This window comes from Sorex fumeus, unplaced genomic scaffold (genome assembly GCF_029834395.1).
Source record: "Sorex fumeus unplaced genomic scaffold, SorFum_2.1 ptg000043l, whole genome shotgun sequence".
Classification (NCBI taxonomy): Eukaryota; Metazoa; Chordata; class Mammalia; order Eulipotyphla; family Soricidae; genus Sorex; species Sorex fumeus.
This window is the reverse complement of record NW_026606100.1, coordinates 9089392-9161480: the sequence shown is the minus strand read 5'-3', so window position 1 is coordinate 9161480 and position 72089 is coordinate 9089392. Positions and strand designations below refer to the sequence as shown.

At 41.7% G+C, this 72089-nt stretch overlaps 1 protein-coding gene across 2 annotated transcripts; it reads left to right on the top strand.

The window, feature by feature from the left end:
- The first annotated feature begins 27846 nt into the window (after positions 1-27846).
- Positions 27847-71520, top strand: MINPP1 (multiple inositol-polyphosphate phosphatase 1). Of its 2 annotated transcripts, XM_056120459.1 has the most exons (5): positions 27847-28489; positions 33207-33404; positions 42252-42349; positions 48989-49122; positions 69843-71520. In XM_056120459.1, exons 1-5 carry the CDS (start codon positions 27853-27855, stop codon positions 70237-70239), a joined length of 1464 nt encoding a protein of 487 aa, XP_055976434.1. In that variant the 5' UTR covers positions 27847-27852; the 3' UTR covers positions 70240-71520. The 2 variants fall into 2 exon arrangements, with proteins under 2 accessions (XP_055976434.1, XP_055976435.1); XM_056120460.1 differs by lacking the exons at positions 42252-42349; positions 48989-49122 and having other exon boundaries at positions 69843-69946.
- Positions 71521-72089: the final 569 nt, after the last annotated feature.

Here is a 72089-nt window from a genome sequence, read left to right as displayed (position 1 = left end):
AAACACTCCAAGGCATATCATAGTCAGAATGATGGGTGCTGTGGACAGAGACACAATAATGTAATCACATACAAAGGCGCACCCTTTAAATTTACAGCAGACTTATCAGAGGAAACCCTCCAAGCCCGAAGGCAATGGTGGGATATAGTGAAAAACCTCAATGAAATGAATGCCTCACCAAGAATACTTTATCCAGCTAAACTCTCACTCAAACTCGATGCAACTACACACCATTTGAAGATAAACAACAGCTCAGGAACTTCATAGTCTCGAAACCAAATCTAAAAGAAGGATTAAAGGGGCTCCTGTAAGATAAGAAGGAAAACACTTATAAACACAACCAACCCCTACAGAAAGATGGCACAAAACCCCATGACAATAATCTCTCTCAATGTCATTGGTCTAAATTCACCAATCAAGAGACACAGAGTGGAAAAACGGATCCAGAAACTGAAACCAACATTCTGCTGTCTACAAGAAACTCATCTGAACAATCAGAGCAAACACAGACTCAAAGGGAAAGGATGGAAAACAATCCTGCAAGCAAACAACTCCCTCAAAAAAGCTGGGCTGGCTATACTAGTATCTGACAACATAAATTTCAGGTTGAAAAAGATTAGAAGGGACAACAAAGGCCATTTTCTTTTTATTAAGGGATATGTACAACAGAAAGAAATCACACTCTTAAATGTATATGCAACTAGTGAGGGACCAGCTAAATACTAAAAACAACTGCTAACAGATTTTAAGGAGGACATTGCTAGAAACACAATAGTAGTTGGAAACTTCAAAATCGTCTTATCACCTCTCGATAGATTAACAAGAACAAAACTCAACAAGGAGACATTGGCTTTGAAGGAAGAAATAAAAGAGAGAGGCCTAATAGACCGATACAGGGCTTTACACCCCAAAAAGAAAGAATACACATTCTTCTCCAGTGCACATGTAACATACTCCAAAATAGACCATGTGTTAGGACACAAAAGATACCTCAATAGAATCAGGAAGATAAAGGTAGTATCAATAATCTTTTCAGACCATGATGTGTTGAAGATAGAAGCGAATCACACAAAGACATCAAAAAGCAAATCAAACACCTGGAAAGTAAACAACTCAATGTTGAACAATGAGTGGATCAGGAAGGAAGTCAAAAATGAAATCAAAAGATACCTGGAAACAAACCAGAATGAAGACACGAGCTACCAGAACGTATGGGATGCAGCTAAAGCCGTACTAAGAAGAAAATTTATAGCGTTGCAAGCATTCGTAAGGAAAGAAGAAAGGGCCTACACAGATAACCTAACCACACAGCTCAATCTTAGAAAAAGACCAACAAAAGGAACCCAAACCTGGCCGAAGGAAAGAAATAATAAAACTTAGAGCAGAAATTAACGACATGGAAACCAAAAAAAAAAAAAATTCGAAAGGTCAATGAAACCAAGAGCTGGTTCTTTGAGAAAATAAATAAGATTGATAAACCACTAGCAAGACTCACAAAGAAAGAGAGAGAACCCTAATGAACCAAATCGGAAATGAAAAGGGGGATATCACAACAGAAACCAATGAAATTGCTTCATCAAAACTACTTTGATAGTCTGTATGCCACGAAACAAGAGAACCTAGAAGAAATGGATAAATTCCTGGATTCCTATAATCTCCCAAGATTGAACCAGGAAGACTTGGGATACCTGAATAGACCTATTCATTTCAAGGAATTTGAAGTAGTAATCAAAGGTCTTCCCCAAAACAAAAGCCCAGGACCAGACAGATTCACTAGTGAATTCTCCCAAACACTCAAAGAAGACCTTTTGCCAGTTCTCCTGAAGCTTTTCCAGGAAATTGAAAAAACAGGAACTCTCCCAAACAGCTTCTATGAGGCACATATCTCCCTACACCAAAAGCAAACAAAGACACCACCAATAAAGAAAACTATAGGTCAAAATCCCTGAAGAATACTGATGCAAAGATCCTCAACAAAATATTAGCAAATAGAATCCAACAACTCATCAAAAAGATCATACACCACAACCAAGTGGGATTCATGCCGGGGATGCAAGTATGGTTTAACATTAAGAAATCAATCAACATAATCTATCATCACGACCATCCTGTTGTTCGTCGGTTTCCTCATGCATAAAAAGAACTGGCAGAGGAACCCAGGTGTGTGGGACCCGGGGCAGAGATCTCCAAGCCTGCACGGTTTGGGACTGGACCTGCCAGTAGCTAGACAGTTACACCCACCAACTGCCGTGTAACCCCAACAACGGCCAGGATCCAGAGATTATCACACTCAGCTCCCTGGAGAGAACAAGGCAGAGTCTCCTATCCTGTGCCTGACTGTCTCCACCGGGGCCTAACAGCTGAATACCTCCGGGCCCCAGCCAAGGCCATCCTGGGACCACTCTCCACACACTTGGATGAGCCTCATGCATAATCTATCATATCAACATAAAAAAAGATAAAACCATGTGATCATATCAAAAGATACCAAGAAAGCTTTTGACAAGATCCAGCACCCGTTTATGATGAAAACTCTCACCAAAATGGGTTTTTAAGGAACTTTCCTCAAGAAAGTCAAAGCCATCTATGACAAACCCATGGTAAACATTATCCTTAATGGGGAAAAACTGAGAGCCTTTCCTCTAAGATCAGGGACAACACAAGGATGCCCACTATCACCACTTCTGTTTAACATAGTACTGGAAGTACTTGCGATAGCGATTAGGCAAGAAAAAGACATTAAAGGCATTCACATAGGAAAAGAAGAAATCAAACTCTCACTATACGCAGAAGATATGATACTATATCTCAAGAATCCTAAATCCTCTACCAAGAAACTCCTAGAAACAATAGTCTTGTACAGTAAAGTCTCAGGCTATAACGTCAATGCCCAAAAATTCATGGCCTTCCTATATGCAAATAATGAGAGAGAGGAAAGTGACATGGAAAAAAATAATCCCATTGAAAATTGTGCCCCAGAAAATCAAATACCTCGGAATAGCCTAACTAAAGAGGTAATGGACCTCTACAATGAAAACTACAAAACGCTACTCCATGAAGAAAAAGAGGACAGGAGGAAATGGAAGCAGATCCCCTGCTCATGAATAGAAAAAATTAACATCGTCAAAATGACAATACTCCCAAAAGTATTATACACATTCAACGCGATCCCTATAAGGATACCCATGAAATTCTTCAAAGAAATAGATCAAGCACTCCTGAAATTCAATTAGAACAAAAATTACTCACGAATAGCTAAAGCAATTCTTGGGAAAAAGACGTGGGGAGACATTATCCTTCCCAACCTCAAACTATACTACAAAGTGGTAATAATTAAAACAGCATGGTACTGGAACAAAGCCAGGGCTGCAGACCAATGGAACAGGGTGGAATGTCCTGTTATTAATACACACAACCCCAAATGTATGAATATCTAATCTTTGATAAGGGATCAAGAAATGTGAAGTGGAACAAGGAAAGCCTCTTAACAAATGGTGCTGGCATAACTGGACAACCACATGCAATAAAATGGGCTTAGACCTCTACCTAACACCATGCACAAAAGTCAAATCAAAATGGAGGAAATATCTCAACATCAGGTCCAAATCCATAAGATACACTGTATCTCCACGATATTGAGGCTAACAGGATCTTCAAAGATGACACTTCATTGACCAACCAAGTGGAAACAGAGATAAACAAATGGGACTATCTTAAATTAAGAAGCTTCTGCACCTCAAAAGATACAATAACCAAATACAAAGACAATCTACAGAATGGGAAAGGTTATTTACCCAATACCCATCTGATAAAGGTTGATATCAAGGACATACAAAGCACTGGTTGAACTCTACAAGAAGAAAACATCTAACCCAATCAGAAAATGGGGTGATGAAGTGAACAGAAACTTTCCCAAAGAAGAAATCCGAATGTCTAAAAGACACATGAGAAAATGCTGTACATCACTAATCATCAGGGAGATGCAGATCAAAACTACAATGAGATATCTTCTCACACCACAGAGACTGGCCCACATCCAAAAGAATAAAAGAAACCAATGTTGGCATGGATGTGGCGAGAAAGGGACTCTCCATCACTGCTGGTGGGAATGCTGACTGGTTCAGCCGTTTTGGAAAAAGTATGGACGATTCTCAAAATATTAGAAATTGAGCTCCATTTGACCCAGTAATACCATTTCTGGGAATATAGCCCAGAGAGGCAAAAAAGTACAGTCGAAATGACATCTGCATTTCTATGTTTATTCACAATAGCCAAAATCTAAAAAAAACCTGAGTGACCGAGAACGGATGACTGGTTTAAGAAACTTTGGTACATTTACACAATGGAGTACTATGCAGCTGTTAGAAAAGATGAAGTCATGAAATTCACATACAAGTGGTACTACATGGAAAGTATCATGCTAAGTGAAATGAGACAGAAAGAGAGGGACAGACATAGAAAGATTGCATTCATTTGGGGAATATAAAGTAACAAAATTGGAGACTAACACCCAAGAATAGCAGAGATAAGCGCCAGGAGGTTTACCCCATGGCTTGGAGGCCAGCTGCACATTCTGGGGGAGAAGGCAGCTCAGATAGAGAGGGGAGCACCAAGTAAAGGGTGTTGGGAGGATCCTCCCAGGATGAGAGATGCATGCTGAAACTAGACTATAGACTGAACATGATTGCCACTCAATGCCTCTTTTGCAAACGACAACACCCAAAAGGAGAGAGAGAACAAAATGGAATGCCCTGCCATAGGGTGGGATTGGGGGAGTGGGGGTGTGGGAGGGATGCGTGGGAGCATTGGAGGGATGCTTGGGAGCATTGGAGGTGTAGAATGGGCACTGGTGGAGGAATGGGTACTCAATCATTGTATAACTGAAACCCTAGCACAAAAATTTGTAAGTCTACAACTGTACCTCATGGCGTTTCATTAATAAAAATTTAAAAAAGAAAGAAAATGTTCTCTAAAATTAAACTCTAAGATTTGCTTTATGAAATTATTTCAATAAAGTTAAAACATCCTATTATTTTCCTGATATTGTAACATACCTAGTCGATGATTATCACCCTTGATTTTAAACCCAGGAGTAGAGCTTAAGAAAACAGGCTTTGAGCCTGGAGAGATAGTACAGAGGATAAGGCATATGCCGTGTAGACAGTCAACCTGGATTAGATCCCTGGGATTTCACATCCAAGCCCTGCCAAAATTGATCCCTGAATGCAGAGCCAGGAGTAATACCTGAGCACTGCTGTGTGTGCCCTCCTTGCCCCTCAAAAGAAACAGGTTTCCGAAGAAGAATAGGGAGATGACTGAAAGGGATAGAACACAAATATGCAGGAGTCCCAAATTCCACCCTGAGATCCCTTGAGTGCGATTGGGAATACCTCCCAAGTATGAGTAAGACCAGGTGTGTGTCTCCTCATTCCAACCCCCTTCAGAGAGCTCTACATTTTTCTTAACTTTGTAATTTCCTAGGAAATAAAATCTAATCCTTTCCAGAACTGATTTTGACCTCTGGTGTGCTTTAAGTTTATTCATAGCTGCTTTTAAATTTTACCCAAATTTCATTCTGACCCTGAACCTTATAACAATATTATCTCTTCCCATTTAGTCAGATACCTCACAGTTCTTCTGTGTATGATCTTCCTCACTGTAGTGAGTTAATAAATCTTATTTTTTCAAACTCTGTGTTGATCCTTTGCACTAGTTGACTTGGATTAGAACAAATGGCACTTTTTCAAAGAGGTCTTCTCTGATGTTCTTAAGATAAAATAGGTATTCCCAACCACTACATAATAGGCATCCCCTCCCCTCACTTCTTGTGTATATTGTATCCTTCAAGATCCTAAAAGCAATGCAATGATTTAGTGAAAATACTTGGTTAAAAATAGTATGTAGTTGCTAAGAGAAGGACCACATGGAGGGTGCGGTAACCACAGATCCCAGAGGAAAAAAAAAAAAAAACAGGTTCCAAAAAGAGCCGAGATCACCGGCAAGTTCCAGATGGAGTAGGTGCCGCATCCCGCCTCCCCCAGATGGAACCCCGGTGACCAGAAGCCTCTACAAACACAGCTCGAGTATGCGGGAACGAGGACTTTTTCTCAAATCTGCCGGACTACACCTCCCAGGTAACCTCTGATTCCGGAAGTCACGCCCACAGCCCGCCCCCAGCGCCATCTTTGAAGCGTTCAGTCTAAGAGAAGGACCACATGGAGGGTGCGGGAACCACAGATCCCAGAGGGGAAAAAAAATAAACAGGTTCCAAAAAGAGCCGAGATCACCGGCAAGTTCCAGATGGAGTAGGTGCCGCATCCCGCCTCCCCCAGATGGAACCCCGGTGACCAGAAGCCTCTACAAACACAGCTCGAGTATGCGGGAACGAGGACTTTTTCTCAAAACCGCGCAAAAAAAAAAAAAAACCGCGCAGCCGCTTACGCGGCCAAGCGACATCTCTCTATATACAAAGTGATATGAGAAGTAAACCACCCAATCTTTCTCCCTGAAAATCAGAGTTAAGTTTGGAGCACGGCCACAGCCCCAGAAACACAAGGACTTAATGCAGAACCCAGCAGCTTAGAGCAGAAAAGTGAATGGACGATGCGTTAACCCAGGCCTTCATTTCTGCCCAGAGGGAAAAGGGTGTTGCCCCATTCGCCCTCTCTTCTCTGGAAAGAAGGATGGCGGCCGCATGGGAGCCTTGTGAACAGCAGGTATGAGCCGGGGGTGAGGGGGCGACTAAAACCTCACGAGAAGGGGGGCGTTCCGGTCCGTCCTTCACGCCCTACCGAGGTCACCAGTTGCCCCCCACGAGCGGCTCCCCAGCACGGCCACAGTCCCAGAAGCACAAGGACTTAATGCAGAACCCGGCAGCTTGGAGCAGAAAAGTGAAAGAACTATGCGTTAATCCAGGCCATCAAGTCTGCCGGAAGGGAAAGGGTGTTGCCCCATTCGCCCTCTCTTCTCTGGAAAGAAGGATGGCAGCCGCATGGGAGCCTTATGGACAGCAGGTATGAGCCGGGGGTGTGGGGGCGACTAAAACCTCATGGGAAGGGGGGCATTCCGGTCCGTCCTTCACGCCCTACCGAGGTCACCAGTTGCCCCCCACGAGCGGCTCTCCAGCACGGCCACAGCCCCAGAAGCACAAGGACTTAATGCAGAACCCAGCAGCTTGGAGCAGAAAAGTGAAAGGACTATGCGTTAATCCAGGCAATCATTTCTGCCCAGAGGGGAAAGGGTGTTGCTCCCTTCCGCCCTCCTCCCTCTGGAAAGAAAGATGGCGGCCACATGGGAGCCTTGTGGACAGCAGGTATGAGCCGGGGGTGTGGGGGCGACTAGAACCTCATGGGAAGGGGGGCGTTCCGGTCCGTCCTTCATGCCCTACCGAGGTCACCAGTCGACCCCCGCGAGCGGCTCTCCAGCACGGCCATGGCCCCAGAAGCACAAGGACTTAATGCAGAACCCAGCAGCTTGGAGCAGAAAAGTGAACGGACTATGCGTTGATCCAGGCCATCAAGTCTGCTGGAGGGGAAAGGGTGTTGCCCCATTCGCCCTCTCCTCTCTGGAAAGAAAGATGGCGGCCACATGGGAGCCTTGTGGACAGCAGGTATGAGCCGGGAGTGTGGGGGCGACTAAAACCTCATGGGAAGGGGGGCATTTCGCTCCGCCCTTCACGCCCTACCGAGGCCACCGGTTGCCCCCCGCGAGCGGCCCTCCAGCACGGCCACGACTCCAGAACACAGAAACCAATTTCTTAACTATCTGACTTTCAGTAGAAATACCTCCAGGGTCAATAGGTAAAATAGCAGAAATCCAAAACCAACATTTAATTCTTGAACCCAGCTGTAGAAAGCAAATCACTTCACAATGCTTTTTCAGCATGTCTGATTTGGGGGAGGGGGGTAAACTCTAAAAATAGTGGTGAATCTTTTATTGAAACAATGAATCTAATCAAAGCAGATAGAGTGTTAACTAGAATTCATCTGCCTCACAGGGACGGGGAGGGGTGGGGGGTGGGGTTTTATTGGGGTTCTTCATGGTAAAAAATAAGTATTGGTAAAGGGAAATGTGTTTGATATTTGCATGACTGAGACATAAACCTGAAAGCTTTGTAACCTTTCCCACAGTGATTCAATAAATAAATAAAAAAAAATATGAAGAAAAAAAAATAGTATGTAGTTATATTTGTTCTGTTCCACTGGAATTGTGTGAACTTGAAAGTAGTCTAAAAGTCAAATATTTAAAGTTTGAAGTAACTGAAAATTTCACTTCATATCTCATATTTGCCTGTTTTACAAAAGTTATGAAAGAGTATAGCATAGAAAAACATTAAATTTTGACCGTTTTGTGATAGTTTTCTAATATGTTTTTAAAAAAAATACAAGCATTGCAAATAAGTAAAATAGGCCCAATAGGCCAAAAATGAATTAGAAGAAAAATGTAGAATAACACTGTTTTGTCCTTCTTGCATAGCCTCAGGTAGTTTAGGTTTATTGGGTTGCTCCCATCACAGTGCTCCCATTCCTCTTGTGTTTATTTGTAACTTCTTTCTCTGCGTTCTGTTGACTTGTAAATATTGTTTTTCTCTTCTCCCTAAGTCCTTTGCATCTTTTATTCAGAGCATGTCCTTTTTGTATGTACACAACAAGACAGTATATGCTATGCTTTTGTAACATGACTCTCAGTGATATTTTCCTACTGGGCATCTGTTCTCTCAACCTAAGCCTCAGCTGCTCTTACTTCCTAGCACCCTCAAAGGCAAGGTCCCAATGAGGGACTGGATGGAACCAGGGCAAGCGGTAAGCTATGTGCTACCCTGACATTGAGATGGGCCTGGCCAAAGTACCTAATGCTTAACTATAAGTTAAGAGCTTGTTCATGGACAAATCCTGTCATGATCCAAAAAGTAATAACTAGATTTGGACCCTGCTAGGGTTAGGAATGATTAATTTGGCCTGAGCTCTGTAGTCTGAGTCTGTGGCAAGATGTTCCCAGGAGAGCTGCCCTACAAGCAGCCAAAGATATAATTTATTTCTTACTGTGTCCATACAAAAATAACTAGCATTAAGATGTTGATAGGATTATTGGACCAAAGAAAGGAGAAAAACACCTTAAGTAAGAGATATTTTGCCCTTGGGCAGTCAGAAAGGGCTTTGGAATACCCTTGAGCCTGGCTGTCAGGAAGGGCTTTCTTATGTTGATTTGGTTACCTGATTGGGTGCAGTGTCAGCCCACAGTGCGGGGGAGGGGGGGGTTGGGGGGTTGAGGGAGAGATGAGAGACAGAGCAGGGCAGCATGATGGAGTGAGGAGAGAATAGCAAAGGGGACAGAGAGAGAAGAATGTAGAAGAAGAATATAGGAACAAGCATGTGGAGAGAGAGAGAGAGAGAGCCTAGGCTGCGAGATGGAGGGTGGGGAGAATGGAATAAAAGGCAACTGATCAAGCAACTGATTCTGCCCCGGCTGTGGGAGCAGCCCCAGGGCCCACCCCAAACGCAGGCGGCTAGGGGAAGAGCTGTCAGGGCCTCCCCCTTGCCACCCTTGGATATTATATAAACCAACTAGAAATGGTGGTGGGGAAATTTAAAATTCTTTTTGTTTATTTTCTTTTACGTGTTCATAATTTCCTAATTATGAAGGCAAAACACATCATTACAGCAGAAAGGACACAATAATTCCGCCTATTGTCAGGTAAGGGAATTAAACACTTTGGCGCTGCTTCTTTCCTAAACACAAACTCACTTCTCTGAATGCAGTCAACAGTTACCCTAATCAACTTTGCCATCGCTGCCACCACAGCCTGACTGTTAACATCTAATCTCCAACAACAACAGAATGCAAGAAAAGACTGAAAACTCAAGAAAAAGCATAGTAGAAAAAGATGAGAAGGCTGAAGAGATATTTAACAATTTTGCCTAGAGTTAATTCTGAGGCCTGTTTAAACACTAGCAAGTATTGACACCGTAAGTGCCTACTAGATAAAGGAGCAGATGTGGCAATAAGTAAAACAAGTTTAGTCTGCATTTATTTAAAATAGTATTTTCAGTTCTTGACAAGACTGTATATCTCCTCCCTGGCACCTTTCCTTTTTGACAAGTTTCTCCTCTGCTGTATTTCAGTATCTGGAATAACCACTCAGGGCTGACTAGCACCTTATCACTTTCTACTGCCACACCCACTTCATTCTATGACATTTGGTATTTTGTTAATTTGAAGTTCTCAAGTTATTGCTCATGTCAAGAACAGATACCTTATCAAAGGAATTTGGTGTGAGGGCAAGAACACCACTGCAGTCATCAGTCCAAGCATTAAAAGTGAAGGAAGTTTTTTTTTTTTAATCTACCTTCCAAATAATCAAATATTTCTACCTACTCTCATTTAAAATTTTGGATTTCTGTAAAAATTTTGTATTCATATGTAAAAGAGAAGATAAAAAATTTTAAATTCTGTCCATTTTAAGCACCATTACTCTTACTCAAAGAATCTCCTTTAGGATTCTAGAATATCAAAAGCAGCGTGGGGGGCTGAAGTGATAGCACAGCAGGTAGGGCGTTTGCCTTGCATGCAGCCACCGGGGTTGGATTCCCAGCATCCCATATGGTCCCCTGAGCTACCGCCAGGAGTAATTCCTGAGTGCAGAGCCAGGAATAACCCCTGACATTGCCAGGTGTGACCCAAAAAACAAAACAACAACAATAAAAAGAAGCAGGTAAGGCATTTGCCTTGCACGTGGCCGACTCAGGTTCTATTCCTCTGCCCTTCTCTGAGAGCCTGGCAAGCTACTAAGAGTATTGCGCCCGCATGGCAAAGCCTTTTAATTTTATTAAATTATTTTAATACATTATAAATTTATTAAATTATTTAATTTAATTAAAATTTTATTAAATATAAGTATTTTAATAACAAATACTCCCAGTGGCGTATTAAATATGCCAAAAACAGCAATGACAAGTCTCACAATTTGTTGTGAGACGTTACTGGTGCCTGCTCGAGCAAATCGATGAACAACGGGAGGACAGTGCTGCAGTGCTACATTATGTATCCTGGTCACATAGGTAATAATAATATCCAAGAAACTTAAATAAATCACTTTGCTGCCTTGTGCATATTGAAACAATATGCATTATGAAGGCGTTTTTGTACAGAGAACATTTTATTTCCCAGATATTTTAAGTAAATACTCTTTTAAGATCATGAGGGCTGGGGCCAGAAAGCTAGTTCACAGGGCTGGAGTACATGCCTGGCATGCACAAGGCCCAGGGTTCAGTTCCTGGCACCCTCGAAACTTCAGAGCATTACTGAAACTTCCCACCACTAAAATAAAGAGAGAAAGAAGGAAAAATTAATGATGCACATTTAAAACATGTGGAGCATAAAGAAACAAAAAGAAAGGAAGTAGACACTAGCCAGTTTTTAAAAACCTGAGATTTTTGCCTTATAGAACCAAGTCTGCCAAGTGTGGAGACTGTGGATGAGAAGAGACTTAAGACAGTGGCGGCAGGATACCGGTGGGAGTGATCCAGAAACACTGTGCGCCTAAGACTTTAGTTTTAATACTCTTATATATCATGATAAGTCAATGAAAAAATAACATCTGAGAGTTTTAAATATTTGATTTTAAAATGCACACATGAATGGCTGGCTGCCCACAGCTTTCCTATTGTAGTTATAGACAAGTTACCCTTAACCAAGATGTGAACATGGGGATTCACTCAAATCACTCTTCCTTTCTCCATCTTTTCCTCCTTTACACTCTTCCCTGGGCCACACCCAGTTGTATACCAAGCTTACTCCTGGCTCTGTGTTTCGGTGCTGGGGATCAAACCACGGTTGGATGTGTGCGAAGCAAGGGTCCTACCCAGTCTGCTATCTCTCCAGCTCCATCACATCATCATATCTTTCTTTTTTTGATCTCTACTCTGCCGTCCCTTCATGCCCCTTCACCATTTTTCCTGATTCAATTACACATGGCCTTTGTTCCCTCTGACCCTTGCCTCTTTCTTTATGAACCCCCATGGTGATGTTGGGTTTCCCAGTTAAGCCAAGATAATCTTTCCATCTCAAGATTCTTAACCATGCCTATTTTGCACTGTTCACAGTAGCCAAAATCTGGAAAAAACCCAAGTGCCCAAGAACAGATGACTAGTTAAAGAAACTTTGGTACCTCTTCACAATGAAATACTATGCAGCTGCTAGAAATGATGATATCATGAAATTTGCAAAAACGTTCTACAGTGGAAAGTATCATGCTAAGTGAAATGAGTCAGAAAGAGAGGGACAGACACGGAAAGACTGCACTCATCTGGGGAATATAAAGTAACACAATGGGAGACGAACACCCAAGAATAGTTGAGGTTCCAGGAGGCCTGCTCCACAGCTTGGAAGCTGGCAGCACATGCTGGGGGAAAAGGAAGCTCAGATAGAGAAGGGAGCACCAAATAAAGGGTGTTTGGAGGACTTGTTCGTGATGCGAGATGCATGCTGAAAGTAGACTATAGACCGAACACGTTGGCCACTCAATACCTCTATTGCAAACCACAACACACTAAAGGAAATAGAGAGCAAAAGGGAATGCCCTGCCACAGAGGTGGGTGGGGTGGGGGAGATGAGGGGGTGGGAGGGCTACCAGGATCATTGGTGGTGGAGAATGGGCACTGGTGGAGGGATGGGTACTTGATCATTGTATAACTGAAACCCAAGCACAAAAGTTTGTAAGTCTGTACCTCATGGTGTTTCACTAATAAAAAAAATAAAAAATAAATTTAAAAAATAGTCTGTGAGGTCAGATAGTTTTTATTGAATGAAATTTGTTTAGAAAGAGATGAGGACAAAAAAGACAGGAATATTTGTTCAAGAAAGAACATTCCAGAGTTGACAAACCAAAGCAAAGCACAGATATAGGCTTGAGAGAGGAAGCCTCAATGTCATATAAGTAATATAGTCACAAGTTCCAAGGATTTGTACATGGCTATAGTTGGGGCCATTATTTTTTGTATCGCAGTCAGGCTTAAAGTAGACATTTGCCTTCTAGAAACTGCTCTGAAATTTCTCTGGAACCTAAAGATAATTTTCTATTAACTCATTTTCCATTAATGAAATCAACTTTTCCTCAGGTGTTGCCAGTTGATCCAAACAATGTTTTTTTTTTATTAGTGAGACATCATGAGGTACAGTTGTAGACTTACAAATTTTTGTGCTTGGGTTTCAATTATACAATAATCAAATACCCATCCCTCCACCAGTGCCCATTTCCCACCACCACGGATCCCAGTATCCCTCCCGCCCCCCCCCCCCCCATCCCACCCTGCCTCTGTGGCAGGGCATTCCCTTTTGTTCTCTTTCTCTTATTGGGTGTTGTGGTTTGCAAAAGAGGCAATGGGTGACAATCATGTTTGGTCTATAGTCTACTTTCAGCATGCTTCTCCCATCCTGGGAGGATCCTCCCAACACCTTTATTTGGTGTTCCCTTCTCTATCTGAGCTCCCCTTTCCCCTACCATGTGTGGTTGGCCTCCAAGTCATGGAGTAAAATTCCTGGTACTAATCTCGGCCATTCTTGGGTGTTAGTCTCCTATTTTGTTACTTTATGTTCCCCAGATGAATGCAATCTTTCTATGTCTATCCCTTTCTTTCTGAGTCATTTCGCTTAACATGATACTTTCCATGTAGTACCACTTGTATGTAAATTTCATGACTTTGTCTTTTCTAACAGCTACATAGTACTCCATTGTGTAAATGTACCAAAGTTTCTTTAACCAGTCATCTGTTCTTGGGCACTCAGGTTTTTTCCAGATTCTGGCTATCAAACAATGTTTTTTTTTCTGATTTAATGCACTGCTTTTCTGTTTTGATTAATTTTCTTTTTTCAATTAATTATGCATTTTTTAAATTAATTTTCAATGTTTTGCAAGAACTGTCTACAACAGTTTCATGACAAATGCATACAATGCATTAAACAGGCTAAACTGAGAAGCAAACAACTATTTATAACATCGATCATCTGGGTCAGTTATTTCATAGTCCCAAACAATGTACTCACCAATTTGCAACTGAAGCTTTTCATTTTCAAAAACTGTAATAGTATTTGTAATAGTAGATAATACATAAAATTACAATTTTAGTCATTTTAAATGTTATTAGTGAAATTTATGCTGTGTAACTGTCACCACTTCTATTTACAAAATCCTTTTGTCACTCAAACAGACTTTGTACCCATTAAGCTGTAACTCTCATTCTTCCTGCCTTTGTTGACATCAAGTCTATTTACTTTGCTCATAAATTTTCTTATCTTAGCTATTTTGTTTAAGTGATGGATTACAACATTTGACTGATATGCCAAACACAGTAACAACAAAGTCTCCAATGAAGATGTTACTGGACCCGCTCGAGCAAATCAATGAACAACTGGAGTACAGTGACAGTGACAGTGACAACTTCACTAGTTTTTATCATACTTTGTAGTTTTTATTCTGTACGCCACATGCCCCACGCCCCACCGAGGGGCGGGGATTCAGCGCTGAGCTCTTCCCTGTTCACTCGCTGTTACTGAGGGAATCCTGGTTAGTTTCTTTTCCTCCGCTGACTAATATGCTTAAATTTAGCAGGTCGCCAAGTCTGATCTGAGGTCGCTCAGTTATTCCTCCACTACCTCCACTACCCAGCTGCCGCCACACTCCAGGATGCTTTCCAGACCTGCACGGCCGCTTCGGCCGAGATTCACGCACTACTGAAGCCCCACAGAACAAGATAAGCGGAACTCTGAGACCTTGGACTCCAGGCTCAACGGACCCAGGGAGAGAGATTCTCTGCTTGCTCCCACCAACCACAGGTGACAAAGGTATTAAAATCACCCTACCCTGCCCCGTCTGCTTCCACCAACCACCAGAGAACCAGGGATTGGATTGCGCACAGAAGACCCACCCTACCCCTACCAGTACCAGATAAATACCTCACTGGCAGACCTCCACTACCTCCACTACCTACAATACCCAGCCACCGCCACACTCCAGGAAGCTTTCCGGACCCACGCAGCTGCTTTGCGGCCGCGTGACACATTATAAGACACTAAATACCCATTTTCCAGAATTGCTGTACCATATTTGATAGAGTTCAAATATGGAAACACCTACAAGGGCAATTAGAGGTCGCCCCCAAAGCCTCTATCCCTCTTGGAAAGCCTAGCAAGCTACCGAGAGTATTCCGCCCGCACAGCAGAGCCTCGCAAGCTATTCGTTGTGTATTCGATATGCCAAAACCAGTAATTACAATGGGTCTCATTCCCCTGACCCTGAAGGTGTCACCAATATTGCAGCATTGAGAAGGATGAGAAAGGAGAGGCCGATAAAATCTCAAGGCAGAACTAGGCTGCCACAACGAAGGAAGACAAAAATGATCGTCTGCACTTTCAATGCATGTACACTAGCATCAGATGCATCCATCAAGGACCTGATGGTTCAAGCGAGAAAGATCAATTACGACATCATTGGTCTGACCGAGACAAGAAGGCCCCAAACTCATCACCGTTTTCGACACTGGAGAAGAATTGTTCCTCAGAACATGTGATAAAAGAGGTGTCGAAGGTGTTGGTGTCCTTGTCAACACAAACTTGGCCATGAGCATTGATTTGTTCGAATGCCTAACAACCCGAATCGGACGTTTATATTTGAATAGATGTGGCTCACTGTCGGCAGTTTCTATCTTTGTTGTCTACGCACCAACATCCAATTATGATGAAGGAGAAATTGAGAAGTTCTACATGGAGCTGGAGAAGTTCTATAAAGAAGACCACACCTTCTACAAGATCATTGTGGGTGACTTTAATGCAAGATAGGACCGAGAAGATCAGCCGAAGAACCTCACATCGGGACCCATGGCCTAGAATGGAACGAACAGGGTGAGAGGCTCTCTGAATTCATCATGTCGACCAAGACCATCCACAGTTAACCATCCACAGGTAACTCAAGATTCTAGAAGGCCGAATCTGAACGTTGGACATGGGAGTCTCCCGGTGAACGATTCCACAACAAAATAGACCACATGATATTCAATTGACGGTTTTGCCTGACCGATGTCACTGTTGTCCCAAAATTCCAAACGGTATCGGACCACCGTCTCCTTCGTGCAAAATTCTACTTCACAGAGCGGGAAGAAAGGGCTGCAAAGTTTAAAAAGAGAACTCCCAGAATGACCACCAACTGGGAGCTCTTTGGCACTATTGCGACAACATAGGAAGATGCCATTATTGACAACATTGATGAGAAATACAATCGACTGGTTTGGCACCTCCATGATTGTGCGAGGAATGCCAAGAGAGAGATAGCCACAAAAAAAAACGCCTGTCTTCGAAAACTCTTGAGCTTATTCACCAACGTGGTTTGGCGCATGCCTCAGGCAACCGCAAGCTAACGTCCGAGCTTGCAAAGCAGTGCAGAGATGCGATCAAGGAAGACCTCAAGGAGAGAAGAGCAGAAGTGCTGGTAGATGCGGCAGAAGCCGGGAAATGTATTCGTAACGCCCGCCTGTCCTTCGCCAACTACAAGATCAAGATGACTGCCCTCCGACGTCCTGATGGATTTATCACATTTTCCAGAAGGGCAATGGAGAAGATTATCCATGACTTCTACTCAGATCACTTCGAAAGCCATGTCCACCTGCCGAAATACCAAATTCCACAGGATGGATATGTCGTTCCCAATGTTCTCCCTTCCGAAATTCGACACACCATTTCGTCAGTAAAGGAACGAACAGCACCCGGCCCAGACAAGGTCAGACCTGAACACCTGAAGAACCTGCTGTCAGTACTCATCAATATGGTGGCTCGGCTCTTCACACGCTACCTGTCTGAATGCAAGTTTCCGTCCCAATGGAAAACCAGCAGGACTGTACTACTGTACAAGAAGGGAGACATCCATGACATTGGCAACTATCGCCCGATCTGCCTATTGTCTGTCATCTACAAGCTGTTCAGTCGAGTCATCCTGAATAGAATTGGCAGAACAGTAGATGAAGGACAACCATGCGAGCAAGCCGGTTTCTGCAAAGGATTCAGCACCGTCAACCATATCCACACGATAACCAAGCTCATTGAGGTTTCTTGGGAGTTCAAGATGCCGCTCTGTCTAATGTTCATCGATTTAAAGAAGGCCTTTGAATCTGTTGAGATGGAAGTGGTCATTGAAGCCCTAGCCAATCAGGGCATTCAAACTCAATACATCAAATCCTCCGTGAGCTGTATTATGGATTCACTACCAGGATCTCACCTTTCTACAAAGAAGTAATCATTGATGTCAAGAGAGGGGTTTGGCAGGGTGATACCATTTCACCGAAACTCTTCAGTGCCACCCTCGAGAACATCATGCGACGGCTGGAATGGGAAGAAATGGGAGTGAGATATACACCACCTCTGCTTTGCTGATGACATTGTTTTAATAACACCAAACATTAGCCAAGCTGCACAAATGCTGGCCGACTTTGACCGTGAGTGTGGAAAGGTAGGACTGCAGCTGAATCTTACGAAGACAATGTTTATGAGAAACAACCTCGTTCCTGATGCCCCATTTGCTCTCAACAGAACGACCATCTCCGAATGCAACAGCTATGTGTACCTAGGTCGAGAGGTCAACATGACAAATGACCTGGCACCCGAGCTGCGCAGGAGGAAGAGAGCAGCTTGGAACACCTTCAAGAGCGTCAAAGAAATAGCTAAGAGGACGAAGAACCTCCGGCTCCGGGCACATCTCTTTGATTTTACTGTTCTTCCTGCATTAACATACGCCTCAGAGACCTGGGCCCTATGCAAACAGGATGAGAACGCTATTCGGGTCTCCCAAAGAGGAATTGAAAGAGCTATGCTTGGAATATCACGTTTCACTCAAATGAGAGAAAGAATTCAGGGTTCAGACCTCTGTCAACGGTCAAGAATCAGGGACACTGTCTCGTTTGCCAAGGTGTCAAAAATCAGATGGGCTGGTCACGTAATGAGATTTAAAGACGACCGCTGGACTAGAGCTGTTACCAACTGGATTCCACGGGATGTCAAAAGACCGCGTGGCCACCCACCTACCAGATGGTCAGCCTTCTTCATCAAGATCATGAACGATTGGTTTGAGGCTCTTCATGTTCCTAGAGCGAACAGATGACATTGGGCTGCACTAGCACGCGACAGGGACAAATGGAGACGTTGCTGGCGCCTGCTCGAGCAAATAGACGATTAATGGGAAGTCAAGTGATCAAGTGATTAAGTGATCAAGTAGTTTTTATTACACTCACTGACTTTTATGTAATGTTATGTAATGTTACAATGTTAACCATGTTATGTAAGGATCCTTCATATTTTGGAGGGCTTACCCACTGGTGCTTGGGGCCACTCCAGGTGATACTCATTTGGTTGTGAAGCCCAAGGTTTCAGTGCTCTGTGGATGAGGTGGTCTGAGGTATGGTAATAGTGAGGGCCACGAGGGCCATAACCTTCTGTCTAACAGGGCCTTGTGGAGCCTCACACATGTTAGGTTTGTGTTCCACTGCTTTGAGTTCCCCCGCCCCCACTCCCACTTTATTATTTTTTATGGTGGAATATTTAACTGTATATATAATTCCACAGTTTCTATTGATGGAAGCTTTGATTGTATCCATCTTTTGACTGTTGTGAATAATTCTGCTGTGAACACATACAAGCAGTATTATTACTATTGGGGCTGGAGCGATAGCACAGCGGGTAGGGCATTTGCCTTACAGGTGGCTGGTCCAGGTTCGATTCCTCCGCCCCTTTTGGAGAGCCCAGCAAGCTACTGAGAGTATCCCGCTGCACAGCAGAGCCTAGCAAGCTCCCTGTGGCATATTCGATGCCAAAAACAGTAACAACAAGTCTCACAATGGAGAGTTACTGATGCTGGCTCAAGCAAATAGATGAACAATGGGAGGACAGTGCTACAGTGCTACATTATTACTATCAGGTGAATTTCACGACTCTCCCAAAGATGTAGCCATTTGTCATTAAGACTGGTTTTCTATGGTATGCTTAGAAGAATTTTCTTCTCTCCAATTTTTATTTACATGTCTTGCTTAGCTTTTATACTTCAACTCCCTAAACCCATTTCCAGATATTCATCTTATTCACCTACCTGTAACTCTTTCAGTGCTTATAAATCACTCTAAATGAGAGTTCCAAGGTCATATCTTAGAAGATGGGATCAGAAATTCAGTGTCTATGGCTTTCATTACTCTTTTTCTCTTCTTTTTGGGTCACACCCGGCGATGCTCAGGGGTTACTCTTGGCTTTGCACTCAGGAATCACACCTGGCAGTGCTCAAGGGACTATATGGGATGCTGGGAATGGAACCCGGGTTGGCCACGTGCTAGGCAAATACCCTACCCGCTGTGCTATAGCTTCAGCCCTAGCTTTCATTATTCTTATTGGTAACCTAAGCAAAATAAAGAAAAGATAACTTAAGGGATTAAGAGGAGTTGTTAGGTACTTATACCAATTACTGGACTTTCTACAGAAAACGAATATATTTTGAAAATCCATTTTTTCCTTACCAGGAAAGCACACCTGTGGAAGTTCATATAATCTGGTCAATTACAACACTTTACAGCAGCATACACATGTGTGGTCACAGCTAAATCTCAAATAAGGTATTTCTGTCCATAGAAGCAATGTGTCTTGATTACAGTAAAGTCTTAAAGTTTAGAAGGACAAAGTTGTTCCAATATTTATACACCCTTTGATGATGCACAGGGGTTACTCCTGGCTTTGCACTCAGGAATTGCTAATGACGGTGCTTGGGAGACCATATGGGATGCTGGAAACTAAACTCAGGTCGGCCGGCTCTGTGCAAGGCAAACGCCCTACCCAGTGTGCTATTGTTCCAGCCCCAGGTATTGTTGAGTTTTAATAGTCACCAATAGATAACATAGGCAAAGAAAACTAAATTAAGAAAGATGGATTTATGCTATAAAAAAACAATGAACAAAAATCAAAAGCAGATTCCTTCATGTATGGGCTCATGAAACAACATAACATTAATGGAAAGGTAAAGGTCAAGGCCCTCCCGTTGATCGTCGATTTGCTCGAGCGGGCCCAGTAGCGTCTCCATTGGAGACTTTGTTGTTACTGTGTCTGGCATATCGAATACCCTCGGTAGCTTTCCGGGCTCTCCAAGAGGGGCGGAGGAATCGAACTCGGGTCGGCCATGTTGGCCGCATGTAAGGTGGACGCCCTACCCGCTGTGCTATGTCACGGGTGTGAAAAAGTAAAATAATTTTTCTTTTTCTTTTCTTTCTTTTTTTCCTTTGGGTCACACCTGGTGATGCTCAGGGGTTACTACTGGCTCTGCACTTAGGAGTTACTTCTGGCAGTGCTCAGGGGACCATATGGGATGCCAGTAATCAACTTGAGTTGGCCATTTGTAAGGCAAACACTCTACCCATTATACTATCACTCTGGCCCCATGAAATACAATCTTCCTTATGAAGAACCAATAATAATAATAACAACAACAACAACAACTTGTTATGAAAGGTTTGTTCTTTGGAATGGTAGAAAATGTGGATTATATTAAAGTTAGCTTAATAATAGTAGTAATTTTAAAGAGTCAGTAGTTCAGAGAGATTTTCTAATTTTGTAATATTTAAAATTTCAGAAAAAATTCAAGAGTGTCTATATTTTTTCTTGGGTGAGGAAAGAGAAGAGAGTTTTTACCAGAATTTGGAAGATAATATATTTATGTTGTAATAAAAACATGTTGAGTTCTTGACCCAGGTACACATAACTGCTGCATTCAGAGATGTTCATTTTGTTGAGAGCAAATGGAATGTCAGGAACTAGTTTGTTTCTTATGAACATTGTCTTAGTGAGATTCAGTTGCAGTTTGACCTCTGTCGACGATCGAGGATCAGGGACGCTGCCTCCTTTCCCAAGGCGTCAAAAACCAGATGGGCCAGGCAGGTAATGCAATTTGGAGACGACTGTTGGACTAGAGCCATTCACGGGATGTCAAAAGAACGCCTGGCCACCCACCTATGAGATGGTCGAACTTCTTCATCAAGACCCTGAAAGAATGGTTTGATGTTCTCCATGTTCCTGGAGCAAGCAGACGCCATTCGGCTACACTAGCACGTGACAGGGACCAATGGAGACATTACTGGCACTCTCTTGAGCAAATTGATGAGCAACGGGATGACAAGTGACAAGTGATAATAAAAACATATTTGGATAGAGGGGACTTGTGTAGTAAATTATGTTTCTAAGCAGTAATTCTGGCAGGAAAATCATTATAGTAGAAGATTAAAAGGTGAGTACCCACAGTTATTCTCTATTACACAAGAGCAGCAGAGCAGAGCAGAATACTGGGAATTTAGCTTACCATAACTTTATATAGCTAGTGAAGATAAGAGAGCAGGGCAGTAAGACACTAGCTTCTCAAAATTTGTATAGATTTAGATTCATATTTGGTGGAATAAATTTCCAAAATAAAGGTATGCCCTGACATAAGATATTCATCATGGCAAAGTCACTTCCTTAGTAGAATGTAAGAGACAATGTAAAAAAGCAGGTCCAGCATCATTGAGTATCTGTGTCACATATATTATTCCTATATCTTCTTTTCAGAAGAAAACAGTGGAGTTCTATTCATTAACTACAACAATTTCAGAAAATTCAATTGAGCTTTGAGGTAGTGGAAAACATTATAGTGCTTAGCTATCAGTGAAGGCGTGGTTCTTTCTTAAAATTATTATTATTATTATTTTGAGTCACCATGAGATAGAGTTACAAAGCTGATCATGATTAAGTTTCAGTCATACAGTGTTCCAACACCATTCCTCCACCAATGTACATTTCCCACCACCAATGGCCCCAGTTTCCCTCCTGCCCTCCCCCCAGTCTGTCTCTATGGCAGACACTATCTTTCTCTTTCTGTCTCTGCCTCACTCTCTCCACTTTGGGGCATTAATGTTTACAATATAGGTACTGAGAGGTCTTCATGTTTGTTTCTTTATCTGTTTTTAGCACGCAGTTCTTATCCAGAGTAGTCATTTCCAACTATCTTTGTCATGGGGGTCCCTTCCCTATCCCAACTGCCTTCTTCCCCAGCATTTGAGGAAGGCTTCCAACTGTGGACCAATCCTCCTGGCCCTTGTTTCTTCTGTCCTTGCTTATTGGGAATTATGTATCCCACAAATGAGTTCAATTATTCTATGTCTATCCCTATCCTCTGACTCATTTTGACATTCTCCATGTCCATTCATTTACAAGCAAATTTCATAACTTCATTTTCCCTAGCAGGTGCATAGTATTCTATTATATAGATAAACCATAGTTTCTTTTTTATTTATATTTTGTCTATATTTTATTTTATTTTAAAAAAATTTTTATTAGTGAAACACCATGAGGTACAGTTGTAGACTTACAAATTTTTGTACTTGGGTTTCAGTTATACAATGATCAATCTTCCTGATTCTGTTGAGGTATGTTTTGTGGCCTAGCACACGGTCCGAGAGGATGCCTGGGGGGCTTGCAGGGAGAAATCCAAGTCCCGGGTTCGAGTACTGGCGGATGAACTGACCTGGGTTTGGGAGAAGATCAGCACAGCTTGGGGGGCGAAGAGGAAAAAGAGCATAGTTTCTTTAACCAGTCATCTGTTCTCGGGCACTTGGGTTGGCTCCATATTCTAGTTATTGTGAAGAGTGCTCAAATGAAGATAGAAGTGCAGATAGCATTTCTGCTTTGTGTTTTAGGACGTCAGGGTATATTCCCAGAGGTAGTATTGCTGTGTATTCGCAGAGGTAGTATTGCTGAGTGGCGAGACTCTTTCTGAGTAAAGAGTTGTAGTCTGTGGAGTTTGTCTATGCAGCCTCCACAATCAAATGAGGCTTAGGAGACTGCTAAAACCTGATCACTTAAGCCCAGTCCAGAATCATAGGCTCCTCTTAATTTTTTTAATTTCTACTGCAACAACAACAAAAAATTAAACATCAACAACTAGTGAAGATAAGAGAGCAGGATAGGACAGTAAGATACTAGAAATTTTCTTGGCAAAGTCATTTAATGTAGTCATGAGATAATAGATATCAATGAAATATGGCCACTTGTCTGTTTACTTGATTAAAGGAGAAGCATATCAAGAAAAACTTTAATTCTGCTTAATAAAAGTAACTAACAGGTTTAGAAACTCCCAAAATCTTTATGTAAATGATCTCATTTAATTCTGTCAACCTGTGTTTCTCAACCTTTTTCTGACTGTGGTCCTTTTCCAACCTGATTTTCTTCTATTGGTCCCATATCCTATTAACTTGCTTGCCCCAGTCTTGCACTGTGGCTCCTTACTTTCTGTTTTTCACTTCTGATTCCCTTGGAATACTCTGGGGGCTCACATGTCCTAGGCTGAGAAATACTGATCTCAAAATTTCATGCCATGAATATTATCCCTATCCCTTTTCAGAAAAATCAGTTTGAAGAAAAACGTGCTTACTTGCTCACGATCTTCTTGTGTTTAAGTTATAAAGCTAAAATTTGAAAACAAGATTCGAAAGTCTAACTTCAGAAACCAGTTGGTGTTTTCTATGCTTACTTAGGTTGAATTTATCTTTTTCCTTTGGTTTCCCATTAGAAAGTAATCTATAATCATTCTTTTAAAAAAGTATAATAGATGGCTGTCGCTTAAAAAATATATAATATCATCATTTGATAAGTAGAGTGACTATTTGATTTGAAATAGTCACTCTACTATTTGAAACAACTCTAAAAAGCACATAACATTTCTGAAAAGTAGAGTGACTATTTTAGAAGACCTATGTGACAAGAATAAATATTTTTTAATGTAGTGACTGATGAAAAAAGAAACTGTACTTGGTAGAATGATACAGTTTTCAACATTTTTGTATTCCACTCAGACATGTGCTTAGCCCATTGAGTGCTCTCTGGCCCCAAGAGGGAGTTTATATAGGATAAGAAGTGGGAAGTGCATCTTAGAACAAAGGCTGAAGGGAGTCAGATGGTCAATAAATGCTTTTTGTGCTGCTCTTGCTCTGAAGCATAATTTTCCATAGGATTTTGGGGACACACAAAATAACAGAAAAAAATTCTTTTTTGGTTTTTGGTCGCATCCAGTGATGCTCAGGATGACAATGGTAGACCATGTGTGTGATGCCAGACTGAACTTGGCTTTCTTCATAAAAAGCATATGCTCTAGTCCTTTGACTTGTCTCCCTAGTGTAAGAAACATTCTTTACATTTTCAGCAAGTCTGCTCAAAAGTTTATTATTTTAAATTTTGAATTCAATTTTTAATTTGCATTGGACCAATTTCAGGTTCTAATAGTCCTAATTTTCAGATAAGAAACTAAGGCAAAGAGAACTTGGATAATTTTCCAAAGTCACTTAGCCAATGAGTGGCTGAACTTGGAGCCTGAATCTAAAGCTTATGTACTTTGGAGCAGGAGAGATAATATAGTGGGCAGCATGCTTGCATTCTACCTGGGTGTCCTATGTGGTGCACCAGCTGCCATGAGTGATTCCTGAGTACAGAGTCAGAAGTAACCCCTGAATAACACCTGGTGTGGCCCAAATAGGAAAAATCAAAAAGCAAGAAAAAAACACATATATTTTGTTCTCCTATGCTCTATCTGGCTTTTTTTCATAACCAAAATAAATAAATAAACAGATGGCATTACTTCAATTTTATTATTGGCCTCATTGGCTTGACATCACTATCACCCTGTTGTTTATCAATTTGCTCAAGCGGGTACCAGTAATGTCTCCATTCATCCCTGTCACGTGCTAGTGTAGGCCAATGGCATATTGAGGGCTCTCAGGGTCAAGGGAATGAGGACCATCATTGTTACTGTTTTTGGCATATTGAGTACGCCATGAGTAGCTTGCCAGGTTCTGCTGTGTGGGCAGGATACTCTTGGTAGCTTGCTGGGCTCTCGAAGAGGGATGGAGGTTTTTGGGGCAGCCTCTAATCACCTTTACAGGTATTCCCAGTCAGGCATATATGCGGGCGGAAGACTCTTGATAGCCTGCTGGGTTCTCTGAGAGTGAGAACTAGACAATAGGAGGTCTCGGCCGTGTGCTTCCAGGAGCTTGGTTTTATTGTCTCTGGATCTTGGCCATTGATGGGGTTACATGGCAGTTGGTGGGTTTAATTGTCCAGCTACTGGAAGATGGGGATCTAGGTGGAGGAGGCCCAGTCCCGAACCGAGCAGGCTTAGAGATCTCAGCCCCGGGTCTCGCACACCTAGGTTCCTCTTCCGGTTCCTTCATGCGTGAGACCTGTCCTAGTGTATGGAGAGTGGTCTCAGCATGACTGTGGCTGGATCCTGGAGGTCTTCAGCTGCCAGGGCTCTGCTCAGGGAGGAGAGGGAAACTCAACCATGGTTTATGGCTTGACATAACAATGATTATAAGTTTACATAACAAGTTCTGAAATCCAGCATAAAATTAGCAGATGGTTAATTAAAGGGAGGAAAATCAAACCAAGCAATGGACAAATTTAGAGTAAAATAATGTGAACCACCATTTTGTAAGTAACTAAGTCTCTAAAAGACTAACTTGTTACAAAGGAGTAATGAGTTTGGAAAGACTTGGTGATCCTGAAAACTCAAAAGGTTGAGTGCAAGATCCACGTTTTAAAGAACCATTTCCTTTCATTGTTATGATGACTGGGGGCATAGCCTTATTGTATTCCTTGTAGTTAATTTCAGTTCTATATGGGAATTAAATACTTATGGGGAGAGGGGCTATATGGGGAACCCTAGCCTTCTGCATGGAAAGCATGCACTCTGAGCTCTCTTCCCAGCTAGGCTGCAGGATTTATTACTGTGTCTGGGATTGTAAACAGCAGAGTACTGGCTGATCTCATTCAGCAGGAAGGGCAGTGGCAGGGATGGAACTTGCAGCTTCCTAATGTGGGGCAGACTCATGGCAACATATTCTTATGAGCAAACATATTAAGAAAGTATAATGAGACCTAACTGGCACAAATGCTTAGTAAATGAACTTAGTAATATCAGACTCCTAAGTGTATAAAACATAAGGAAGTCTGTAAAGGGTGGATGCTCATTAAATACTGAACAACTGTGAAAACAGCACTCATCACAGATATGCAGGTATTGACATTCTACAAAATGACTTATCAGAAAAGAACATCTGTCATCCTAAACTGATTTCCGGTACAGAACCTGTTTAAATTTTCAGCATTCAATTGAAATCGAATCTTGATTTATACTTGTTTATTTTTTATAGCTGGCTGGATATGAAAGACACTTCATCAAGAAAGTTGGAATATAGATACGAGTTAATCAAGCAGCAGTTTGTTTTGGAAGGGAAAGGGCTTTGGGGCCAGTGTGGTGTTCAGGATCTACTCCTGGTAGCTCCTGCTTGTACCCTGGTGGTTCTGGGGTGTTGGTGGTGGGGCATATGTGGTACCCAGGTTTTGAACCAGGGTCTGCCACATGCAAGTACCTGACCTCCTGTACTGTCTCCACCCCAAGATCAGTAGGAAAACACGGTCAAAGACCGGTAGGAAAACACGGATTAAAGAAAAACACGGTCAAAACTTCCACGAATTTGAATCACCAGATGCTTTCTTTAATATTTAGTCTTTTGGCCTCTAAACTGGCATTTAAATGAATAACAAAGGTGGTGTTCAGATTCATGATTTGAGGGTTGTGTATGTAAGATTCTGAGCAGTAACCTCTCCAAACCAAACCTGTTGTTTTAGTCTGTAATTAGAGCAGAGTTTGGGAGCTGGCGTGGTGGTCAAGGGCCCGGTTAGCTTCCCACAGATTAGCTCACAGTTAATAGTGGAGGAAATCTGCGAGGCTATGACTCAAGGCACCCAGGTTATCAGGGTTGCTGTGGCCTCTTAGGTACCAACGAGTACAATATCTCTGCAGAGCAGCCTGCTGTGTCGGTCCCACCCGTTCCAGGTCAGATCCTACTGAAGGCGTAAGAAACCCCCCAGGAGAACTGAGCTTAAGTTCAGGTTCTTCTCAGCTCTGAGGCATCCAGCGCATTTTCAAAATAGCATAGCGGGTAGGGTGTTTGCCTTACACGCGGCCGACCGACCAGGGTTCGATTCCTCCATCCCTCTTGGAGAGCCCAGCAAGCTACCGAGAGTATCCCGGCCCCGTGGCAGAGCCTGGCAAGCTCCCTGTGGCGTATTCATATGCCAAAAACAGCAACAAGTCTCACAGTGGTTACTGGTGCCCGCTGGAGCAAATCGATTAACGAGAGAGGACAGTGCCACGGTGCAATAGGCGGGAGGCCGGGGGCACGGGGATTCCCACGGGTCTGGACCCACGCCGCTGCACCGGAAAGAACCGCCTCAGCCTGACGTTCGGTAGTTCCGAGGCCAGCCCGGGAGAAGCCCCCAAGAGGCAAGGAGGGTGCAAGGGCGGGCGCTGCACTGAGGCTGTCAAAAGGCGTCCGGTTCCCGCGGCCTCGGAGGCTAAGGCTTCGTCCGGGCTTGCCCAGGCACACGCCGTGGAACATTCTCAACGCCGGGAGCGGGGCGGAGCCGCTGAGTCAGTCCCTGAGGCGCCTGTGACGAGGAAATGCGCCCACGCTGGCGGCCGGTCGCCAGAGACTCCGTCTGATCACAGAGCACCGAGGATCCTGCGGGTTCTCTGCCGGCTCTCGCCGCGTCGGACAAGCCGGGCAGAGGCTGGCACCAGCTGCTCGCCGCCACCGACGGCCCCGCGCAGCCCCGCGCAGCCCCGCGACCGCCGCTCCGCCGAGCCGCAGCCCGCGCGGACCCCGGCCGGAAGCCCCCTCGAGGCCCGCCCCTTGCCCCCGGAAGCGGAAGCCGGCGGCCGCAGCCGGCGAGAGACCCGCGGTCGCTCCGCTCATCATGCTCCGTGGCCCCAGCAGCCTCGTCGGCGCGTCGGTCGCCCCTGCCGCTGCCCTGGCTGTGGCGCTGCTCTCGTCGCTGTCGCGCTGCGACCTCCTGGAGTCGGAGCAGCCGGTGGTCTCGGTGCTCAGCCCCTACTTCGGCACCAAGACTCGCTATGAGGATGCCAATCCGGGGCTGCCGGACGCCGAGGTGCTGCGGCGGGGCGCCGAGCGGCTGGAGGACGCCTGCACCCCGGTGCAGCTGGTCGCGCTCATCCGCCACGGCACCCGCTACCCCACGGCCAAGCAGATCGCCAAGCTGCGGCATCTGCACCGGCTGCTGCAGAGCCGCGCGCCCGCGCTCGGCGGGAGCGGCGCCGACGACGACGGCCGCGACCTGGGCGCCGTCCTGGCCCGCCGGCCGCTCTGGTACGCAGACTGGATGGACGGGCAGCTGGTGGAGAAGGGCCGGCAGGACATGCGGCAGCTGGCGCTGCGAATGGCCTCGCGCTTCCCCGCGCTCTTCAGCCGCGAGAACTACGGCCGCCTGCGGCTGATCACCAGCTCCAAGCACCGCTGCGTGGACAGCGGCGACGCCTTCCTGCAGGGGCTGTGGCAGCACCACCACCCGGGGCTGCCCGCGCCCGACGTCGCAGGTGACCGGAGGGCCGCCGGGCCCAGTTCCCGCGTCCCCGTCCCGTTCTTCCCTCCCCGCTGTCCCTCCCCTGCTGCTGACCGGCTCCCCTCCCCCGGGCTGCGGGCGGGTACTTGGCCGGGCTCGCCGCTCTCTGGAGCCCTTGAGGTACGAGGTTGGCGCCCGGTGATGCAGAACCTGCGAGTAGACGTCGGGGATCCTGCAGGAAAGGAGACAGACAGACCGGTGTTTGAGCCTCCTTTTTCGAACAAAATTGCTGCCCTTTCCGAACTCCCCACCATCTCTTTTTCTTCCCTCCTGACAGCTAATTCTACGCCGGGTGCGATGCGCTTTAAAAGCATACTCCAAGGGCTGGAGCGATAGGACAGTGGGTAGCGCATTTGCCTGGCGCGCGGCCGACCCGGGTTTGATCCCTGGCATCCATAAGGTCCCCCGAGCACGCCAGGAGTGATTCCTGAGTGCTGAGGCAAAAGTAAGCCCAGAGCCCTGCTGGGTGCAGCTGAAAACAAACAAACATATGTGTGTGTGTTATGTGTGTCTGTGTGTATTGTATGTATGTGTATATTATATGGGTGTGTTATATATACACACACATATATATATTACACATATATAATATACTCCTCAGCTTTCTTCCTCAGGTTTAGCTTTTTAGACTGTTTAGGTATTTTCTTTAGCATTTTTTCCCCCAAATGTTGGTGCTCAACCTCTAGTCATTTTAGGAAGCCACTCTTTACACTCTGTGTTGCTACTCATGTTTTCGTTTTGCTCTTGTGTACACCGCAAAGTTGCTTGATTGTAGCTGTGGTCTGATCTCAAACCTGACTTTGCTAATCTATTCTGTGCCTTTTTTCTCAAAATTGGAGAAATCTCCCAGCAAGACCTTTTATTTCTTTGGTGAAGAAGTAGCGCCCAAGAACATGAACCAGTTTGGCTTTTAGTATGAATTAGGCCTAGATTCCAGGCCTTCTGTTGACCCCCCCTGAATAGTGCCATTTGTCTCAGTAAATATGTTAATAGTTACCACTACTACTTCTGACTTCTGTGAACATTAATGTGAGCCATGGGCCAGACACACTTCACATTAACTTTCCTAAATCCTTACAACAGGTCTTGGCCTTTGAAAATATTTCTCCCCAATCTAAAAGATGAGAAAATTGAGATATGATAGCTGCAAACTGAGGGGATGTAACTGAGACCTTGGACTCAACTATTATACTGCTGAACTCCCATTTGCCCTGTGACATTAGGGATGTTATGTTAAAACATTTCATAAATTAGAGTGAAAAAATTACACTGTTGTATTCGAGAGATGAACGAATATCAGTACTTTTTTGGGTGGTGGGAGTAGTGGATGGGCACATTCTGCAGTACTCAGAGCTTACTCCTGGCTCTGTGCTCAGGGATCACTCCTGGTGGGACTCAGGAGCCTGTATGTGGTGTAGATTGAACTTGGGTTGGTTGTGTGCCAAGGCACGTCCCCTCCTTGCCTGCTGTATTGTTCTGGTACCAATACTTTGTTGATTGACTTTAACGTCAGAATTGTAGTGAGGCATCACTTAGCTTTTTTTTTTCCTTTTTGGGTTACACCCAGCAATGCACAGGGGTTACTCCTGGCTCTTCACTCAGGAATTACTCCTGGCGGTGCTCGGGGGACCATATGGGATGCAGGGAATCAAACCTGGGTCAGCTGCATGCAAGGCAAACACCCTAGCTACTGTGCTATCGCTCCAGCCTCGAGGCATCCTTAGCTTTAAAGAAAAATTAATTCGAGGCCCCGGTCTTGTTTCTTCAGTAACATCCTCACTCAGTTCACCCATCTCAGGGATTCTTCCATTGATTGTGCATCCTGTGGGTAACTCAGTTGGCTGGCCTGGGTGTAGTCGCCTGTTTTAAATGAATCAGTTGATTGTGCCAGGGATTGAGCCTTTATGCTCTACCATTGAGGCGTATGTAGGCCTGAATTGTGCCTTTTAATTACAGCTAGGTCTTCTCCAATAATGCCATTGAGAAGGCCTCATAAAGCTACTGATTGGCTGTTGAAAGCAGATATTGCTTTAGTATATAGTAAATATTAAAAAAGGACTCTTGGATGTTCTGGAATGAATGACTTTTGCCTTAAGTAATGTCTGAGAATTGACATTTCCCTCTCAATCCAAAGCCAGAGGTCAGAATGGTTCAGGATAAACCCACCATTTTCTGTCTCTGAGGTTAAATCCTTTACTGAGCTACTTCATTATTAACTCAGACAGTTGTTTCCCTTGTTGTGTACATCTGAACTTTTGGGGGAGGCCCCTGAATTAGATTCATAATTCTTGCAAAAGCAGAATATCATTATTTCTGTTTAAAGAACAATAATAATTAGAGAATAGACTGGAAGAAATACCCAGATGCACTTGGGAAACAAATATTTTGAGACCACAAAAAAAAGATAACAAAGATCATTGCCCTAGTTTTGATGTTTTATTGAGGGTCAGAGAAATAGGTCCGGGGATAAGGTGCTTGCCTTGCTGGTAGCTGACGCAGGTTTGATCCTTAGCACAAGAGTGACACCTGGGCACAGGGCCAGGAGTGGTATCTGAGCACTGATGGGTATGACAAAATATAACCTGAACTGTAGTTAAAGTGGTTGAATTATCTTTCAGGATCAGATATACTTGTATATATATAATTTTTTTTTTAACATCCAAAACAAAGTAATAGAACTGGATTTACTTTTCTCAGAACTAGATTTACTAGGCACCTTAAGAATTGATACATGGTTTTGAATACTTTTTCCAATACCTATTTGTTGCCAAATTGGGTATGTTAAGTAACTTGATAGATTTAAAAGGGAAGTTTTCTGGGAGCTTTAGTTAGCAAATAAGCCAAGCCAGAGCACCTAACACAATCAAATATAGAAGACTTGACACTTAAGAGGTATATTTGTTGCAATAGTGTTGTGTAGGGAGCTGGAGCAATAGCACAGCTCCTAAGGTGTTTGCCTTGCATGCGGCTGACCCGGGCTTGATTACCAGCACCTCATATGGTTCCCTGAGCACCGCCAGGAGTAATTCCTGAGTGCAAAGCCAAGAGTAACTCTGTGCATCGCTGGGTGTGACCCAAAAAGCCAAAAAAAAAAAAAAATTGTTGTGTAAAACAGGACTTTCTGCAAAAACAACAGTTTTAAAAAGTTGATAAAATACTCTCAGAAGATATTTCAAACTCTTGAATTATCTTTCACTTTCTGATTAGGAACTTGGCTAATGTTTGGTTTTTTGTGTGTGTGTGTTTTTTTTTTCTTTTCAGGTTACTTCTGCCTGTTAGAAACAGTATTTATATGTTACATCTTTACATTTCTAATGACTTTTTTGTGGCTGGTTATTTTTATTTGTGTGTGTGTGTGTGTGTGTGTGTGAGAGAGAGAGAGAGAGAGAGAGAGAGAGAGAGAGAGAGAGAGAGAGAAACAGGGTAGTTTTTATTGGAAGTTACTTAGAAAGTTAGGAGGGGAGAGAGGGAGAAGTACATATTTGAGAAGCATCATTGACAAGCAAGTATTCAAGGGAGAACATGGTCTTGAAGAACAAGCCTATTTGTTTTTCTAAGAAAACATTGGTGGTGTTAAGGAATGATAGAGCTAAATATCCAAACCAAGTTAACAACACTGAAATTGTGGGACCCATACTTTAATAACCAAATTTAAAAGGTGCTTGTCAAGATGGCAGGCCTGGGTTGAGGAACGCAGAAAGGGAGCCGGGTTGGTGAGGGAACCTAGAAACATTGGTGGCAGGATTGGTGATTGGAACATTGGTGATAGGAACATTGTATGGTGATAGGAACATTGTATGTCAAAAGCAAACTACAACTAGTCTTGTAATTCATGTAAATAAATTCATGTAAATAATGAAGTAAGTAGAAAAAGAAAAACATTTATTTCAGTTATTATTTTATCATAATTTATTTTATCAAAACTTATCATAATTTTTTTAAGTTGTACTGACTGCAACAACCATATGCAGGCCATATCTCCTCTTCTAACTCTGTTGGCCTAAAATTACTTCTTGTGTGCATGTTTGTGTCTTTTGTTATTGTTTTGTTTAATTTTGTTTTGGGGCCATACCCAGTGGTACTTGGGAGCTATTCTTTGCTCAGTGTTCAGGGATCACTCCTGTTGGTGTTCAGGTTACCATAAATGGTGCTGGGGATGGAACCTGGGTCAGCCATGTTCAAGGCAAGGGCCTTCCCCTGTACTATCTCTTTTATCTGTCTGTCCCTGTTACATATTTTAGAAAATTACAGTATCTTTAATAATCTGTTCCTATAGTCTTTTTAACAAGTAACTTTATGAATTACAAATACTTAAAAATGATGCTTTATAAATTTTTGGTTTTGCTTTTTGACCACACCTGGTAATGCTCAGGGCTTACTCTTGGCTCTGCACTCAGGTATCCTGATGGTGCCCCAGGGGACCATTTGTGGTACCAGGAATTGAACCCAAGTCAGTTGTATGCAAGGTAAATGCCCTACCCTACCTGCTGTATTGTCTTTCTGGCATATGGGGATTTTTAGTTTTACCCTTTTGTAAGTAATATGTTATTCCCGACATGAGAATGCATAGGGCATTTTTGTATTCTATGTCATACTTGCAAAAAAAGTTTTCAATACTTTGAAAGTTGATATTTATCTCTCTCTCTCTCTCTATATATATATATATATATATAAAACCTCCCCTCTTTCAGACATGGAATGCGGACCTCCAAGAATTAATGATAAATTAATGAGATTCTTTGACCATTGTGAGAAGTTTTTAACTGAAGTTGAAAAAAATACTACTGCTCTTTATCATGTAGAAGCCTTCAAAAATGGACCAGAAATGCAGAAAATTTTAAATAAAGTTGCAGCTACTTTGCAAGTGCCAGTCAACAATTTAAATGCAGGTAATATGCCTATTGTTATTTATTTGAGTGCCAGTATAAAGATTTTAGTTTTTGAATTCTGAAAATGAAAAAAAAAGGAAGAGTAAATTATAGACTTGTGAGTGAATTTACAGTAGGGAAATAATATGTTCTAGATAAAAAAATTGCACACAATGTTTTCTGTTGTCAGATTCATATCTTTGAGTTTTATATAGTATACAAGATTCTTACTGTGTACTGGATTTGGGCGGAGTGGAGAGATGTATATAAAGCTACAACCCTTAAGCATTATTGTCAAACAAATTATCTTACGAATTACCTACTCATGAAGTGTGGTTCAAATGAAAATGTTTAACAGAGCATTTTATTTATTTAAAAATATTAAAATTATTTTGGTTTTTGGGGCCATATCTGGTGATGTTCAGGTGTTACTCCTGGCTCTGCTCTCAGTAATCAATCCTGGCCATGCTCAAGGGGACTGTAGGGGATCTGGAGATTGAAACCAGGTTGGCCGTGTGCAAGGCAAGTGCCTTACCTGCAGTATAATTGCTCCAGACCCCAGTGCATACATTTTATTTTATTTTATTGCTTTTTAGGTCATACCCATCGATACTCAGGATACTCCTAGTTCAGCACTCAGTAATTACTCTTGGCGATACCCAGGGGACAATATGGGATGTCAGGGATCAAATCCAGATCGGCCGCATGCAAGGCAAATGCCTTACCAGCTGTACTGTTACTCTGGTTCCAGAGCATGCATTTTAGAAAGTGAAAAGTGAAGTAGTACTTTTTTTTTCTCTCTCTTTCTAAGCCTTTTTATTAAACCTTAGAGATGATGGAGAATATGCACAGCCACAGATTGACTGGGCTACTTGAGCACTTTTGAGAATAAAAATATATATTATGGTTATTTTGTGAAAGCTGATAGACCAGTGTGTAGTTACCTAGCAGTAGAAAAGTTTTCTTTTTAAAAAAGGATTCTTTTCCACGTCTTCTAGAAATAAATAATTTCTTGAGCAGATATTGACAAATCTCTTAATAAAGATTGTGGATTTCATTATATTGAGAAACAGTTTCCAAGGAGACTTAGATGTTAAGAAGCAAATAAAATACACTAGGCTTTGTCAAGCTTGAGGGTTTTTTTTTTTTTTTTTCTTTTTGGGTCACACCCGGCTATACTCAGGGGTTACTCCTGGCTCTGCAATCAGGAATTACTCCTGGCGGTGCTCAGTGGACCATCTATATGGGATGCTGGGGATCGAACCCGGATCGGCCACATTCAAGGCAAACACATTCCCCACTGTGCTGTCACTCCAGCCCCAAGCCTGAGTTTTATAAGAATCAAAACTGGAAGAGGCATAGACTAGCATTTGGAATAAAACTTTTTCTCTTTCCTTAAACTAGCTGTACATTGGGATCACATTTGGAACTTTAATAATTATTTATTAGAACATGATTGAAACATGCACATTGGTGCATTTTTAACCTTTTTACACCTATGTTCTGATACTGGTGTGACCAAATCACAGATAATAATAAAGACCAATGTAATGAGCATTGATATATTCATGACTAGTTCTTAAATATTTTGCTTTAGTTAGTTGTTGAAGTAAATTGAAGTGCCTTGGTCCTTTCCTTGGATCTTATTCCTCTCCTTTTCTTCCCAGAGCTAACCATTGTCATTTGAGCATTTAAACCATCCCATGTCTCTCTTTGTATTTGTGTTTCTTTGCATAAAGGGGTTACTGTTTCACAGAATTTTAAACTAACAGTGGTATCAGCATGTGATACTGGTCCGAAATTTGATTTTTATTCAACTTTGCAAAATTCTACTTCACGGAGCAGGGTGGAAGGGTTGCAAAGTTTAAGAAGAGAACTCCCAGAATGACCACCAACTGGGAGGTCTTTGGCACTAATGTGGCAACATGGGAAGTTGCCCTCATTGACAGCATTGATGAGGAATACAATCGACTGGTTCAGCACTTCCATGATTGTGCGAGGAATGCCGAGAGAGAGATGGCCACAAAAAGACGCCTGTCTTCGAAAACTATTGAGCTCATTCGCCAACATGGCTTGGCACAAGCCTCAGGCAACCGCAAGCGAATGTCCAAGCTTGCAAAGCAGTGCAGAGATGTGATCAAGGAAGACCTCAAAGAGAGAAGAGCAGCAGTGCTGGCAGATGCAGCAGAAGCTGGGAAAAGCATTCACAACGCCCGCTTGTCCTTCACCAACTATAAGACCAAGATGACTGCCCTTCGATGTCCTGATGAATCTATCACATCTTCTAGAAGGGCAATGGAGAAGATTATCCATGACTTCTACTCAAATCTCTTTGATAGCCATGTCCACCTGCCAACATACCAAATTCCACAGGATGGATATGTCATTCCCAATGTTCTCCCTTCTAAAATCTGACATGCCATTTTGTTGGTAAAGAAGCGAACAGCACCCGGCCCAGACAAGGTCAGACCCGAACACCTGAAGAACCTGCCGTCAGTACTCATCAGTGCACTGGCTCGGCTCTTCACACGCTACCTGTCTGAATGCAAGGTTCCGTCCCCGGGGAAAACTAGCAGGACTGTACTACTGTACAAGAAGGGAGACATCCACGACATTGGCAACTATCGCTCAATCTGCCTGTTGTCTGTCGTCTACAAGCTGTTCACTCGAGTCATCCTGAATGATTGGCAGAACACTAGATGAAGGACAACTATGCGAGCAAGCCAGGTTCCGAAAAGTATTCAGCACGATTGACCATATCCACACCGTAACCAAGCTCATTGAGGTTTCTCGGGAGTTCAAGATGCCACTCTGTCTAACGTTCATTGATTTAAAGAAAGCCTTTGATTCTGTTGGGACGGAAGCGGTCATCAAAGCCCTAGCCAAACAGGGTGTTCAAACATCAAGATCCTCCGTGAGCTGTATTACAGATTCACTACCAGGATCTCACCATTCTACAAAGAAGTAATCATTGATGTCAAAAGAGAGGTTCGGCAGGATGATACCATTTCACCGAAACTCTTAAATGCCACCCTTGAGAATGTCATGCGATGATTGGTATGAGAAGGAATAGGGGTGAAGATAGACGGTCAGCAACTACACTATCTCCGCTTCGCTGATGACATTGCTGTAATAACAACAAACATTAGCCAAGCGGCACAAATGCTGGCAGACTTTGACCATGAGTGTGGAAAGGTTGGACTACAGCTGAATCTCACGAAGACAATGTTTATGAGAAACGGACTCATTCCTGATGTTCCATTCGCTCTCAATGGAACACATATCTCCCAATGCAACAGGTTAGGTGTTGAGAACTCAACAGAACTCAACCTGGCACCTGAGTTGAGGAGGAAGAAAGTGGCTTGGAACACCTTCAAGAGCATCAAAGAAATAGCTAAGAGGACCAAGAACCTCTGGCTCCGGGCAGATCTCTTCAATCTCTTCGATTCTTAATGTTCTTCCTGCATTAACATACACCTCAGAGACCTGGGCCCGATGAAAACAGAATGAGAACGCTCTCCGGGTCTCCCAAAGAGGAATCAAAAGAGCTATGCTTGGAGTATCACGCTTCACTCAAGTGAGAGAAGGAATCCGTCATCCTGACCTCCATTGACAATTGAGAATCAGGGACGCTGTCTTGTTTGCCAAGGCGTTGAAAATCAGATGGGCTGGACACGTAATGAGATTTGGAGATGACTGCTGGACTAGAGCCATTGCCAACTGGATTTCATGGGATGTCAAAAGATCGTGTGGCTGCCCACCTACGAGATGGTCAGACTTCTTCGTCACAACCCTAAACAATCGGTTGGAGGCTCTTTGTGTTCCTAGAACAAGCAGACGCCATTGGGCTACACCACCATGTGACAGGGATGATGGAGACGTTACTGGCGCCTGCTCAAGCAAATTGATGAACAGGATGTCAAGTGACAAGTGTTTTTTTCATTTAATGCTTTTAATTCTGGTCCCACATTTTGAATTTTTGTACAGAATTTCAGACCACACTTATATTCCATTATGTAATCATTATTTTTGTTTGTGACCATTTCGATTATTTAAGAATAACAATATCAACAAAAAAAACCCTGCTTTTAAATAGCCTCTGAATAAACAGGATTATTTATGTTTTACGGATAGGGTAACTTTTGAAACTATTTTGGAGGCAGTATTAGTACAGTTATTCTGGAATTGGTTTGTTTTTGAATCTTGACTTATTCTGACGTTTCATGAGCCCTATATTGTCTTGAGGCCATAGTTTCTTTCTCAGTAAAATGAATATATAATTGCACTTACCTCATAGGAATATTGCAAAGATTATTTGAGATTGTAATTTATATAAAACGTTAGTAAAGGATTCCTTAATAATACACAGAAACTCTTTAAAAATACTTTAGTGGGGCCAGAGCAACATTATTGTGGGTAGGGCATTTGCCTTGCACGCCGCTGACCCGGGTTTGATCCCTGACATCCCATATGGTCTCTGAGCATCACCAGGAATGATCCCTGAGAGCAGAGCCAGGAGTAAGCTCTGCCCCCACATTATGTGCCAACCCAAAAGTTCACCCCAAATGTTCTTTAACTCTTGAATATTTTTTAATAGAGGAAATGCTGTTATGTTTTCTGTAACTTATTTATCTATCAATGTATTGTCTTCTATAGATCTCTTTTCAGTTCTGTTATTTCATAGAATATATAATTTAATGTCTGGGTCAAAGCTAGTTGAAATTTATTTAACCCATCAGAGATAGCACGGGAGTGAAGGTCCTTGCTTTGCATGCTGCTGACCCTGGTTGAAATCCTCAGCATAACATATGGTGTCACTCCTGAGCACAGAGCCAAAGATAGCCCTGAGCACTACCCAGGACATTCTTCCACTATCCTTAGGTCCATCTGTCTTCCACTATCCTTCCAGTTCATCTCTTTATTTCTCCCACCCTCTCCTTCTCTGTTTGATAATCTGAGTTTTATAATCCATCGTTGTCAACATTTGGTTAATGTCTGTTCCTTTGTCATATAGTGAATGAGAGAGATTTTTCTTGTATTTTTCCTCTCTCAGCTGAATTTTAAAACTGGTTGGAGTTCTTTAGTGAATACTTTTTTTGGGGTGGGTCACACCCGGTGATGCACAGGGGTTACTCCTGACTCTGCACTCAGGAGTTAACTCCTGGCGGTGCTCAGGGGACCATATGGGATGCTGGGAATCAAACCTGGGTTGGCCACTTGCAGGCAAATGCCCTACCCCCTGTGCTATCTCTCCAGCCACAATACCTTTTTTTTTTTTAATTCATTATCTCTTCACTTATGGTTACTGTCATATGATAGCTCACAATTTCCTCCTGTAGTCTAAGGAATGTAGTAGTAATGGAGCATATCATGTTATTTTCCCCTTGGGTTCAAGAAAACCATCTAGTGTATGGTAGTGTGCTTTAGAGAATTGAGGTGTTTTTTTTTCTATAATTAGAGTATTGACTGGGGAGTGTGAAAAGCCAGTACTTTTTTTTTTTTTTTTTTTTTTGCTTTTTGGGTCACACTCAGCAATGCTCAGGGGTTACTCCTGGCTCATGCACTCAGGAATTACTCCTGGCGGTGCTTGGGGGACCATATGGGATGCTGGGAATTGAACCTGGGTTGGCCATGTTGGCTGCGTGCAAGGCAAACGCCCTACCCGCTGTGCTATCGCTCCAGCCCTAGTACATTTATTTTTTACATGGAAACACTTGACACTGCCTAAATCAACCATTCCTTGAGCCTGATGGTGTTGCCATAAGATGTATTAGTTGGCTGTATTATGAAACAATTGTTTACCTTAGAGCTGAAGATACCTTATTATTATTTTTTAGTTGGGGTCATATCTCAAAGCACTGGAGGTGCTGGGGGTCATTGCTGGCCATTTTTAGCCCAGTAACCTGACCATTCGGAGCTCAGCTCTGATGCCTCATTTCTTGGGCCCAGCAGTGTTCAGAGGATTGAAATGGAAAACATCTTTTCTGTGTTCATATTTTCATATGATTTTGTAAGAGAGAGAGATATCAAAACATAATGACAACTTGTTAACTCAAGCAATTGTGAGATATTTTGCAGATACCATTGAAATTCAAAAGCTTTTAAAAAAACCAATTTTGGGGCTGGAGAGATAGCACAGCTGGTAGGGTGTTTGTCTTGCACGTGGCCGGCCCGGGTTCGATTCCCAGCATCCCATATGGTCCCCTGAGCACCGCCAGGAGTAACCCCTGTGCATTGCCGGGTGTGAGCCAAAAAGCAAAAAAAAAAAAAAAAAAAACCAATTTCTCATTCTCCTGAAGATAGTTACATATAAATACTTACAAAGTACTCACTGAATGAATGGTTTTACTATAGCTGCCTAATTTATAATTCATGACTTGTTTTTGCTCTGAAGATTAAGTAGAAAAGAACTCATTTAACACCTAAGCATGATAAATAGATGGTAAATAGAAAAATCTACATTTAAATCTTTAACATTATGATTATTTTTATGTTTCTACTATTATTAGTTAGGAGATAAACTTAAATCTGAAAATGTTAAATCAGAAGTATTAGGGGCATCTTTTTACTCAGGAACATTTGATTCTGAATTTTTTTTTTTTTACTATTTCCCAGAAAAAAATAGTTTTTTAAAATTCCTTCCTATCGCTGGAGCGATAGCACAGCAGGTAGGGTGTGTGCCTTGCACGCGGCCGACCCAGGTTCGATTCCTCTGTCTCCCTCGGAGAGCCCAGCAAGCTACCGAGAGTACCCCGCCTTGAGCAAATCGATGAACAACGGGAGGACAGTGCTACAGTGTGTCTCTTCACTTAAAGAATAGGCCATTTGGATTGATTTTCATAATTTCAAAATAGAATTTTATGAATAATTCTTTTCATCAAAATTCCTGGTACTTGCAAAATGCTAATCTTAGATTATAAGCCATTAATAAGGGATTATTATACCTTTTCATATGTATAAGCAAAATTTTAGGGGGTTAGGGAGTTGGACTTAGTGCTTTGGGCTACTCCTGGCTTTGCACTTAGGGATCACTCGTGGCAGTGCCTAGGAAACCATATGTGGTACTGGGAATTGAACCTGGGTTGGTTGCTTGCGAAGCAAATGCTCTCCCCACTGTACTATTGCTCTGGCCCCTAGAAGTAAAGTTTTAAAGTGACCTTTATGTATATTGCTAATTAAATATTTTTGTATTATTTACTGCTTTATGGAAATTCTTTTAACTATTAAAAAATTTTTATTTTAACTATTAAAAATTTTAACTTTTAGCTATTAAAAAACTATTTTAATATTAAAAATTCTTTTAACTATTGCAAAAATCATGTAAAACCTTATTTCTGGTCTCATTTTTCCCTTGGGAAAGAGGAAAGTCATTGAGATAAAAGAAAACTCAGTAGAGGCAACCTCTGCAGTTGGTTTCTCCTCTCCACAGCGTTGGCTAATACCCGCTTCCTCTTGATCTGAGCAGTGTTTGACTCTGTTGCTGACAAAGGCTGCATTTTGTAGGACAAGTACTCCTTCCCTTATCGTTTCATGCAAAGCTAAAGCTGTGTACCTAAAACTGAGTAATCACCTAATTCAGCTGAGAGAACACTCCTGCAATTTATTCTGGATTTCACTGTCTGCTTGAGAAGCAGCTGAGTTTGGAAACCTGACATTGGGGCCAGCCTTTCTACCCCCACTTCTATGTATGACTTTGTCCTCTTTGAGTCTCTCTGTAGTCCTTCATTTCACTTCCTTCCTAACCTCTTATTCTGCCTTTCCTTCTCTGTCTTCCACAGTCTTGCCCAACCTTCATATCCTTTTCTTTGTACTTGGTGTTTTTCCCAGGAAATACCCAGGAAATGGTCTCCAAGACCATTCACTGTTATGCTTTGCTGGGACCAGTGCTGGGGGCCACCAGGGCCAGCTCTGGAGATGCTTGTGGCCTCCAGGGCTACTTGCAGTAATGCTGGGGCAACATGCAGTGCTAGGAATTGAACTAAATTTTTCTACGTGCCAGGCATATGTGTCTAACCCCAGCCCCATCCATACTACTTCTTAATGATTTAATATAAAATACTGCATTGTTTAAAGAACTGTCTAATAATGTACTTTGCTCCTAATTTTTAAGTTGGGACTAAACTTAAAATATTATCTCCTTTCACCCCATTCTCTAATATGAACAGAAGTAATTTATATTTCATACAGTAAATACTTCAGTAAAATATTTTGTGGGTTTGCAGGAATAATGCATATAAACATATTTGAAAGTTGTTTTTACTTAATTGAGGTAACTGATATCACATTTCAGGTGTCTAGCATTTTTGATTGCGTCTATATATATTCATCATGTTCATCACCAAAAGTCTCATTTCCTCTACCATCAAACTGATTCCTATTTCACCACCCAGTAGGTTACATTTAAAAGCAGAAGAAAAGTCAAGAGTTTTACAATTTGTTTCATTGACTGAAATTTTTACCTCATTGTAGTCAGTCTCTTCCTGACAGAGTGTTTTTCATTTTTGTTTGTTTCTGAACCACGTTTGCTGGTGATTCTCCTCTTTCTCCTCCTGACTCAGTGCTTGGGTGTCACTTTCAGCCATATGCAGGGAGACCATGCAGTGCTCAGGATGAAACCCAGACCTTCTGCACACAAAGCTTGTGCACCACCAGCCTGTTAAGCTGCCTTGTTCCTAGAGTAAATTTTAATTCTTTGAAATACAGGTAGAACAGAATAGTCTTAATAGTCTCTTTAAGTATATACGATTTTCTTAGCAGTGCTGCATGTGGCATTCTGTAGATATTTTATAGTCTTTGGAAAATTGTAGAAAATAGGAGAAGTCACAAAATTTTCATTTTTTTTCTCCCCCACCCCACCTCCCCCATCAGATTTAATTCAGGTAGCTTTTTTTACCTGCTCATTTGACCTGGCAATTAAAGGTGTTAAATCTCCTTGGTGTGATGTTTTTGACGTAGATGATGCAAAGGTAAGTAAAAATGCAAAAATTGTAAGTATGTAAAAATTGTTTTTCCCATTTCTTTTTTTTAAACCTCATAATTATTGTTTTTTTTACTTGAAACAGATTAAAATAAAAAGCAATTTTTGATCTTGCTGTATCAATAATCTGTCTCAATCTTTGGATTTTTGTCATTTTGAGTGTAACGTGAGTTAGAGTTTTCCTTACTGGTCTCTTTTCACTCTTTTCACCCTTTGGCCTCTTGAATCTTGGTGCATGTGATCTTCAAATATAGGCAAGTTCTTACCTAGATTTCTTTAGCTATTTTTTTTTTTTAAATTTTTATTAGTGAAACACCATGAGGTACAGTTGCAGACTTACAAATTTTTGTGCATGGATTTCAATTATACAATGATCAAACACCCATCCCTCTACCAGTGCCCATTTTCCACCACCACGGGTCCCAGTATCCCTCCCACCCCCCATCCCCTAGCTAGTCTTTCTTCACATTTGCCTTCCTATTCTTCAGGGACTCCGATGATTCTTGTATTGTCCCCCTTGAACTCACCCCACAGCTCCCGGGTATGCTGTTCATTTCTTTTCAAACTGTCTTCTATTTTCTGCTGTTGCTCGTGGTTTCTCCTTTCTTACCTTGGAGTGCCTCAATATTTTGCTCAACTTCTGTTAATCTGTTGTTCAGAGCTTCTATTGATGTTCGTTGTATCACCTGCCATGTTCTTCATTTCTGTCATTTCTGATTAGTGGTTTTTTTGCTGACTACCTTTGCTATTGTTACTTTGAATTCACTGAACATCCTCCTCATAGTGTTGCTAAAGACACTCCCTAATGATTTATTCATGTTGTTTATGTTTTTGGTGATAATTTTTTCATTCATTGAGCTTAGTGGGCCTCTATGTGTTTTCCCATTATTTATCTAGCGTTCTTGCTGTGCTGGGGCTGAGTCTTTGTATTTAACCCCCCTGGATGATGCCGAGGGATTAAGCTAGAGGTTGCATTCTGTACGAAATGGCAGGAAGAATAACTGTGGAAAGCATGGAACTTGTTGAGAGGATCTCTGGTCTTGTACTTCAGGAGTTGAGGCGCAGACCCTTAATATGACACAGATCAGGTGTGGAGGCTGCTGGGACCCATCTGGGAGCTCTAATAGATACAGTGCTATCAGTTGGAGGAAATCCTCACCTGTGATGTTGGGCGTTAAGAGAGGTAGAATAGGAAAAGTGTTCATGGTATTTTTTCCCCCTCTTTTTTTTTTTCTTGTTTTGGACCACACCCAGTGGGTGCTCAGAGCTTACTCCCTTCTCTATGCTCAGGGATAACTCCTGGCAGACTGCGTACCATATGGGGCGCAGGGGATTGAACCCAGATCAGTTGCATGCAAGGCAAATGTCTGTTACTCCAACCCCATGTGTTCATTATTTTCTGAAATACCTAGGGTAATGATGTTGGATAGAATTCTGTTAGGCGAGAGGAAGATGTGTTTCAAAGTTTGAAAAGTTTCTTGTCATCTAGAAGCAGGCTTTCAAGTTAAGAGTTAATGAACGTTTGAAGATAAGTGCTTAATTTTGTTACTTGAAGACTTGCATGGGCATTTAAGGTAATGAGATTTTTGAGATATTGTGCCAGTTTGAGATTATGCTTTGCAGTGAGTTGGAGAAGGGGCTCGGTTCTTCCATGATGATTACTCTTGGAAGCAGAGTGACAGTAATACTGGGTGTATTATATTTGGTCTCCATGCTCCTTTATTGCTTCCAGACTATTTCCTTTTTTTTTTTTTTTTTTTTTTTTTGGCTTTGCTGGGTCACACCTGGCATTGTTCAGGGGATACTACTGGTTTTGCACTCAGGTATTACTCCTGGTGGTGTTCCTGAGACCATATGCGATGCGTTGTAAGGCATATGCCCTAATCAGTGTACTATCACTCCAGCCACCAGGCTATCTACTTTTTGGTTCCCACTGTTCCCAGTTTTTAATCTCCTTAAAATGTCCAAAACTTGTTACTTCAGAACCTTTTCTCCTAAATTCCTGAGTACAAAGTTTATCTTTTAAATTGGAATATTTTAAAAAATGAAAGGGGCACTATTATTAAGCCTGTGTAGGTGTGAACTGAGAAGACCTTGCCTCCCTTTCTCTCTATTCCATTTGTTTTGAGAAAGGAACTGATATACAAAATTTAAGTGATTTTCAATATTGTGTAAATGACTGATGGGTATTGACAGTAGGAAAATTTACTTTTTGTGGGAGGATGGATGGAGTTTATGTCACTCCTAGGAGTCCTGGAGATTCAACTGGGCTTAGCTGCATGTAAGTTATAAGCTTTAACCCTGGTTCTAGTCTCTAACTCCCAAAAGAGAAATACCATTCAGCAAAAATAAATGACTTATTTTCCCACATTACTATAGTTATACTATTTGGCATGTGCTCATCTGGCCACCTGATCTCTGCCTTTTTCTGTCCTGACTAGGATTTCACCTTGTTCCTTATTTGAACTTAGTCCTTGCTTATTCACCCTCACATCACTTAATTTCTCCCTTCTTTCCTGAATTACTTCCATTTTTGATTCCTTTTCCTTTCAAGCACCTACTTCATGTTTTTTTGTGCATCTTCTCTTTGCCTTCTGAGAGGTAGTTAGTACAGTACAAATATGTTAGAATTGAAGAATCAAAGTAAAAACCTATGCTTTGGTTTCCTTTAATGATGGAAGTTTTGGTGACTCAGGAATATAACTATAGCTTACAATATTTATAACGCTTACTTTAGTGTTTTTTTTTAAATTTTTATTAGTGAAACACCATGAGGTACAGTTGTAGACTTACACATTTTTGTGCTTGGGTTTCAGTTATGCAGTGATTGAACACCCATCCCTCCACCAGTGCCCATTCTCCACCACCACTGATCCCAGTATCCCTCCCACTCCCCTTCCTTCCCCATCCCATCCTTCCTCTGTGGCAGGACATTCCCTTTTGTTCTCTCTCTCCTTTTGGGTGCTGTGGTTTGCAAAAGAGGCATTGAGTGGTAATCATATTTGGTCCACATTCCACTCTCAGCACAGATCTCCCATCCTGAGAGGAACTTCCCAAAACCATTTATTTGGTGCTCCTTTCTCTATCTGAGCTGCCATTTCCCCTAGTGTGTGCGGCTAGCCTTCAAGCAATGGAGTAAACCTCCTGGTACTTATCTCGGCTATTCTTGGGTGTTAGTCTCCTATTTTGTTACTTTATGTTCCCCAGATGAATCCAGTCTTTCTATGTTTGTCCCTCTCTTTCTGATTGGTTTGGCTTAGAATGATACTTTCCATGTGGTACCACTTGTATATAAATTTCATGACTTCATCTTTTCTAACAGCTACATAGTACTCCATTGTGTAATTTCCAGGTGTTTGACTTGGTTCTTTGTGTCTGTGTGTGATTCACTTCTATTCTCAGTGCATCGTGGTCTGAAAAGATGGTTGATACTATTTCTATCTTCCTGATAGAAATATAATTGAGCTATGTTTTGTGTCTTAGCACATGTTCTATTTTGGAAAATATTCCATGTGCACTGGAGAAGAATGTGTACTCTTTCTTTTTGGGGTGTAGAGCCCTGTTTAGGTCTATAAGCCCTTTCTGTTCTATTTCTTTTTTCAAAGCCAATGTTTCCTTGCTGAGTTTTGTTCTTGTTGATCTATCCAGAGGTGATAAGGCGATGTTGAAATCTCCAGCTACTATTGTATTGCTAGCAATGTCCTCCTTAAAATCCGTTAGCAGTTGTTTTAAGTATTTAGCTATTCCCTCATTAGGTGCATATACATTTACGAGTGTGTTTTTTTCCTGTTGTACATATCCCTTGATGAAGAGAAAATAGCCTTCGCTGTCCCTTCTAATCTTTTTCAACTTGAAATTGATGTTGTCGGATACTAGTATGGCCACCCCAGCTTTTTTGAGGGAGCTGTTTGCTTGCAGTATTGTTCTCCACCCTTTAACTTTGAGTCTGTATTTGCTCTGACTGTTGAGATGAGTTTCTTGTAGGCAGCAGAATGTTGGGTTCTGTCTCTGAATCCATTTTGCCACTGTGTGTCTCTTCATTGTTGAATTTAGACCGTTGACATTGAGAGAGATTATTGTTATGGGGTTTTGTGTCATCTTTCTGTTGCGCTTGTAGGATTTGTCTTATCTTATAGTAGCCCCTTTTAGCCCTTGTTTTAGGTTTGCTTTTGAGTCTGTGAAGTTCCTGAGCTGCTGTTTATTTGGAAAATAGTGTACTCTTCCTTCAAGTTTGAGTGAGAGTTTAGCCGGATAGAGTATTCTTGGTGAAGCATTCACTTCAGTGAGTTTTTCACTATATCCCGCCATTGCCTTCAGGCTTGGAGGGTTTCCTCTGATAGGTTTGCTATGAATCTAAGGGGTGCTCCTTTGTATGTGATTTCCTTCTTTGACCTTGCTGCTTGCAGTATTGTGTCTCTATCGGTAGCATCGATCATTCTAACTATGATATGTCTTGGAGTGTTTTTGTTAGGGTCTCTTTTAGCTGGCACCTTTCGGGCTCCTTGAATCTGAATGGCTGCATTGTCAAGCTCTGGGAATTTTTCAGCAATGATTTGTTTAAGCATGGCTTTTTTATTGGGATTGTTTCCCTGAGCTCTGGTAATCCTATGATTCTAATGTTGTTCCTCTTTGAATCATCTCCTAGGACTCTGATCGCTCGCGATCTATTTTGAGGTCTCTTGCCATTGTTTGCTGTTGTCTGTTGACTTGGTGCAAGCTGATCTTCCAGCTCACTGATTCTGTCTTCAGCTGTGGCCGTTCTACTGTTGAGGGCACAGACTGAGTTTTTTTATTTCATCTACGAAATCTTTCATTTGTGACATTTCTGTGCGTAGCTTTCCAATTTCTGCTCTCATTTCTTCCTGTATTTTCTCAATTGTGCGATCCATTGTTTCTTTCATATCCTCTTTCAGTTTATTGGATATCTGTCTGTTTCATTGAGTTCATTGAACATCTTCATGACTTCATATCTGAATTCTTTCTCAGAGAGGTCCCTTAGGTGAATAGCACCTACTGAGCCTTCTGGACTCTTCATCATCCTCCCCACATGGTGGGGATTTGCCTAGTTTCTTCATGTTGGTGTGTAGGTATGGGAACTATGATGTTATACTAGATTTCTTGGTACACTAAACTACCTGCCACCGCATGAACATTGGCCTACCTAAAATCAGGCCATGCCCACCTTTAAGGAAGCATGAGACTGCCACTTCTAAGGAACCCGCTTCAGAAGAGGCCACGCCCCTTCGGGAACCTGGTGTATGTAGGGAGTAAAGGCTGGGTGGGGAAGAGGACCGGAGCTTTGTTCGTGGTGAAGAGGAAGAGGCTCATGTCTGCTTTTGTCCCAGGGTCCTAGAGGACGCCTGGGGCTGTGCAGGGCGAAAGCCAAGTCCTGTCTTCGAATATTGGTGGGCAGACTGACCTGGGTGGGGAAGAAGACTGGAGCATCGTTGGGGGCTGGTGTTTTTGTGTTTTTTTTTTTTTAATTTTTTTTTTCCTTTTTAGGGTTACTTTCCTTTTTTTCTTATTGCTTATGAACTCATCTCTTTTTCCCCTGCTCTTGCAACTTACTCCGAAAATTTTCAAATTGACAGAATTTGTAAGAATAATACAATGAACATTAAAATGTACTTCATTTTTTTTGTTTGCTTAGCTTTTCAATGCTAATTGTTGTTTTAACAAATTTGCTTTTCAATACTAATAGTTGTTTTAACAAATTTCCAGAGGGTAAAAAATATGTATTATGGTTTGGGGGGCTGGAGTGATAGCACAGCAGTATGGCGTTTGCCTTGCATGCGGCCAACTTGGCCGACCTAAGTTGGATTCCTCGGCCCCTCTCAGAGAGCCCAGCAAGCTCCTGAGAGTATCTCGCCTGCACGGCAAAGCCTGGCAAGCTACCCGTGGCGTATTGGATGTGCCAGAGCAAATCGATGAACAACGGGAGGACAGTGCTACAGTGCTATGGTTTGGGGACCATACCCAGTGGCACGTGGAAGCCACTGTGGATTTTGTGCTTGGGGTTGCTCGAAGTAGTGCTTAGGGGACCATGTGGTACTAGGAATGAACCCAGGACTCCTTCATGCAAAGCACGCTCAGTCTTTTAAGATCTCTCTCTTCCCATGGCAGATTAAATACATGAACTAAAATAATTCATTTCTCTTTGGTTTCTATCCTTCTGAAATACCTAGAAATTCTTCATCCACTCTTTAGCCTTTTGTGTACTGCCCTGGATAGTCTTCAGTATATGTCTTTTTTTTTTTTCCTGCTGTATATGTCTTTGATTATCATCTTGATACAATTTTAGAAAAAAGGGGAAGTTAGTACATGCCTTTAACCCGCTCTTCTGAACAGTTGATAACATATTCTGACTGTGCTGTTAATTTGCTCTTGCGTGCCTGCTTGTACATTGCCTTGGTTCCTTTCATGTCTGCACATAAGTCTTTATGTGTTAGGATCTTGTATTATTCTTTATTTTCTCAAAAGAGCAATTATACACTAGGAATGCTAGACTATTATACTTTGTGCAGAATAATAATTAACCAGTGTAACCTTTGCTGAGAAAATCATTAATCAGAGAATCTTTTACATTGATGCAGTGTTCTAGTACTGAGTTTTGAAATTTTTGTTTTAGGTATTAGAATATTTAAATGATCTAAAACAATATTGGAAAAGAGGATATGGATATACTATCAATAGTCGATCCAGCTGCACCCTGTTTCAGGATATCTTTCAGCACATGGACAAAGCAGTTGCAGAGAAACAGAGGTAAAAACTTAAATTTAAAAGAAAAAAAGAATGTGTTTTCTTCTCACCAAATTAAATTTGCAATGGGTTGTGTGGTGGGTGTTTTACAAAGACAGATTCTCATTGAAAAACCAAGTTAGTATTTTATTTTACTTTTATTTTTCATTTTGTTAATTTTGGCGGGGAGTCTCCCAGTCAGTGGCCAGGGAGTTGGGGGCCAAACCTGTTGATTTTGGCCAACTGGGCGGAACAGTTCAGTGTTCAGCCGGAAGGATGCTGTGGTTCTTCTTGGGCCCTGATATTGTTTGGGGGCCTCTAGACTATACTTGGCAGTATTTGGGAGACCATATGGTGCCAGGAATTGAACCAGGGTGAGATACACATGCAAAACATGTGTCTTAACTCCTGTGCTATGTCCCTGGTCCCTTTAATTTTTAAATTTTAAATCATATGCCTCCAAGCAGTGTTCAGGGGTCTTGGAAATAATGCCTGATGATACTTGGCCTGACTGTCTAGTCCTGACGGTTCAGTAGTCGGGCCAAAAGGGGTGGTAATGCTCAGGTGTATCAGAAAGAGAGGTCCCCGGGCCAACCCCAGTCTGCTTGGGGCCACCAGGGATACATCACAAGGTGCCGGGGGTTGCATGTGATGTTGAGGCTGTAATCTCAGAACCTTGTGCACGTGCTTTAGACTGTGTCCCTTAGCTCTTAAAAAATATTTTATGATTTGAATGTTTAATAGAACCTAAGTATGTTTCTATGTAGGCTTGCGCATTCACAGTTAGAGATTAAAACTGTGCTAGCACTTGATCAAGACAGACTGAAGATCGATGTATTTTATTTTGCTAATAGTAATGCTTTATATACATATGTGTACAGGGAGACTTTTTATGTGTGTGGGTATAACTCTGGATTATGGAGTTTGGGGGAATTTGACAAGAGTTAGAGAAGAAATCCTCATTGAGTGCTCAGTTTCTGCTACCAAAGATTGTTGTGGGACAGAGTGGTTAAGCAAGTACCGTCTTTGCCCTAGGAGCGAACTTCTTTTCCTGATTAGTGTTACAATGATTTATGACCCTAGACGTTATGAAATTATAGGTGTCTATTATTTGTCCTATGTTGAACATGAGATATATAAAAAGCTTAATTTAGATATTTAGACAAGAAGGATTTTTAAGTAGCTTTTGCAAGGTTTTTTTTTTTTAAATAATTTGATGCCAGGTGTAAAGCTTAAGTAAAAAGGTAATTATTGGTATTTCATTAAAATAAATTATTTCTGGGCTTTCTACCCCTCTGGAGAAGCCCTTGTTCTTTTGAACATCTCCTTCCTCCCATATTTCTAAATTTCTTTCAAAGAAAACTGTTTTATAAATAAAGTAATTATTTCTGTATTCTGAAAACTGTACATATGTACATAGAGAAATTTAAGAAGACTCAAAAACTGAAAAGAGGTAGTATCTTTATGTTAGGCTGGAAGTTTCATTTACTCGTTATTTTTTCATAGTCCAAATAGGTTTCTTTGTAGAAATTGACTTTTTGTTGTTGCTGTTGTATTTGAGCCATAGCCAGTGGTGCGCAAGCTTTCTCCAGGGCTGACCACTCACTCAGGAATCACTCCTGGTGGGCTCGAGGGTCCATATGGCATGCTGATGATCTCATGGTGAACATCCTACTCCCACTCTGGCCCTGGAAGTTGACATATTTATTCTAAAATTTACACAAATACAAAGGATCTTGGACAAACTAAGATGATTTTGAGGGGCCATTGAGCTATTTCAGTGGATGGAAGCACAGGCTTTGTGTGTCAGAGGCCCAGACTCTGTCCTGGCACCTTGTACATTACCAGGAACAAGCCATTAGCACTGACGACCACTGGGTATGTAGCAGGCACCACCCCCTGTTCCCCAGTAATTTTGAAAATAAGAAGAAAATAAAATGATCTGATTTTAAAAGTTATATGCAATTATAGACATAGACAGATTAATAAAATAGAATATTCATAAATAAACTCAAGTATATATAATCAGTTTTGACAAAGATGCCAGTTACACGTTGGAAAAAACAATGGAGTTTTCAGCAGTGGTACTCAATTTATCGTAACTCTTGCAAAATGAACTTTAACTTCGCACTAACCACAAAAATGAATCATAGATTTATATGTACAATATAAAAATTTAAAACTTGTAGAAGAAAAATTGGATTATCAAGTATGAGAATTAAATATGAGAATTAAAACTATAATAAGAAAATAGAGGGACAAATCTTCATGATCTTATATTTTCCAGAGTTCTCTTAGATATCATGCCCAAAACACAGTACATGAAAATTGATGAAGTGAACTTTATCAAAATTAAAAATTCTTGTGATTCATGAGAAGATAAACATATACATATGTACATGCATATAACAGGGTACTGTTCAGCAATTGGTAAGGTAAGGTAAAGGTAAAGGCCCTCCCGTTGTTCGTCGATTTGCTCGAGTGGGCCCAGTAACATCTCCATTGGAGACTTTGTTGTTACTGTGTCTGGCATATCGAATACGTCACGGGGAGCTTGCCAGGCTCTGCTGTGCGGGCGAGATACTCGGTAGCTTGCCGAGCCCTCCGAGAGGGGCGGAGGAATCGAACTCGGATCGGCCATGTTGGCTGCGTCAGCAATAAAAAAGAATGAATTACTGGTAGATACAACAAAATGAAAGACTCCAAGGGCTAAAAGAATCTAGTTGCGTGAGGCTTTTGGCTGATTCTGTTTGTTTAAAATTTCTAGAGAAGATAAAACTTGACAGATGAAAATAGACCAGGTGGGCTTAAAAAATAGTACAGTGGATAAGGCATTTGCCTTGCACACAGCTGATTTAGGTTCTATCCCTGGTACCACATATGTTCTGAGACCTGCCAGGATTGATCCCTCAGCATAAAGCCAAGCACTGCCAGGTGTAGTCCCATCGCCCCCCACCCCCCCAAAAAAATAAGTAGTTGCCTGGCTCCAGATCTAGGGGACTAGGCGACTGTGGGGGTAAGCTTGGACTGTAAATGGATACAGGGAATTTTATAAGACAATTGAACTATCTCAAATAGGAGTATAAAGACTACATGCCCAGCCACTTCACTGAAATTCATCTTAACAGTCAAAAAAAGGGGAAGTTTGGTGGTTAATCTTGTGACTATCTCAATAGACAAGGGATCACTAAGAAAATGATGGCTTGAGGAACTGGTCCGGAGGGGAGACATGTGCTGAAAGTAGATAATGGACCAAACATGATAACCTCTCAGAATCTGCATTGCAAACCATAATGCCCCAAAGTAGAGAAAGAGTATGGGGAATATTGTCTGCCATGGAGGCAGGGGGAGGGTGGAAAGGGGGGGGGGGTATACCAGGGATATTGGTGGTGGGGAATTTGCACTGGTGGAGGGATGGATGTTTGATCATTGTGTGATTTTGTAACCCAAACATGAAACTATCTCACGGTGATTCAGTAAAATTAAAAAAATCATGTGACCATCTCAACAGATGCAAAAAATAAAAAAGCATTTCAAAACTTTAAAATCCATTTGTGATAATTCTCCACAATGTGGCTAAGAAGGAACATTTCTCACATAATAAAGACCATATATGATGAGCCCACAGCTAACATCATATATACTCAATAGTGAAAACTTGATAGCTTTCCTGAGATTAGAAACAAGACAAGAAGGTGCATTCTTGCCTCCTTTATTCAAATGACCCAGAGCAGGTAGGCCAGAAAAGGCATTCAGATTGAAAAGGAAGAGACCAGAGAGATGGAGCATTTGGTCCCCCGAGTCCTTGGTTATAGAGCCAGGAGGAAGCCCTGAGCACAGCTGACTGGCTCAAAAAACAAATGAAAAAGGGGTCTCAGGTTCTGTTCCCTAATTTTTCATTGGCTCAAATCTTTGGTATTTTCAGATTTCGCTGATGAATAATCATAGGGGTTTTAAGGTCATGTAGTTCTGCATTTGAACCTAAGGTGGCAGCATTGAAATAAATATAGTGACATCAAGTAATTATTGTTAAAAACCACCATGGTTGATTATCCCAATTTAGTTCATTGTGAGTTGGGAGTTTTGTCTTGTAAAATTATTAAAAATGCCCATTGGTTTAAGTTCTTAAAAATATGTTCTTCCTATCTTTTGGGCTAACTTGCTGAAAACCAAAGGTTTCATGGATTTATAAAAAAAAAAAAAGCACTATAAAAGCAATGCCAAAGGTATATGTGGCATTGTTTTTTTAGGGCTACTTGTTGAAAGATTGGCTAAATAAGGTACATATTTGTATAAGTAGCCTGACTATCTGTTGAATTCAGGTTCAGGTGTTCAGTTACCTCCCAGAAAGATACTATTGTTTGGTAGACTATAGATTATGTGTGATGTCTGGAATTTTACTTAACTGCTTTTCTTTCAGAGCCAAGAACACATATCGATGCAGTTGGTTCTCACTGTATTAAAGTCTCCCTCTTCCTCTTATAGCCCCTAGTTCAGTCAGTTCTGCAGTTCTCCTCTCAAAAATCCAAGTGAAAACCTACACATCTCTTCTTGACCCTCAGTCTTCTTCATCTTCTGTATCACTTCACCACAGTTGGTAGGAGTGGGAGGGGAGGGAAGGGATGTATCCACTTAGATATAATTCCATGTGCTGTTCTTGTTTCTTGTGCTACCACTCCAGTTCCTCTCTTAGATCCTAGCAACTGGCATCCAACTGCTTCTGATTTCTTGCTACTGTTCCTTCTCTCCGACACAGCTTATTATGTAGCAATACTGGGTATTGATCATGAAGGTATTCATCATGAAGATGAAAATGATTTAAATTGGAAATCATGTTTCAATTGGGACAATACTTTTTTATTGTTGTTTTTATTTTTAAAATTTTTTAATTGAATCACCATGAGGTACAGTTACAAGTTTTCATGTTTGAGTTACAATCACACAATGATCAAACACCCATCCTTCCATCAGTGCACATTCCCCACCACCAATCTCCCCAGTATACCCTCCCCCTTTCCCTTTCCCACCCTCCCACTGCCTCCATGGCAGGCATTTTTCCCCCATACTCTCTCTACTTTTGGGCATTATGGTTTGCAATACAGATACTGAGAAGTTATCATGTTTGGTCCTTTATCTACTTTCAGCACATATCTCCCGTCCTGACTGATCCCTCCAACCATCGTTTTCTTAGTGATCCCTTCTCTATTCCAGCTGCCTTCTCCCCCCACTCATGAGGCAGGCTTCCAACTATGGAGCAATCTTTCTGGCCCTTGTGTCTACTGTCCTTGGGTGTCAGTTTCATGTTATGTTTTATACTCCCAAATGAGTGCAGCAGAACAATACTTTTAATAACAGCACTAAGACAGGTTGAAAGGACTCAGGATTAATTTGAAATGTGACATTTGGTAAAAGCTTTATGGGTGGAGGGGCCTTTGAGATAGGGTCACGGAAGGTGTTTTCCACTAATCTTAACCTATCAGTCTTCAACATGTCAATTTTTGTTGTTATTGTAGTCCTAGCACAGTTGGTTGTAGTGTGTGTGTACACACATGCTGGTGCATGTGTGCATGCACACGCACACACACAGACACACATGGTTGTAATGTACTAGGGTTACACTTGGAGTGCTAAGTTGCATCTGGCAGTGCTGGGGATTGCACTGAGCAGGGTAGAGTCATATTGGGGATGGATCCGTTGGCCTTATGTCCAAGACAGGTGCTCTGCTGCCGAACCACATCCTGCTTGCATCCTGATTGGGATCTTATTGATGTAAGATAAAAGGCACATATTTGAATATGGATACATAATAATCGTGAAATCATCAACACAATTAGATTGACAAAATAGCCATCACATAAAAGGTTCTTTGGATCTTTCTAATATCTGTGTCTCACTACTCCAACCCTACATTCCTAGGCCAAAAGCTGATCTGCTGTCAGTAGTTCATTGCCCCCATCCCACATTCCTCCTCTCTCTTTCTGCCTAAGTCATTTCATTTCTTTGTCTTTTTGCTTGAGAAGATAATTTAGTTCTACATTTTTGTCTTAATTGGTCAAACTGACATTTGCCAAATGTTTCATTGGAGATGATATCTCAAGATATTTTTCCCTTGATAATTTTCTTCTCAGTAACTGGCAGTTCCTGTTGATTATATTGCACTTACATAAGTATGGGGGATTATATGCACAGTCTAAAGAACTATTTGATATTCCTGGATCATGTTTAAGAACACACCCTGAGTAATATTAGTTGAGTGTGAAACATGAACTGAAAGCTTAGAAAGTTTTTAATTGAACACATTTAGGGGAGAAAAATGCACTTAATTGTTGTTTTCTGGTTTAACTTTTTGAATAACTTCATGCCCCTTTTTTGGAGTCATTTACCTGCTTTGAAAACGTAATCATCAACCCTTATTTTGCAATATAATTTAACCTAACAACATTTTAATTGTGTATAAGTATTTTAACTAAGTATTCAAGGGGGAGTGTTTGTGTTGCAGCAGTGCTTGGGCTACTCCTGGATCTGAGCTCAGGGGTCTCTTAGTGGTGTTTCATGGAACATATGCAGTGCTGGGCATTTAATCTAGGTCAGCCAAGTGCAAGATGAGTGCCTTCATCTCTATACTATTTCTCCATCCCTTTATATTATATATATGTATATACACAAGTATGTATATACATACATACATCAGATGTATGTATATATTTGTGTGTGTGTGTGTGTGTGTGTGTGTGTTCTAGAAGTCAAACCCAGAGTTTCACATGTGCAAAGCAGATGCTTTATCACTGAGTCATATCATCCCTGGTCCTCACAACAAAGGTTCAGATTCAAAGTAAATTATATTGTTAATTTGAGATTTAATAAACCTTCCTTACCAACTTATGTCACTGTCATTGTCCTCCCGTTGTTCATCGATTTGCTCGAGTGGCCCAGTAACATCTCCATTGTGAGATTTTGTTGTTACTGTGTTTGGCGTATCAAATACATCACGGGGAGCTTGCCAGGCTTTGCCGTGCAGGCGAGATACTCTCGGTAGCTTGCCAGACTCTCCGAGAGGGGCAGAGGAATTGAACTCGGGTTGGGCCATGTTGGCTGTGTATAAGGCAAATGCCTTACCCACTGTGCTATCGCTCCAGCCCACCAACTTATGTATGTATATTTATAAAAAGAGTGCTAATTTGATAAACTACATTCATACCTTGTTAGGTTTCATTAGGCAATTCACATTTCCTCCCTTCTTATTTTATTTTGTTTGGGGGACTACAGCCAATGCTGCTCAGGACTAACTCCTGGCTTTGTATTCAGGGTTCAAGCCTGCCAGTGGTTGGGGAACCAAATGTTTTGTCAGCAATCTAACCAGGGTCAGCCACTTATAAGGCAAATGTCTTAACCCCTGTACTAGCTCTCTGGTACCTTTCCCTCCCTCTTATTTTTAAAATGAGAAGATTTGAACTTATTTCAACCCTAAAGCATAGTGATTTCAACAGTGCATTTCTTTCTGTATATATTCGTAGGATTACTTATTTACTTTCTTAGTATTTTGTATAGTAGTTCATATATTTTTGGTTCTTTTTTTAAATATTATTTCTAATAGGTAACTGTAAAGGTAAAGGCCCTCCCGTTGATCGTCGATTTGCTCGAGCGGGCCCAGTAACGTCTCCATTGGAGATTTTGTTGTTACTGTGTTTGGCATATCGAATACTCTCGGTAGCTTGCCGGGCTCTCCGAGAGGGGCGGAGGAATCGAACTCGGGTCGGGTGGAGCGATAGCACAGCGGGTAGGGCGTTCGCCTTACACGCGGCCAACATGGCCGACCCAAGTTCGATTCCTCCACCCCTCTCGGAGAGCCCGGCAAGCTACCGAGAGTATTTGATATGCCAGACACAGTAACAACAAAATCTCCAATGGAGACGTTACTGGGCCCGCTCGAGCAAATCGACGATCAACGGGAGGGCCTTTACCTTTACCTTTACCTTCTAATAAGTGCCTCCCCAGCAGGGCATGAAATATTTTGATGCTCATATTCATCACTGCTTGGGCCTGACAATACTGGGGGCTTCCAGAGATACCCCAGTGGTGCTCAGAAACCAGTAGGGCCACATTGGGGTGTGCCAGGGCCATGCAGTTCTAGGGATCAGACTTGAGATCTTGTGTACACAAGACATGTATGTGTTATATAACTTGAGTTGCCTCCCTGGCCCCTTGAATATACCTCTTCTAAAGTGGCTTTGTCATTTCACAGAAAATATGATATCCTAAGCATATTGCTTTTTTATCAGAGAATAAGACAGGCTCTGAGCTGTCATTATCCATGCTTTACATTACTTGTTCCTGGGGAGGTGATTCTTCTACAAGTTTTAAAGAAAGAGTAGTCATTGTAAGTGAAAGATACGTATTTAATTTATTGAGCAAATGTGACTAGTAAGGGAAAAAAATCTGTTTGCTGAATTAGAATCCATAGTCAGAATACAGAAACCACAGAAAAGAAAAACAGGAAAGTGCAAAGCATATTTTTTGTTAAAAAAAACCCTTTCTACTATAATTTTGATGTAGACTATGTAAATTTAAAATATAAATTTCAGAGGCCAAGAGACACTACCGAGGTTAAAGTTCATACCTTGCATGTGACAGACATGGCTGGTTTGATGTCTGGTGCATTGTGGTCCCCCAGGCATCTCCAGGTGTGTCCCTGGAGCCCCTGAGCACTGCTAAAGTAACCCCGATATTTCCCAGCACTACAGGCCTAAGCACACTGCATCCTTAGGCCTTTGCCAGGAGGGGCCCCTGGGCTTCCAGAGAACTGCTGAGGAGATTCCTTTCTGTACCCCCCAAACAATTCAAATGTAGATTTAGCTAATCTCTTTAGACAATTTAAATAAAGACTTTCATTTGGATAAAAGTATCAAGCTTCTCTGGACATGAAGTAAGAAGTATAAATCTTTGTAGGACAGAATTATAATTGAATCATTTGAGATAAAATTGTAATATAAAACAAAGGGATTTGGGTAATGTAAAAAGTCTGAACTTGAGTGGTACTACATGGAAAGTATCATGCTAAGCAAAATGAATCAGAAAGAGAGGGACAGACATAGAAAGATTGCATTTAACTGGGGAATATAAAGTAACAAAATAGGAGACTAACATCCAAGAATAGCCGAGATAAGTACCAGGAGGATTACTCCATGGCTTTGAGAACAGCCGCACACGCTTGGGGAAAAGGCAGCTCAGATGGAGAAGGGAGCACCAAATAAAGGGGGTTGGGAGGTTCCTCTCAGGATGGGAGATGCATGCTGAAAATAGACTATACACCAAACATGATTGCCACTCAATGCTTCTTTTGCAAACCACAGCACCCAAAAAGAGAGAGAGAGAACAAAAGGGAATGCCCTACCACAGAGGCAGGGTGGGATGCGGGGATGGGAGGTGGGAGGGATACTGGGATCAGTGGTGGTGGAATGGGCACTGGTGGAGGGATGGGCATTCAATCATTGTATAACTGAAAAAGCACAAAAATTTGTAAGTCTACAACTGTAAAAAAAAAGAGTCTGAACTTGTAAAATTGTACTCAGGTTTATCATTTGATAATGCTTTTCTTTGGAATGAAGTCCCAGTTCTTTTGTCTGATTCACAAATAGTTTTATGTCCGTAAAAATTAAAAACCACAGATGCCACAAGTATTTAACATGCATCATTACTGATTGCTTTGATGACTTCTTTAAAAAACAGACTCCTTTAAAAAACATGCTAAAAAACTGCATTTAGCCAGGATGAGGCTGGATGTTGGGAGCACATCTGGCTCTGCACTCAGGGATCACTCCTGGCAGGCTCGGGGGACTATATGTAGTGCCTGGAATTGAACCCAGGTTTCCTGCCTACAAGGCAAGTGTTTTTTCCCACATCATTCCAGCCCTATCAGAGGTGTTCTGCAGATTTTTTTTGTCTCACATTTTATGATTTTTGTTCTCATTGTTACTGACTTTCATGGGGTATAAATCATAAAAAGTGAAATTCCAATTTATCAGTTATCTTGTTCATGTCAATACCAATCACCTTTGGTATTGACATCTCTAAAACATCATTACCACATCAAATAGGTCAAGTAGCGTAGCATGTTGCTAGCAGTCACAAGGCCTGAATTTGATCCCCAGCATCTTATTACCCCTTCTTCCCCCATCATGTGTGGGTAGAGCCCTATTTAAAAAAAAAAAAAAAAGTTGTTACCATATTCTAGATTGAATGGATTTTTCTTAAGTTAATTTCTAAGAGTTTTATTATAGTATGGACACTTCTCTTTAGGTCTATAATCCATTTTGAGTTAGTTTTTATTCTTAAGGCTGTAGAGTCTGTGTCTAGTTTTGTGTGCCAATGTTCATTCAGTATTCCCAGACCATTTGCTGAAGAAACTTTTTGCTTAATTGTTTTACTTCTGCTTTTTTGTCTAAGGTCAGCTAACTATACTTTTATGGCTGTGTTTCTGTACTCTGTTCTCTGCTTTATTGATCTATTTGTTCTTAATGTGGCTTTATAGTCATATCTTGACGTTGAGTAGCATAAGTCCTCTTTTACTTCAGTGCTGAGTGGGCTATTCTGCATCTTTTGCATATCTATATACTCTCAGTAGCTTGCCGGGCTCTCCTAGAGGGGCGGAGGAATCGAACCTGGGTCAGCCGGGTCGGCCACATGCAAGGCAGAAGCTACCGAGAGTATCTCGCCCGCACGGCAAAGCCTGGCAAGCTACCCTTGATGTATTTGATATGCCAAAAACAGTAACAAGCAGTAACGAGTGTCACAATGGAGACGTTACTGGGCCCGCTTGAGCAAATCATTGAATAACGGGAGGACAGTGCTATAGTGCTATCAAGTTGAGGAAGTTCTCTGTTCGTAGTTTGATGAAGATTTTTAAAAATAACAAATGAAAGCCAGAAAAATTGTACAGCAAGTAATGTGCTTGCCTTATGTGCAGCTAACCTAGGTTTGATCCCTGTCATCATATATGGTTGCCCAAGCACAGCCAGAAATGATCCCTGAGCTCACAGACAGATTTTATTAATTTTTCGATATTGAATTTGCCTTTCTTACCAAGAGGGATAAATCCTGCTTGTTCATGGTGTATAATTCATTCTATACAAGTTGAATTTGATGTGCTAATATTTTGTTCAGAAATTTTGCGCGTTTCATGGGAGATATTGATTTGTTTTGTTTTTCTTGTATTTGTCTGGTTTTGGTATCAGCATAATGCTGAGCCACAGAGTGGGTTAGAAGTATTTCCTTCCATTTTTTTTTTAATGTAGGAGTACTGCTATTTATTCAGCCACTGATTAGCTGATTGAATTGGGCACGAACTCCACCTTACTTTTTTTTTCATAGTTTTATTTATTTCTTTATTTATTTTTTGTCTTATATTTATTTATTGAATCACTGTGGGAAGTTACTAAGCTTTCAGGTTTAAGTATCGGTCATACAATGATCAAACACCTTTCCCTTCACCAGTATTCACATTTCACCACCAAGAACCCCAATATGCCTCCTCCCACCCCACCTAGTGCCTGTGAGGCAGATGATTTCTACTTAACTCTTTTCTACATTGATTACATACATCATTCCAACAAAAGATGCACCATTATTGTTTAGAATTTGGTGCATCAGAATGCACAATCAGAATTGCTGAAAAGGCATTGTGAAATACTTTGTTTTCTATAGCTGATTATGAGAATCATATAATGTTGTGCGGCCGCTATTGCTGCCATGCAATTTTGGATTTCTGCAAAGAGCCAGATAATTTAGAGATTGGTTTCTCTGCGTCTAGTGTTATGACTGTGCCGAAGAGCCGCTTGTGGGGGGCAAATTGTGACCTCGGTAGGGCATGAAGGACGAGCCGGTACCTCCCCTGTTCCCATGAGACTGCAGTTGCCCCTTCACCACCAGCTCATACCTGATTTTCCAATAGGCTCTGAGGAGGCGGCCACCTTGCTGCCAGGGGGGAACAGGTGGAAGAGAGCAACACCCTTTCCCTCCTGGGGAAGCATCGTGCTGTAGTTTAACGCATGGTCCATTTACTTTTCTGCCACAAGCTGCTGGACTCTGGACTAAGTCCTTTTGCCTCTGGAGCCATGTCTGTGCTGGAGAGCTGCTTGTGGGGTGCAACTTGTGACCTCGGTAGGGCAGGAAGGACGAGCCAGTACCGCCCCCCTTCCCATGAGACTGCAGTTGCCCCATCACCGCCAGCTCATACCTGGCTTTCCAATAAGCTCTTAGGCGGCAGCCACCTTGCTGCGGGGGGGGATGATGGGGGAGGCAGAAGGGAGCAACACCCTTTCCCTCCCAGGGAGGCATGGTGCCATAGTTTAACGCATGGTCCATTCACTTTTCTGCCGCAAGCTTCCGGGCTCTGGATTAAGTCCTTTTGTCTCTGGAGCCATGGCTGTGTATGTGGTCCAGATGCATTTCTGCCAAAAGCCGCTGGGTTTCGAGATTTGTTTCTGAGTCTCTGGGATCATGGCCATTAATCAGTTTCATCAGGAGCCAGAGAGGCCGTTTGTAGGCGGTGACTTGAGGTCTCACTGGGATGGGGAGGAAATGGCTGGTTCCAACCCCATCTGGTGAGGCCCCGCATGTCTCGTCACTGCAGGCCCAAACCTGACTGTCCTGTGGCCACTGGAGGATGATGGTCACCAGGCTGCCAAGGGGAACAGGCCAAGGCAAGAAATCTATTCCCACGTGGAGTGGCCCAGCCCCAGTAACTTACTGCAGGAACAGGACGCATTTCTGCCAAAAGCTTTTGGGTTCCGAGATTCGTTTCTGAGCCTCTGGGATCATGGCTGTTAAGTAGTTTGATCAGGAACCAGAGAGGCCATGCTTCCAATTATATAGCTGAGCTGGAGGTGGTTTGTGGGTGTGTCTCCCACATACCTAACTTTTGGCCATTTACTTTCTTGGTAAGCTTTGCCCCAAGTTTTTGGGGTATGGCCAAAGGCACAGCAGCAATTTTGGGGTATCTGAAAGCCTGACTGTGCCATCAGGCTGCTGATGCACTTGCCTCACAGGTACAGATTGACCTGCTGACGGCACCATACCCCCTCCTTTAATTTTTTAAGAACTTAATTCATGGCAGAATATATTCTCTAGTCATAATAAAATTAAGCTGTAAGTCAGTAAGTGAGCAATGCCACAGAAGTTTTCAAATACATAGAAGTTAAATAATTATTTCTATCCCACAGATTAAAGGGGGGAAATACCTAGGAAGAATTAGAAAATATTTTGTATAAAATTATTAAAAGTTTTTAGCACTAAGTGGGCTGGAGTGACAGCAAAGCGGTAGGGCGTTTGCCTAGCACAAGGCCAACCTGGCCGACCAGAGTTCGATTTCTCCGCCCCTCTTGGAGAGCCTGGCAAGCTACTGAGAGTATCTCACCCGCACAGCAAAGCCTGGCAAGCTCCCCGTGACGTATTCGATATGCCAAACACAGGAACAACAAGTCTCGCAATGGAGACGTTACTGGGCCCCCTCGAGCAAATTGATGAACAAACGGGAGGATAGTGCTAGTGCTAGCATTAAGTATTTTTTTTTAAGGGGGAACATTCTCAAACCAGTCCGGCTCATCTCAGGAGTATAGAAAAGGATACAGAGTCTTCAATTTTTTTTTCTGATAGAAATAAAAGATCTATTTTAATTTAATTTTAATTTTATTTCTTTATTGTTTTTTACTTTTTATTGAGTCACTGTGAGATAAGGTAAGGTAAAGTAAAGGCCCTCCCGTTGATCGTCGATTTGCTCGAGCGGGCCCAGTAACGTCTCCATTGGAGACTTTTGTTGTTACTGTGTCTGGCATATCGAATACTCTCGGTAGCTTGCCGGGCTCTCCGAGAGGGGCAGAGGAATCGAACTCGGGTCGGCCATGTTGGCCGCGTGTAAGGCGAACGCCCTACCCGCTGTGCTATCGCTCCAGCCCCCACTGTGAGATACACCCTGAAAAAGATGTTTATGATTGGATTTTAGTCATACAGTATTCCAACACCCATCCCTCCCCCATTATCCATTTCCCCAGCTCCAGTATCCCCAGGTTCCTTCACCCCCGACCCCCGCCTGCCTGCCTGCCTTTATGGCAGGCGCCTCTCTCTCTCTCTCTCTCTCTCTCTCTCTCGCTCTCTCTCTCTCTCTCCCTCTCTCTCTCTTTCTCTTCCTCTCTCCCTCACTCTCTCCCTCCCTCTCTCTCTCTCATTGTGGTTTGCAATATTGATACTGAAAGGTTATCAAGAATATCCCTTTACCTATTTTTAACACTCAGATCTTGTCCAGCTTAAAATCTATTTTCAAAAGAACCATAGCAAATTTTAAAACTTAAAGATACTGTATCTGTAATTTAAAGTTCTTTAAATTTAATGGGTTGCAGGTAACAAGAGAATATTAGTAAATTTTGAAATAAAAGAGTATCTATTATTACCTTCTTTGCCACACTTTATATTTTTTAGATATCTTCCTAGTTCCAAGTAAGATTTTCACATATATATATGTATATATAAAAATATTTCTAAGAGGGCTAATTTAGTAGTGATGAGTTCCTTAAGTTGTTGTTTTTCTGTCCTTTATTTATCCCTCAGACCAATCTGATTGATAACCAAGCTGGGAGTAGTATTGTTCATTGGAAATCTTTTCCATTCACGACTTTGTTTTCATCCTGCCACTCCCTTCTGAACTGTAGAATTTTTTTTTTTGAGAAATCTACTGATAGTTTTCTGAGGGGTACCTTATCTTTGACTCTTTGCTTTTCTTTTGCTGCTTTTAGAGTTCTTTATCTTTGATTTTTGATATTTTAAGTTTAATATGTATTGGGATGTGTCTTCTTAGGTTTGTTTTGTTTGGAACTTTTTGAACTTCCTGGATCTCCAGTCTGATTCCATTGTGAGTGTACAGAAGTTCTCAGCTAATACTTTTTGTACTTTCACTTTGTCGTATTCCTTATCCTGCTTTCTTATCTTCCCTTTTTTTGTAAAAGAAACAACTATGGTATCTGGCACTTGGTAGGAATGAATGTTGGAAAAGTCTTATCTTCATTTTGTTCCAGGCAATTGATCACACTCATTTTGTACCAGGTCCTTTTATATTAATACATGTAATATTGGCCAGCTTCTTTGCCTGAAGTTGCAAATTCTGCTGTATGGGCAAGGCACTTTCAAGTCATAAAGAAGAGCAACAAAAAAAATCCATGAAAATATACTTTTTCTTCTATGTATTTGGCATTGTCTTATAAACAGAATATATTTAAATTTTGTTGTTATAGGAAGCCTAATCTACAAAAATTTTTAAATTGTCAATTCCTATAGTCATACTGGGTTTCTGAGCCAACAGGAGGTTTTAGTTTTTTTAGATCACTTTGGAGGACCGTTTTTACTGTATTATACTGTAATAAACCTATAATGTCTAAATTTTTATTGAAGATTTTAATCAGCTCTTTTAAAATACTCTTTTCATATGCTAAAAGCCTCTGAAATAGAATTTATCTTTATAAGAAATTAATACTCATGACATTTATCTTTATGTTTTTCAGGGGGTTGGATTGGGACCATACCTTCTCGGGAGGGCAGGGAGGGATACTTCTATCTCTGAGCTCAGTGGACAACATCTGGTGTCAGATACTGTCATATGCAATGCATCTCCTTAATTCTTTAGCTATTCTCAGACCCAGAATTTATTTGAAAACTTACCTTCTATTGAAAATTGCCTAGAATTCTAAAATACAATTTTTCTAGTTTAGATGCACCAAATGACATAAAACAATAATTCTTTTGTCAATATTGCTTTGTGTAAATCTAACATATAAACTTATTTTAGTTGCCATAACTTTCCCAGTGACATTTTAAAAGTACAGTTTTTTTATGTACTCAAAAATAGCTGATTTTAACATATAACTGACAAGAAAGACAAAGAGAAAATGGGTTTTATCCCATTTCAGATTTAAGCCAAAGGAAACTTTAGATTTAAAACTAGAATTTGGGTCGTTACATAGATTTAATTCATTCTGTAGTTTAGATGAAATTAATAGGACCTTGAAGTGATAATTTGTTCACATTCTTGTTCATCTGACTTGTTCTTGACTCCCTCCTGTATCTTATTTCTTAACTGTGTTTTTTGGTGAGGAGGTCTACACCTGGCAGTGCTCAGGGCTTACTACTCCTGGCGCTGCACTTAGGAATCATGCCTGATGATGCTCAGGGCACCATATGTGGACTGGGGATCAAACCCAGACTGACAGCGTGCAAGGCACAGTCCCCTATACTATTCATTATTCTGGGCCCTCTTAACTGTGTTCTTGTCTGGTGACTTTAGTATCCAAATATGTACAGTACTCTCTCTTTAAGTTGCTTATGGAATTCAGTGCTTGAAAATGAGGCTAGTCTTGAGGCCAGAGTACAAGCATATAGGCCACTTGCCTTACATGTGGCCAACTTGGGTTCAATTCCTGGCACCCCACATGACCCCTCAGGCCTGTGATCCCTGAGCGCAGAGCCAGGAGTAAGCACTGAGCACTGAGGTGTGGCCCTCAAACAAGCAAAATAGGTCTAGTCTGAATTAAATTGAGGTATGCTCTAAGAGTAAAGTACACGCTGAATTTTGAGGACTTGTTAGGAAAAAAATAGTCAAATAGTTTTAAAATGATTTTTATGATAATTGCATGTTCACCTGGAATATTTTGTTTATTATGCATTGTCCATACTTTGTTTGACTTCTCCCTTGGAAAAAGTGCGGAGGGTTAGTAACTGTTACAAGTCAAGCAGTGGAAGGAGCAGAGTTAAGACACTTGTCTTGCATGTCTGATCCTCATTTGATTCCCTAGCACTGCAAGCAACACTAGGAGAAAGTCCTGCTAAGTATGACCCAAAACCAAGATAGAAAAAACGGTGCAGAGCTGGCACAGCGAGCAAGATGCTTGCCTGACACATGCCTGATCTGGGTTTGATCCCCGGAACCCTTTTTGGTCACTTGAACCCCATCAGGAGTCATCTCTGAGCACTGAGCCACAGTGAGGCCCTAGCATTGCCGCACAACCCAAACCAACTGCCCACAAAGTGTGAAACCGTAGGGGTATTGTTTTCAATCTGCTTTCATTCTGACTTCTTGTGTGTCCTAATAGTCTTGTGGAAAAGAGAATATTGAAGTTGCTCATAGGGTCAGAACATACGTTTGTTACTGGCTGCAAGGTTAAAACCTTATGGTTAGAGACACCTTTAGTGTGTAAATCAGTAATTTTATATTGTTTTGCTTGATGTGTATTCCTTTTAAATTATGCTCTATTTATATTATGGCCCCTCTCGGAGAGCCCGGCAAGCTACCGAGAGTATTCGATATGCCAGACACAGTAACAACAAAGTCTCCTATGGAGACGTTACTGGGCCCGCTCGAGCAAATCGACGATCAACGGGAGGGCCTTTACCTTTACCTACCTTTTATATTATGGCAGTCATACTAACTTTGGCTTGCATATATGCAAATATATAAAGGGACCAGGCAACTAACAAAGGAGTGATTTCATCCTAAGTGTGAGTGATGACATGTCTTGTGCAACAGATGTTTGTGTGTGTGTGTGTGTGTGTGTGTGTGTGTGTGTGTGTGTGTCCTCTCTCCCTTACTCCTATTGCCTAATGGTAGTATATGTGGCCATATCTCTCAGGTGTTCATGGTAAAAAACACGCTGGATTTTAAAAAATGTTCTCTCAATTTTAAAATATTGCAAAAGTTTTAAGATTTTCTTTTAGGCCAAATTAAAAATAGGTATGGTCTGAATGGTACTGCTTAGTAACTTTGGGTTTAAGGGGCTGCTTCTTAATTCATATTTTTAGAAACTAAACCTGTGAGTTGCTTATTTTGGGGGATGGGTGGGTAGTTATTAGAGAGATGTTAGGGAAGTCACACCTGGCAGTGCTCAGGGGTCTCTCCTGAGCTCTTTGTTCTCTGCTTGGGGTGTTACTCCTCATAGGGGTCAGGGGAGCCTGTTTTTCTGGGAACTGAACCCAGGTGTTCCTTGAATATTTTAAAGAAAGCTGTCTTAACCTCTCAACGCTCCGTGTGTTTGCACGCTTGCTGTTTTAAAACATGATGGGGCAATTTGCTGCCCAAGCCCATGTGCTGCTTGCACCCAAGCACATATGTCGCCAGCATCTCCCCTCTTGCAATGTGTACTTTCATGCTTTCAGGTCTAATGCTGGGATGTGTGTAGGGGTTCTCCATCCTTGAAGCTTATGAACGAGCTTGTGTTCTCTCGAGCACGTTATTCTCCACTCTCTCCCCCTTTCTCTTCCTTCTCTCCTTCAAAAACCTCCAAATAAATCTGTTTTATTTCACTGCTTGTCTACTCCTGAAGTTCTTTTCTGCGAGGTGAGGCAAGAACCCAGTAACCCTGAGTCCCTGTTAGCAGAGGCGGATGGGGAGAAAGTGACCGTCTTTCTCATTCCCACTTCACATAAGCCACCCGTGGGGCCCACGGACAACATGATCTTTTAAGTAACTTTCCTTCAATAAAAATCTTTACTGCATTGAAGGATCACTCCACAGCTTAGAAGCCGGCCTCACATGCTGGGAGAAAAGGTACTTCAGATAGAGAAGGGACAACCAAGTAAAGGGTGCTAGGAGGAACCACTTGGGCTGGGAGATGCGGGCTGAAAGTAGACTATGGACCAAACATGATGGCCACTTAATACCTCTGTTGCAAACCACAACACCCAAAAAGAGAGCAAAAGGGAATGCCCTGCCACAGAGGTGGGGTAGGGTAGGGGTGGTGGGAGGGATGCTGGGACCATTGGTGGTGGAAATTGGGCACTGGTGGAGGGATGGATACTCGATCATTGTATGACTGAAACGTAAGCACGAAAGTTTGTAAACCTGTACCTCATGGTGATTCGCTAATAAAAAGAAAAGAAAAGAAAAGAAAATGTTTACTGCATTATGTCCTGGAGAGTGGGAAGTGCTCTGGCCCTCTTGCTCAGCCCACCTCAGTACCCTAGAGAAGTGGCTGCAGAGGTTCAGGCTAATAAAGTCTGCGACTGTCCATTACATGGCAGAGGCGTTAGCATCACACTTGCTCCACTGGGCAGTGGTCAAGCTGCTCTTGAGGTCCATTTGATCTACGCAGTGCGGGGGTCCGGCCCCACCACCTGAATTCTTGGGGAGCTGTGGCCTCAGCTTTGCAGGAAGGAGAAAATCAGCCCTAATTGCCATCCAGTTTTCCAGGTCCATTGTTTATCCTTGTAGAAAACAATTTCAGGAAGAGAATAAAATAATTTTATATAGAGGAAAGGGGGAGGATGGGAGAAGGGGGAAGGGGAGATGGGAGAGGGGAGAGATAGATACAGAGAGAGAAAAACAAAACAAAAAGACCCAAAAAACATGATGGGTTGCTTCTTGAGATTTTATGCCTGTGGTCACCTTTCCCACCGTAATTTGAGTTTAATTCACTCTTTTGCCTCATCTGCTATACTGCCCGCTCTTAATTCTGTTTAGAATAGTTTCTCCATTGCTTGGGTTTTTTCCTGGAATGGAGCATTAGACAATTTGTAGAGTTCACGGGGCTAGATTTCTCCAGGCTCAGGACAGATCTAGTGGTAGATCTCCCTTGCACACACCAAACATTAAAGTGGGCTAAACCTTCCACACTTTGAGTTCTATCTCAGTTTGACCCACAGCACTTCCTGGTGAAAGCGGATGGCCTTTTGGAAATTATATCTCTGACCTGTCTGAATAATCCCTTTTCACCCTGCTACTGAGAATAAGCAGATACTAAGACTGTTTGAAATTCCGGGAGAATACTTCTTCATGTAGTTATGTTTTCCACATTTTCTTTGCTCCTTATGATTATTTGTGGGGGTTCAGAAGGATTAAAATGGCCATAGATTCGACTGTCCTTCCAGAAAATTTAGGTGCATTAAATCTAATGTGTGTGTTGGTAGCAATGATGGTTGTATTTGCATAGATTAAGAATAATAGTTATACTTTCCCCTAAAAGTTAGGAAAAGACTCAGTAGTCATTTGCTGCTGCTTATTATGTTAAAAAAGATTTTGAGGGAAAATAAAAATCAGGGAAAACAAGGAGATTTAGGTGACTTGTTTTCTACTATCAAAAGCTATTGTATTTCTGGCAATGTATGAACTTCATTTTCAACAAAAGACACATTATATCAGCCAGAATAGGTTTTTTCCTCTACCCTTTTGTGACTTGATTCTGAATTTCATATCCATGCCAAGTTAAAAAAAAACCCACTGAAGTGAGTTATTATATTCTGCTTATACTTGGAATTTGATTTTTTAATGTACTGAATATTGCTTATCCTTATTCTCTATAGATAAAATCATATTGCAATTTCATTCAGAACACTTTGAACTTACAAGTATTTATAAGAGCCATTTTGTTCAGTTTCATTTACAGAAAGTTTTGGAATACATATCTATTTCAGTTTCCTTAATCTATAAGTAAAGACTATTCTCTTTAAACCTAAAGAATAATGCTCAGGTGCAGTGTTTTAGGTGCACTTGCAATGCTGCAATGATTCTGAGTTTGGGAGCTTAATTTTTACTATAAAAGGTCTGTTCTCTGACACACAGAAATTCATCTGTATTGATGTGTGATACATTCACCAAGATTAAAACCACACGAAGAAGTGGCATACTACTTTGTTGTGCAGATATGTCCTGTGGTGTGACATGCATATTTTTATGAACACATCTGGATGTGTATCTTCTTGATTTCTCTTTTAAGGTCTCAGCCAGTTTCTTCTCCAGTCATCCTACAGTTTGGTCATGCAGAGACCCTTCTTCCACTGCTTTCTCTCATGGGCTACTTCAAAGACAAGGAACCCCTAACAGCTTACAATTATAAGGAGCAAACACATCGGAAGTTCCGAAGTGGTCACATTGTACCCTATGCCTCAAATCTCATGTTTGTGCTGTACCACTGTGAAAATGCTAAGACTCCTAAAGAAGAATTCCAAGTGCAGATGTTACTGAATGAAAAGGTGTTACCATTGGCTTACTCACAAGAAACTGTTTGTTTGTATGAGGATCTGAAGACCCACTATAAGGACATCCTTCAAGATTGTCATACCAGTGAAGAATGTGCTTCTCCAAAGATGAACACCACATCTGATGAGCTCTGAGTTGCTGAGCTCTGAGTTGCTGAAGAACATTTTCAATTCATCAGGAATCTCTGGGACATAATTCTATGATTGAAATTGGTGGGCAATCCTGAGTTACCAGAAAGCTTTCATGTTACTTGACATTTCTGTTTTTTTCACAGGAAAACATGTTTCTTTTGGGGGTCTGCACATGGTTATGTAAGAAAACATGTCTCTGGAGCATTTAGCTTAAGGGAAAAATCTATTCAAAGAAACAGCTGTGCTGCAAATGTTTACAGAAATTGTTACTCTTCTAAGAAACCTCCTAGATAGAGATAGAATATGATTTGAAAGTGCTGGAGTAACAAAATATGTCAGTTGGGGAATTCATTGCATGGTGTAACAAAGCTAAGGCCTTTGCCATTTGTGCTGTAATATTCTTTTTGTCAGGTAGCACTCTGAGATCGTCTAATCATGAAAATGAAGATACACTGAGAGAAGAAACCACTTAGGACGAAAGCTAGCACCTGAGAAATCTGAGAATTCGAAACAATATTAAGAAACAGCCTGGGGACTGGAGAGAGAGTACAGCTGGTTAGGGCATTTGCCTTACATGCGACTGATTTGGGTTTGATTCTTGGCACCCTAGATTGTCTCTCTAGTGCCACTAGGTGTGCTACCTGAGCACATAGCCAGGAGTAAGTTCTGAACATCAGTGGGTGGGGCCAGAAGGCAGAAAGAAAAAAAAAAAGGCAAACAAAACCAAAAAGAAAAAAAAATACAGTCTGATTTATTTCACTGATGGGAAAAAAAATGTGTCAAGAAATAAATATTTTAAAAGTACTTACAAAGTATTTGAACATTTTATCATAAATATCCTTTAACTTATTAAGTTCTGGTAAGACCAGACTTCTTCCCGGTCTTTTTTTCACTCTAGAAGTACCATATATGAACTTCCACCCTGCATTGGCAGTCAGGGATCATCATCAGGGGCTCCTGCAGGGTCACTGCCTGTTTTTAATTATCTCTTAATTATCATCGTACCTGGTATGTATATGAGGACATAGACACCAGTGGAAAAGCAAAGTGTGGGAAAAATCAGAGTTTCTTAAATTGATTGCTTAGCATTTGTCTCTTATCCTGTCACTTTTTTTCTATTTTTATATTTGGCTCTATGTAAAGTGTGTCTTTGATTTTCTTTTTCTTCAAGATTTTGTCACAACTTGCTCAGTTTTACAAGTATTAATGAAACCATTTTCAAGAAATAGCTTATGCTGAATGCCGTGACAGTGTTTGCTATAATAATAAATGGAATTTTTGTGATTTTGCATGTTGTTTGTTTTCCATATTGGTATAAATCAGTAATAAAAGCTTGGAATTTCATGTAGCTCTCTCTAAATCAGGCAATAAAGAACACTTTCATTCTAATAGAAATTTTCTCAGGTTTACACATTAAGGCCAAAAAAAAAATGAAACTGCATAAAGAAAATCACATTCTCATGTTACTTGAACACATGGTCAAAATATTGAATTATGGATTGTAGGATTAAATGTGCAAAAACACCCTTCTTGTTTCTAATTTCACTGAGATTAGTACTGAACATGCTTCTTTATATCCCTCAGATTCTTCCAAGTTTTTTTTTCATTCTTTTGTATCTGCAGAAGATCCATCTATGATCTTCCCTGCATTGGCAGTCTGGGATCATCATCAGGGGCTGCAGGATTACTGCCTGGTTTTTAAAGGATTTTAATTTTCACTGTCTTCTATATCACTTTTTTTATGACTAATCACTTCACCACACGACACCATAACTTCATATGCCCACTGACATGACATATTTGATATGCCAAACACAGTAACAAGTGTCACAATGGAGACATTACTGGGCCCA

Coding starts and splice junctions, on each gene's coding strand:
- MINPP1 (XM_056120459.1), top strand. CDS start 27,853: ATGCTCCGTGGCCCCAGCAGCCTCGTCGGCGCGTCGGTCGCCCCTGCC. Junction 33,405..42,251: donor AGTCAACAATTTAAATGCAG/GTAATATGCCTA, acceptor CTCCCCCATCAG/ATTTAATTCAGGTAGCTTTT. Junction 42,350..48,988: donor TTGACGTAGATGATGCAAAG/GTAAGTAAAAAT, acceptor TTTTTGTTTTAG/GTATTAGAATATTTAAATGA.